Here is a 70699-nt window from a genome sequence, read left to right as displayed (position 1 = left end):
TATTGAGAAACTAAATCCTGAATTCCTATAATAAACTGTATTATTTGAATAATTATTTTGCAAAGTATGATGTTCCAGTAGGAAAAAATAAGTGAAAGTGTATTGTTTTAGAAACAATTTCTGTGTGAAGGTATTTTTATTAGAATGGATATTGTTTACTTTATTTTATTCTTGATGTCAAAGTTCTCTAGTTGTAATAATAATAGTTACAAACCATTTTCTTTAAACGAGAGAAAAAGAAACCTAGTGAAAAGAGGGTCAGACAAAAAAATGTTCATACTAATAACAAATAATAGATGTACTTTGACATTTATCTAAAATTTCAAAGTTGATAACTACGTATATTATGAATTAAAAGAAAAAGAGTAAGAAAAAATATCTTTCCTTTCTAATTCAACTCAGCGTTTGCCTAGCAATTATCTACGTTTGAACAAAATATATATTTGACTGCTAAATTTGGTCATATGGATAGTGTTAAGAAGTGTGACATGTTATTTGATAATAATGTAAAAAGACTATATTGCTGGACATTTAAACTAACATTAAAAATTAAAAGAAATTAAAAAGTATAGCACGGAATACAAGTATTTTAATTTCTTTTCTTGCAATATAATTTTTCTAAAGCCAAGCTCACGAAAGGGATCCATCTCTAAACATGCACTTGCAAAATGGTGAACCAAGAGAGAAAATAAATGAATTATTTAGTCAATATTTGTGGTGTTTAATTTATCGCCTCTAATTCTTTAAAAAAAAATTTAATACATCTAATGTGATATATAAAATATCAATTTAAATATCAATGTAAAAACAAATAGTGAGATATTTGATGAAAAATATTAAGTAGTTTTTATTTTATTTTTAGAATAAATTCAATATACTTTTTTTAAAATCGGAGGCGGTGATAGCCAACAGATTTTCGGAAGTTGTTGGGAATCTCATTAGTTGCCGAAGAAAACCCATGCCAAACGTTGCCGTGTCAACATGGTTTCCTTCGATTCGCGGTCTCAACTCGTCCACGTGTCACAACACGATTGAACAAGTTACCGTTGCGGTGACGAAACAACGGGTAGTTTTGCTATAAAACCCAAGCTCACACCACGCTTTTGTTATCCTAATCCCAACATAACTCTCAATAGAAGAAAACCCTAGCTCACCGTTTCAAGGTACCTTTTCCAACTCTTCTATTTTCGATTAAATTTCGAATTGTAGGGTTTTTATTCTTTCTTATAAACGATTGCCCTTTGATTTTCATCTGCTTTTTTGTTCTTTGAATCATTTATTTATTATTACTTCGATTTGTTTCAAATTATTGCTTCGTTGAAGCGATCGTGAGGTGATTTTATGAAATTACATATTTAATTTGTCAGATCTGCGACAAGTTTTCTGTACTGTGTAATCCTGAGAAATTTCTTGTTATTTTTATTTGTTCAGAGGTGTTTTTTCGTCCTTTTCGGTTATCAAATTGATTACTTTATTGATTGAAGTAGAGTTATCTGGGTCTCGTGTTTTCATAGCTTTACCTTTTTTGTGCTGGCTTTAATTCTGTGTATGTTGTAGACCGCTACATGTGTTTTTTGTAACTAGGGTTATTGATTGCTTAAGAGGGTTTCTTGAACTATTTTTCAGTTTTTTTATATGTTANAACTCTCCCAATATAAGGCCTAGAATGGACTTATATTTCAGAGTGAAAACACAATGCTGCTCACTAGGAATCTGAAAAAGATGATTCTGAAGAAAACGGCTGGCTTAGAATGCAACAATAAACTGTACATGTCCTTGGAAAATGTGAATGGAAATGGAAATCTTGAAGTTGCCTAAATATATCTGTAATCATGTCTACAGGGTAATCAAGGGCACAGGAACAAACCTAACCCTACTGCTGGCAGGCCAGTCGTGAAAAGTCACTCCAAGAATGATGTTAGTATATTTCTGTGTTACAAGAAAGTTGATATTTTCACCATTTCAGCTGTAGCACCATGTAGCCATCGTGCATCTGACAAAGTTAGACTTGTCATATAAATTGCTTTGCAGGATGTTGTGAGCATTTCTGTTCGAAGAGGGGGTATTGATAATGGTCAATCTTACAACAAGTGGCTTTCAACCATATCAAAGTATCCTAATGTCATATCATTGTCTTTCGTGCCTATCACTTCCCTTCTCAATTCTGTTCCAGGCAATGGATTTTTAAGTCACGCAGTGAATTTGTATCTTAGATGTGAGTGACACCTGAAACTTTGGTTTCTTTCCATCCTGTTATTCTCTTGGTCTTTTTTCTTCAGAAATTTCGGTTGTTACTTGCCACTTTTGAGGAAAGTTTTGTTTAAATAAACATTTCACTTGATTTCTAAATTTCTTGATCAAGATATCTCATGGAAGCAAAACTCTATCATTTTCATGTAAATCCTGCAAACCCGAAGAAGATGTGGCCTATGTCATGAGAATAAGAAAACATAAAACAGTGATTTCAGGGTTATTTAAATGACTGTAGGATTCATAACATAAATAGACATAAAACCAGATCAAGTTTACCTGTGTATCATGTTTATCCTGGGATTAGTTTTGAGATGCATTCATATACTCACATGTATGCATGGAGTGTATCAAGTGAAAGTTTTCTCTCATGAGAAGAACTAATCTAGACCATTTCAAAATCAATTCCTCTCACTTCTCACATTTTCACTAAATACTAACATATGCTTGTGTCTATGTTCCATAAACCGCAAGTAACTAATTCTAAATCAATATATATTATTTATGCTTCTTTATAACATGCCTCATCTGGTAGATATGTCTTTTAACAGTTTCCTGTTTCAAACAGATAAACCTGAAATAGAAGAGCTTCATCAATTTCTAGAATTTCAGTTGCCTCGGCAATGGGCCCCAATGTATGATGATCTGCCTCTTGGATTCGGCCATAAGTATAAAAAGAGCGTGTCTCCATCACTTCAGTTCACTCTCATGGGACCAAAGCTTTATGTTAACATCATGAAGGTAATTAAAATGGTTCTTACAACTGTCTTTAAAAGTCATAAAATCTGTCCAGACATTACCTGTGCTCTAGTTGCTTCCAACAATTTAAAAATTGGAAACTTTATTAGATGGGGATGGAAGAGCACATAAGGAGAATAAGCTACCTACATTCATGAACTTCTTTCTTCCAAAAACTCAGTGACAGTACTTCTGTATAACCAATCATTGTGTTTGGGTAAATAATGTATTGAATAAGTGTTTATCCTGATATAAGTAAGCATGTAAAAGTTATTTCTGTAATCAAAGGAAAAACATGATTGAATTATTTTCATATAAATTGTTAGTTGTTTCTATAAATTAATCTAAAGATTTATGCTATTTGTCTAAATAAGTTGTAAATTGTCGAAAAAGAAAAACTAAGTAATTCATTTTCATTAAGCAGGTTGACTCTGGAAACCGGCCTGTGACAGGTATTCGTTTATACTTGGAAGGCAAGAAAAATGACCATCTGGCAATCCATCTGCAGCATCTTTCGGAGGTTCCTGGAGCCCTTGAAATTTCAGATGATCATGGTTATGATCCTGTCGATGAACCAGACGAACGAGGGTACTATGAGCCTGTGAAATGGAGCATGTTTTCCCATGTCCACACAGCACCTGTGCAGTACAGTAGCTCTCGAATGGACGAGTCAACAGCCATTGTGACAAAAGCGTGGTTTGAAGTTAAGCTTATGGGAATGAAAAAAGTTCTTTTCTTGAGACTTGGATTCTCCACAGTAGCATCTGCCACAATTCGCAGATCAGAATGGGATGGACCTTCAACAACGTCTAGAAAGTCAGGATTCTTCTCGGCATTGATGAGTACTAGGCTTAGCAAAGAATTGCAGTCGGCAGAGAAGCCTACTAAAGTTGATATAAACTCAGCAATTTATCAAGGTCGACCACCTGTGCCAGCAAGAGCTCCAAAAATGCTGAGTTTAGTGGACACAAAGGAAATGGTTAGGGGTCCTGAGGATCAACCAGGGTACTGGGTGGTCACTGGGGCAAAGTTGTGTGTAGAGGGTGGTAGAATCTCAATCAAGGCAAAGTATTCGTTGTTGACTATATTGTCGGAAGAATCTCTTCTCTAGCACAAGTTATTGTTTTGCTGTAAATATCTTATACCATTTATTTGAAGAAAAATATAGATATAGGGGAGTGTCATCTCGTGCTAAGTTGCCTGAGTATGGCAGTGTCAGTTGATTGTTGGTGGATTATGGTTTTCTCACTTTGATTTGGTGCAAATGCCTTCAATAATAAATACTAGTATTTGGAATGAGGAATCAAAGAGTTTTATTTTATGATGGGAATTCTTGCTTTTGGTAGCATGTTAACATGAGTAAGGGAGCATGATAAATATATATTTGACAGAGAAAATGACAGAGGAAAAGAATGAGACAGGGGAGGTCAAGGAAATAAAGATTCTGAAAGGAATTACAAAGACAATGATCAGGGCAAAGGCAAAGGAAGGGAGCATGATAAATAAGAATGTTTGAGACATCATCAGTTTGTCATTATGCTTCTGAATGTTATATATCATATCAACTCATGAAAAAGGAAAAGGGAAAAGTTTAAATCTTATGGAGATTAAGGAAGGGGAGACATTATTGATGGTTGTTCAAGATGCAAAGAACAATGAATCAAATACCGATTTTTTCCTGTTGTGGACCAATTGCTAAGTTTATTCATTTTCAGATATTATTTCCCAAACTAGACCACACTGTTGAACAGATTTTCGGACAAACCAATTTTTATAGAGATTTTAACTATTGATGGACATATTGCTGCTAGAATTTGGCTCCTGAGAAACGAATTCTAACCAGCTTTTTATATATTTTTTTAGTTTAAAGAAATTAAATCATTTTTAAAAAATATTTCTTTATTAAAATTTTTGAATTGTATAATGATTTATTAGAAATAATTTAATACAAATTTAAAATTTTGAATTTGAAATTAAAAATATATATTTGATTTTTAATATTTATAAATAAGTTAGGAGTAAAAATTTGAAGAATAAAAATAATAAAATAAGATAATTTAAATATATGTGGTAATTATGGTAATAGGAAAATTATGATAATAATATATTGTAGTTATGATTGTATTTTTGTAAAATTAAATTTGAGAGATGTATATTTATTTTATTAAAATAATTTATGTAATAAAATTTTTGGTGTAGTGAGTTACAAAAATGAAATTAAATAATGATATGATTGTAGGTAAATTATTTGAAAAGAAATTTAATGTAAAGTTAAAAATTAGGAATATGAATATGTAAAATATTTAGGTTTATTTATAAAAAATATTTAAAGAAAATATAAAAGTAAATATAAAGGTTAAACACTCACTATCTCAATATTTGTTTTAAAAAGGTTCAAAATTTTAGGAAATCAATTCACTCCCACTTTTTTGGTTGAGAAATATTAGGTATAACTATTTTTAACAATTGGTATCAGAGTTGGTTAATCGAAAATTAATCAATTTAAAGATCATATCGTAACTAATTTATCTCAAACATTTGTTGAAGGGGTATCTATTAATAGACCACATCTACTTACTGAAAAATTACCCATTTTGGAAAATCATAATGAAAATCTTCCTAGAATCAGTTAACAAAGGTGTATGGGATGCTATGGTAAATGGACATTTTCAACCTACAAAAATTGAAAATGACAAAATTGTACCTAAGGAATTTTCTCAATGGACACCTAATAAAAACAAGAGAGCACATTATGATGTTAGAGCCAAAAATATCATATCCTCTACACTAACTTCAGATGAATTTTACAGAACCTCTATTTGTGAATCAACCAAAGAAATGTGGGGTGTCTTAACACTAGTGCAGAAAGGGCTTTAGACGTATGTTATTTTGGGCTTTTAACGTCAGATCCCGATCCGACGTCTTTATGGGTGACGCTAATGGAACGTTGGACCTATAGAGTCCAACATCTATAAAGACGTCGGATTACACCAAAACCGACGTCTAAGGACACTATAGACGTCGAACAAGGCATTAACCAACGTCTACTGCAGCTTGTGTCTTTGGGTAGCGCAGTAGCACCTTCTTCCTTGTTTCCTCATAAGAAAAACTTGTGTCTTTTGGATCTCTTATGGCATTTCAACCGAAAACCGAATTTGGGTCCTTGCCTAGTTCCATTCAAACCGCCAATGAAAAAGAATACGGTGACATGAGAACTAAGCAAGGACGGGACCCAGGTTCGGTTTTGGGTTGAAATGCAATAAGAGATCCCAAAGACGCAAGCTTTTCTTACAAGAAAACTAGCAAAGGAAAAGAAGGTGCTACTACGCTACCCAAAGACACGAGAAAAATTGCACCAAAACACAACAAAAACTCATTTTAATCGGTTCAAATGGAAGATAATCCATCAAATACTAATTTAATCGGAGTAAAAGTAAGTTTAAACGGTTCAAAAAAGATAAAACGCACTTGGAAATGCAATGTCGCGGAGAGAAAAGGCGAGGAAGACGATGAAGTGCGCGTAACTGCGGGCTCGTGATTTCTAGTTTAATAGGAATCAAGACGTCGGTGCCCCCAGTGTCTGACGTCTATTCTCGACTAGACGTCGGGGAGCTCAATAATATGACGTCCATTCGATTTAAAAATTCATATTTGCGGTGTATATAGATGTCGGATGTATGGGGAGCCGACGTCCAAAACAACTTTTCACCTACCCTGTCAGGCCATTTAGGCGTCAGATGTAAGGGGGACCGACATCTCAATGACTATCTAGACGTCGGTGTGGCGGGATCCGACGTCTAAATGGCGAAAAGAAATGACTTTTCACATTCTAGCGCTTCCTTTTTGGCGTCTAATTGTACGAACTGACATGGTTTAAAGTATAGACGTCAGTTATGCACCTGTAACCGACGTCTAGACGTCGGACCCCCCATGAACCGACGTCGCCAAGGCCAACTTATTTACCAAAATGCCACCGATCAATTTTTTACGTTGGATATTGTTTGATCCAACGTCTAAGGGTTGACGCTAAAGGTAATTTCTACACTAGTGTAAGGTGACACATGAAGGTGCAAATGAAATGAAGAGGTCAAGAAAGAACATCCTCATTCAAGAAAATAAAATGTTTATAATAAAGGCTAGATAAAACATTTATGATGTTCAGTAAAGGTTTACTCACATAGTAAATCACCTTCAGCCACTTGATAAAACTTTTGATAAGAAAGAACTCAACATCAAGATCCTAAAGAGTCTAAACAGAACGTGACAACCCAAAGTTACAACAATATTTGAATAAAGAAACCTTACGATTTTGAATATAGTCACCCTCTTTAGAAAATAAATAGTTAATGAATTAGAACTGGGAAGACTCAAAAAGGAAGAGAAGGAGAGACAAAACATACTACAACCTTAAAAACTACTGCCAAAGCTACTATAAAATTTGTTGTCACAAGGCTAAATCTATAGATGATTCAGACAATGGAAATTTAGACAGTGAAACATTAAATCTTATGGTAAAAAGGTTTTCAAAATTTCTGAACTACAAGAATAAGTCTAACAATACTTCTACAGGAAACAGGAGACCCTTCAAAAAGCAAGAACAACCCACTACTCCAACATGCTTCGAATGTGGTAAAATATGCCACATCAAGCCTGATTGTCTTATATTCAAGCTAAAGCAAACATTGGAAGAGAAAAGTGAAGACAACAAGTATAAAAAGAAAAAGAAGGCATACATCTTCTGGGAAGAGAATGCCTCCAATACATTCAGCGAATCCAATTAAGGCCTTGAGGAAAAAATAAATTTATGCTTGATGGCTAGCTCAAGATCCTCTAAAAGCAGTGTAAGTAGCTTTGACTCTAATGATGATGAAAATAAATACTATCAATTGCTTGATGCATTTTAGGAACTGCATAAGGAAGCTAGAAAATTACAATATTCAAAAAATAGGTATAAAGGGGAAACATGTGGCTGGAAAATAGATCAAAATAGTTAAAGGATGAAAACGAAATTTTGAAAACTAACTTATAAACTATAGAAAATTCATAAAACCTTGTTTGTAATTGAAAGAAAAGTGCACCTAGTTGTGAGAATTGCCCCAAACAGATAGAAAGAATCAAGTATTTGATGAAAACTCTTTCTAATTTGACTTTGGGTAGCTCTAATTTTGATGACATCCTTAGCTCTCAAAGAAGTGTACTTAACAAAGAAGGCATAAGTTATACTGGTGGGAATAATCAATTAAAATCCAGAAAGTTTCTTAACTTAAGCAAACATTCATTTATTATATGCTTTTATTGTTTTGAACTTGGTCATGCATAAAATTCCTGTTAATTTAAGAAATGTGGGGTTCCCAAGGAAAAGTTTAAAGGTACCTAAATGAACATTAAAATCCTCTAACATGAAAGGACCCAAATTTAACTGGATACCAACTTCCTCTCTTTAATATTTTTTTGCAGTTAAGTCTTGAGGCCAAACATCAAGGTGGTATTTAGATAGTGGTTGCTCAAGTCACAAGAAAATTCAGCAAGATATCTTACAGAACTTATGAACATGTCACATATGGTGACAATAACAAAGGTAAAATCATGGGAACCAACAAGTTAAGAACCTCCTCTACTATTGAGATTGAAGATGTATTATTAGTTGAGGGACTTAAACATAATCTCCTTAGTTCACGTAATTTGAGTTTCAACTATTTTCTTGGTGTTTTTTTTGTTTTTTTGGTTATTTGTTTGCATGCATCTTTTTGTCATCTATATGAGTTTCTACTAATATGTGATTCTAATGTTGAGACCTATTTGTGTTTGTGTTAGTTTTAGGTCTAGATAAGACATCTTGTGAGCTTAAAAGGGGTATAGGTTTCTTTTGAGCAAGTTCGTATGTCTTTCAGGTAAAGAAAGCTAATTGCATTGTTTTAATGTTATAGATATCTTGAAATTTATAATTTCATGATTGAATGGTATGATGATATTGATCAATTGAATTTGGTTTATTGAATGTTTGTATTAATGAATTGTCTTGGTTGAGTTGTATTGATTGGAAAACTTAGAATTTGGTCAATTTAGCCAATTTGTATGTGTCCTGACATTAAAAGTTATTTTTGACCAAAGTACCAAGAAGGGAATACTAATTTGATCATTTAAGCAGATTCCAATTTCCTAAATCACAAAGTTTTCATTTATTGTTTTTTGATATAGTATTGAGTGGTGGCAGGTTGGTGTTGAGTGCTATAAAAATGCAAATGTTTTGGTATTGAGTGGTAGTGGGGCACTGCTGAGCACCATCTTTCACTGTAGGTCTGAAGCATTTTTGTTCCTAGACACTGAGCGGTAAAAGGGTGTTGGTGAGCGCAAATTTTTTGGAGAAGAATAGCATTAAGTGCCAAAACTATAGAGAAGCGCCACCTTTTGCGAAAAGCCTAGCGTTGGGCAACACTTCTGAGCGCCAATGTGCATGTGTGAAATTTCTTATTCCATGGTTTTTTGAAAATATATTTTGTAATGTAATTTATGCATGTCTAAGAGTTCATGGTGTATATTCATGTATGATATTATGATGATGATGAGTATGATATATGTGTTGGTGTAATTCCATGAATCCTTTGGAGAAATTTTATGGTGGTGTTTTATTAGTATACACATTAATGTGAGAGTCCAAAAGTTAAAGGTTATCATGTCACTCTAATAACCATTCAAGCTTAGGTAGAGTAGAATGAGGTATGTGGTGAGAGGTGTAGGAGGTCCTAGTCTAAAGACTTTACCTTGGTCTAAGATGTTAACGGACTAACCTCTTATGTGATATGGTGAAACTCATATATATCTCTACAGGACAGTAGAGACCACCACAAGTGCACGACCCCCGATATTTTACATCAATGCTTTATCTAGATAATTGAGTCTAGAATGAGTCATTGATAGAGTTGTTTTATGAATGAGTGATATATGATGATTATTTCTATATTTGTTTATCACAACTCTTTCACACATTAGTTTACCCTTTCTTTTACAAATGTTGTTTGTGTTATTTTCTTGCTTTTGCATTGATGACCTTTACTAGTGTGTAAGCAAATAGGAAACAAAAGTTTACCTATTTTAGGAGGAATATGTGTTTTTTTGTTGTTTCGTTAGTTTTTTCTTAGAATCTAAAGAAATACTTTTATCTTTCTTGAAATACTATAGTTTTTTTTTTTAAAACTATATCTATATATATCTTATTACTGTTATCATACTTTGAAATAATGGTAATAACAATTTTCTATATTGTAGATTTTCTGTTTTGAATATTATTAATAATGTTTTATTTTATCAATTTGATGTTAGTAAAATGGATGTTATGATTGTGTATTTTATTTATGAATAAATAGCTATTAATATTACATTTTTAATTCAACATAAAATTAAATAATACCTTCTTTAAATATTTAATTTTCTAACAAATTAAATTATCACATTTTTAATTTTTCAATTAATTACTTCTTAGAATAACTACTTCTCAAAATAATTATTTTTTAAATTATAATATATTTTAGATAACTATTTCTTAAATAATTAGTTTTATCAATCATTATTTTTATATGTTTATATTTCTAAAATATTATTCCTCAGTACATTTATATTTCTTAAATATATATTTGCTTACAATTTTATTTTTTCTAATAATATTTTTTTTTAATTTTAAAATTCTTTACCTTTCATTTTAAATAAAAAATTGAAATCTATTTCATAATTCGGTTTTTCTAGTTTTTGTTTTCGAAATTACATTAATCATGTTTAGAATTTAATTATTGAGAAACTAAATCCTGAATTCCTATAATAAACTGTATTATTTGAATAATTATTTTGCAAAGTATGATGTTCCAGTAGGAAAAAATAAGTGAAAGTGTATTGTTTTAGAAACAATTTCTGTGTGAAGGTATTTTTATTAGAATGGATATTGTTTACTTTATTTTATTCTTGATGTCAAAGTTCTCTAGTTGTAATAATAATAGTTACAAACCATTTTCTTTAAACGAGAGAAAAAGAAACCTAGTGAAAAGAGGGTCAGACAAAAAAATGTTCATACTAATAACAAATAATAGATGTACTTTGACATTTATCTAAAATTTCAAAGTTGATAACTACGTATATTATGAATTAAAAGAAAAAGAGTAAGAAAAAATATCTTTCCTTTCTAATTCAACTCAGCGTTTGCCTAGCAATTATCTACGTTTGAACAAAATATATATTTGACTGCTAAATTTGGTCATATGGATAGTGTTAAGAAGTGTGACATGTTATTTGATAATAATGTAAAAAGACTATATTGCTGGACATTTAAACTAACATTAAAAATTAAAAGAAATTAAAAAGTATAGCACGGAATACAAGTATTTTAATTTCTTTTCTTGCAATATAATTTTTCTAAAGCCAAGCTCACGAAAGGGATCCATCTCTAAACATGCACTTGCAAAATGGTGAACCAAGAGAGAAAATAAATGAATTATTTAGTCAATATTTGTGGTGTTTAATTTATCGCCTCTAATTCTTTAAAAAAAAAATTTAATACATCTAATGTGATATATAAAATATCAATTTAAATATCAATGTAAAAACAAATAGTGAGATATTTGATGAAAAATATTAAGTAGTTTTTATTTTATTTTTAGAATAAATTCAATATACTTTTTTTAAAATCGGAGGCGGTGATAGCCAACAGATTTTCGGAAGTTGTTGGGAATCTCATTAGTTGCCGAAGAAAACCCATGCCAAACGTTGCCGTGTCAACATGGTTTCCTTCGATTCGCGGTCTCAACTCGTCCACGTGTCACAACACGATTGAACAAGTTACCGTTGCGGTGACGAAACAACGGGTAGTTTTGCTATAAAACCCAAGCCCACACCACGCTTTTGTTATCCTAATCCCAACATAACTCTCAATAGAAGAAAACCCTAGCTCACCGTTTCAAGGTACCTTTTCCAACTCTTCTATTTTCGATTAAATTTCGAATTGTAGGGTTTTTATTCTTTCTTATAAACGATTGCCCTTTGATTTTCATCTGCTTTTTTGTTCTTTGAATCATTTCTTTATTATTACTTCGATTTGTTTCAAATTATTGCTTCGTTGAAGCGATCGTGAGGTGATTTTATGAAATTACATATTTAATTTGTCAGATCTGCGACAAGTTTTCTGTACTGTTTAATCCTGAGAAATTTCTTGTTATTTTTATTTGTTCAGAGGTGTTTTTTCGTCCTTTTCGGTTATCAAATTGATTACTTTATTGATTGAAATAGAGTTATCTGGGTCTCGTGTTTTCATAGCTTTACCTTTTTTGTGCTGGCTTTAATTCTGTGTATGTTGTAGACCGCTACATGTGTTTTTTGTAACTAGGGTTATTGATTGCTTAAGAGGGTTTCTTGAACTATTTTTCAGTTTTCTTATATGTTAAAAGTGTATAATTTCACGTTCGGTCTTTTGCTTTGTGCTGTCTTTTTATTGTTTTGTTTTCACACATTGTAATTCTTGTTAAGAAATTGCTGGCTGATTATTTTATTATATTCATCGTATTGCCTCGTCTAGATGCAAATCTTCGTTAAGACTCTCACCGGTAAGACCATCACTCTCGAAGTAGAGAGCTCAGATACCATTGATAATGTGAAAGCCAAGATTCAAGACAAGGAAGGAATCCCACCGGACCAGCAACGTCTCATTTTTGCTGGCAAACAGCTTGAGGATGGTCGTACCCTTGCTGATTACAACATTCAAAAGGAGTCCACCCTCCACCTGGTGCTGCGTCTCCGTGGTGGAATGCAAATTTTTGTCAAGACCCTCACCGGAAAGACCATCACCCTTGAGGTCGAAAGCTCTGACACTATAGACAATGTCAAGGCCAAGATTCAAGACAAGGAGGGTATCCCACCAGACCAGCAGAGGCTCATATTTGCCGGAAAGCAACTAGAAGATGGCCGAACCTTGGCAGATTATAACATTCAGAAAGAATCAACTCTCCATCTTGTCTTGCGACTCCGTGGTGGTATGCAGATTTTCGTCAAGACCCTTACTGGAAAAACAATTACTTTGGAGGTGGAGAGTTCAGACACGATTGACAATGTCAAGGCCAAGATACAGGACAAGGAGGGCATTCCTCCAGACCAGCAAAGGTTGATTTTTGCTGGAAAACAGCTTGAGGATGGTCGTACCCTTGCTGATTACAACATTCAAAAGGAGTCCACTCTCCACCTGGTGCTCCGTCTCCGTGGTGGAATGCAAATCTTTGTCAAGACCCTCACCGGAAAGACCATCACCCTTGAGGTCGAAAGCTCTGACACTATAGACAATGTCAAGGCCAAGATTCAAGACAAGGAGGGTATCCCACCAGACCAGCAGAGGCTCATATTTGCCGGAAAGCAACTAGAAGATGGCCGAACCTTGGCAGATTATAACATTCAGAAAGAATCAACTCTCCATCTTGTCTTGCGACTCCGTGGTGGTATGCAGATTTTCGTCAAGACCCTTACTGGAAAAACAATTACTTTGGAGGTGGAGAGTTCAGACACGATTGACAATGTCAAGGCCAAGATACAGGACAAAGAGGGAATTCCTCCAGACCAGCAAGGTTGATTTTTGCTGGAAAGCAGCTTGAGGATGGACGTACTCTGGCTGATTATAACATTCAGAAGGAGTCCACTCTTCATCTTGTACTTCGTCTGAGGGGAGGTATGCAGATCTTTGTGAAGACTTTAACAGGGAAGACTATCACTTTGGAGGTTGAAAGCTCAGATACAATTGATAACGTCAAGGCAAAAATCCAGGACAAGGAAGGAATCCCACCAGATCAGCAGAGGTTGATCTTTGCTGGGAAGCAATTGGAGGATGGGAGGACTCTTGCTGATTACAACATTCAGAAAGAGTCCACCCTTCACCTGGTATTGCGTCTTCGTGGAGGGTTTTAAGTCTGATTATGTTCTCAAGGTGTCGTGTTGATTTGGTGAATTATGTTTTTTTTTTCTCTTTTTGTTTTTTATGTTCCTGAACTATCCGAAATTGTGCCGACTCGGGTCGTAGCTGTCTTTGAATCTGTACAATTTGCTATCCTGTTTGTATTTTCAGTATCTTCGTGTTTTAATTGGTTGTGTTTTAGTTCTGCATACGTTATTATTACTTTACTTATAAAATCCACTTTTTATTTTCTTTCTAAACAAAATTCGCTTTATTTAGTTATGTTTAGATAAATTCATCCTTCAATCTAATAAGAATATCTGATAAGAATATCTGAGGTTTATAATGGTTTTCACTTTTCTGATTGATTTAGCTCAATTTAATTCTTAATTCGTTGGATTGAAGAACTTTTTTCGAAGTAAACAGAATTTAAAGGACCGAATAATTTGATATTTTAAAATATGTTTAATTATTATATTAAATGATATTTATATTACTACTATTAATGAAGTAATAAAGAAATTCGAAAACTAATATAATAAAATAGTAGTTACATTGTTATAATAATATTATTTTACTAATATAATTTAATAATTGAGTGGTTGCCCACATGACCATTAAAGATATTCAATCACTTGTGAATAGAGTGTGTGCCAATTAGTATTAAAGTTGAATCATTCGAAGTCCTTATGATAATTTGGTTCTTTATTTTATTCTTTTCTCAATTGAGTCTTTACTAAATTAGATTTTATTATTTTAAAATAAATTAAAAAATTTCTTTTTTATTACTAGGAACCAAATTTTTTTTTAATCTTTCCCTTAACTGTAACAAAAGGATTTTCTAGTCCAAATCAAGCTAAAACCAATCTAAGTGGTCCAAATCAAGCTAAAACTAATCCAAGTGACTTTTAAGGTCTCTAGAAATAGATCTAACTTAACTCCTTCACCTCTTATTTCATTTTTTTTTTTGTTTTTTATATTTTAAATATTATGGTTCATGACAATATAATTAAAATGAAAATGGAAATTGTTTTAAGGAATTTGCATTTCATGAAATAATAATTTACGTATTCTATTATTCAAATAAATTGGGGATTGATTGGTGGAATTGGGGATTGTATGATTGTTGGTGCAAGGCATGTGGTGGATGAAGAGATGTTGGTTTCTGGTTTTCTGTAAGTGGTTCTCATGATAATACAATTTGAAAATTTACGGTGGCTTACACAATTTGGTTTTATGTGTTTTTAGGTTGTTATTTTGTGAGAGAAGATAGAGGATGACGAGTGAACTGTTTCGTTAATTTGTGGTTAAATGAGCTTAGGTATGTTTTTGCAAGTGTGAGACACTAGTGAACTCGCATTTTTTGTGAGGAAGATGATGGAAGCATGATGGTTCTTGCTGTGATTGCTGGTTTGAATGCTGTAGAGAAGCAAGGTTGCCTTTGCCATTAGTAGTATTTTCGCAAATCTGGTGGCTGACGGTAAGTTTTGTTTAAGTGATTACCACTATTAATGAAGGAAGAAGAATCTTTTTGGTTCTAATAGAAGAAGCTTTTTTAATTTTTTATTTTAAAAATAACAAAATCAATTAGGAAGATCCACGTCAATTAAATTGAGAAACTAGGTTAGCGTTTAAGGATAGAATTTAGGGATAGGGGTTAAGGGCAGGATTAAGATTAGGGTTTATGGTTAAGGTTTACTAATGGATTTAGGTGTTAAGGTTTAGTGTTAGAATTTACTAATGGATTTAAGGGTTAAGTGTTAGAAGTTAGGCTTAGGGTTTATAGTTAATGTTTATGGTTATGATTATAGTTCACGGTTAGAATTAGGAGGTAGGGTCAAGGGTTAATATTATGAATTAAGGTTTAAGGTTTAATAATAGAATTATAAAATTATAAGATTACTAACTTAATAGCGATGGATTGATTAAAAGATTTAAATTTGTTAAATAGATCCTAAAAATTTATTAGAAACTCAATTAAAATTTATTAAATTTTTTATGAAATTAACATATATTTAAATTGAAATTAAATATTTAAAAAGGTTGGAAGTGAAATAAAAACATAAAGCTTGCAAAATTATAAGAAAAAGGTTATAGCATTATATTTAAAAATTAATTATAAACTGAAAATTTAACACTGTACAATGACATCTAACTTTATAGTTTTTTTACTCTAAGTAACTTTGTATTATATTCTAAATCTGAATTCAAAATTGAATAGATATTATTTACATTGATTTTTAAATTTTGTTAAGAATGTTGTGCTTATAAGGAAACTTGCAATCGTATTGAGAATCACTCTCTTTGCTAGTAGAATTGCGAATTTGTCCATATTAACTTTAGTTTAAGATAACAAAAATATTATTTATATAACATTTTTTAAAATTTAATTTATTTTTAACACACAAGTTTATAAGTTAATTAAAGTATAATTCTATTATATAAACATTATTTAAAAACAATCACATTTTCTAACATCTCAATAGTTTATAACTAATAAAATATTATATGATAAGATTGATAAATAAAGCAGATTGTTTCAATATATAAATAAATGGTATTGATAAAATAATTATATTCATAAAATGTATATAAAATAATTAAAAAAGTTACTAGATGACAATGAAGAACACTACGTAACATCATCATAGATTTTTCAACATCTATCACTTATATGCTCACATCAATAAGGTAATAATTGCAAAAAGAGCAAACAGACAAACAAGAAACACCAAAAGAAACAATGTAGGCTAATGTGTAAAAGAATTTTCATAAAACAAATATAGAGATATTATCATACATCACTCGGTCATAAAAGTAATCATATCACATATAAAGACTCATATTAGACTAAATTATCCAGACACAAACATTGATGTGAAATCTCAGAGGGGAGGGTCTTGTACTTGTAGTTGCTTCTACTGCTCTATATCGTCATTGCCTATGGATTTCACCCTACCATACACAAGGTTAGTGATGAGTGCATATTTATGCCCACATTTATGCTTTAAAATTCAAATTTTTGATGGGATAATTGTGCTTAAATGGTTGATTTTAAGTGAATTTGTGATGATTAGAATTGTTGGGTTTGGGAAATAAAGAGACGTAAAAAGTGAGTTTTAGCGCATAAATTATTCTTGGATGTTCTAATGTTTATTTGTGCAGCTGAGAATATAAGTTTTATTGGTCCAAATGGCAATTCAAGGCCCAAAATCAGATTTTATTTGGAAAATTCAGAACGGGCTAAAGTGCAGATAGAAGAAATTTCAGGGCATTTGTGCAATTTTGGAAAGTCAGAAAATCTAAAAGATAAAATTCAGTTGTTGAATTTAATTTGGGAATATCAACAGAAAATATCTTCCAAATAATTTTATCATTATCTAAATATTTTAGTTATTTGGAAGATATAGGATATAAGATAATTAAGTTAATATCTATCAAATATTCTTTAAAACTGATTTAATCTAATGAATATTTGAAAGATATAATATATCAACAGAAAATATCTTATCAACAAACTATTCAGAGTCCAAGCCCAATCAAGCCCTATTTAAAGAGACCCAGAGGACTTCACTTGATTCATTCTCTCATACTCCTCTCACTTTTCTTTCATCTTGTATTCAACTCCATTCATGGAGAGCTAAGCATCTAGGGCTATTCTGCTGTAATTCCATGACGGATTTTGAGGTTACGTTCAGTTAATGGAATTTGTTTACTTTGGTTATTGATTTAAGTTGTTCTCTCTATGTCTTTCATCTCTCTATCTTGTTAAAAGCAAAGATTTTTGCATCATAATATGTTTGAATCTACATGCATATTGATTATATGAGTTTTAGGGTTTCTAGGTTTAAATTGAGAATCTACTTTGATTTAATTTAGGAACTTTCATATGATTAAATGGTTTTTACTATCAATTGAGAATGTACTTTGGTTGGTAGTAATAATTTCAACTATAATCAATTGAGAATTTACTTTGATTGATTAACTTTTAACTTGGTTAGGAGATTTAAGAATAGACATGATTAAACACAATAGAATTTGATTGAAAATGTACTTTGGTTGAATTTATTGTGAATAATCTAGAAAGGTTTTGCATTTGATTGAGAATTTACTTTGGTTAAATGCATGATCGCCCTTAAATTAATTAAGAATGTACTTTAATTAATTTGAAACTTAAACAATAATCAATTGAACAATTATCCGTGAATAACCGATGATGAATCTATCTTGGAAAAGCAGTGGAATTAGCCTATTTAATCATAACTGTTTTTAAGTTTATTATTTGTTCTTTAAACATTCTCCAAACATCATTTTTATTCATAAGCATTGCATAGCATAAGAGTCAGATATTCAAAAGCAATTCCGTGTTCGTTGGGAGACGACTCAGGGTTACTTTAGCCCTATCTACCTTCTTGAATACTACTTGGCAATACTGAAGTTGCCTTGAAAAGTAGTATTAATTTGATAGCTTCAACGACAGCCTATCAAATTTGGCGCCGTTGCCGGGGAACACGGTTAGTATTTTAAATATTTTGATTCTTATTTTATTTTATTTTTTATTTTTTATTTTTTTATCTTTATTTTATTTTTTTTAACACACATACATTTAATTTAATTTGAGTTATTTTGTAGCCTTTAGTCATTCTTATTTTAGGAAAAATCTTTGTTCTTGTTTTTATTAAGAATTTCTTTTGAGAAATACTTGAGGCTAGTTTGAATACACTCTGGCTAGGAAATACTTGGTACTTAAGTTGTCCAGTGTGACGCACCTCTCTTTCCTGGGAGTGGATCCAACAAGTCTCTCTTATCTCTTATTTGAAATCTTTCTCTAAAGCAAGAACAAAAGAAAAAGAGAAGTCAAGAGAAACAACATCAAGCAGATTACGTAGTGCATGACCAGAGCTAACCCGGGAGAATTTTATCAAATTAACCCGGAAGTCGAAAGGAATTTGCGTAAGCTGCGGAAAAGATTGAAATTTTGGTGTTCTGCTGAGAGAACACTTCCTACATCTGAAGTTATTCCACCTTCATTATCTCCAATCACAAACATACCATCCAATCCTTTACCTGATCCTAACCCAAACAATATGGCACAAAGAACCATCAGACAATTAGCCACCTCCCACAATACAGCTATCCGAAGTAACATTGAATACCCTAATGAGGAGTGGGAGTTGAGACCTGACCTGTTGAATGCCTTACCAAAGTTCAATGGGTTATCAAGGGAGAATCCACACAAGCACTTGAGACAATTTCACATGTTGTGTGAAAACTTTAGATCTCCCAAGATCACAATAGAGAGCCTTAAAATGAGAGCTTTTCCTTTTACTCTTCAAGGCGCAGCTCAAGATTGGTGGTATTATCTCTCTGCACGGATTACAAATTGGGAAACTATTGAAAGACTCTTTCTTGAGAAGTATTTTCCTGCATCCAGATTATCAGCTATCCGCAGAGAAATTCAAGATATAAGACAGAGAGATAGAGAGAATCTTAGTGAATATTGGGAAAGATTCAAGAAACTATGTTCTTCATGCCCTCAAATCCAAATGGAAGATTTTATTCTAAGCTTTTATGAAGGCTTAAGTCCTACTGATAGGTCATGGGCAGATGCTGCAAGCGGAGGATCTTTCTTAGACAGGTCACCAGAAGATGGTATAGATCTAATAGAAAGGAAGGCAGTAGACAATCAACAATATGGAACAAGAGAAAATTCAGTGACTTTGTTGAAGGGAGTACATGAAATTGATAATGGTGCAGTTGATGGAAAGAGGATAGATGAAAGATTGAATAAGCTAGAAACCAAACTCGACGAGATTGCAAGTTTGTTTAAAACCTCAACTGAACAAATTGTTAAGAAGTGTGGAATTTGCATTTCAACTAACCATTATACTGATGAATGTCCTAGCTTGGTGGAGACCACTGTGGAAAACCCATCTCAAGCTTTTGCTGCAAACATGATTGGAGGAAATAGACCATACCAGAATTATCATGATTCATCCTCCAATAGATATCAGCAGAACAGACAACCTTATGTTCCACCTCAACAAAGGCAGCAATCTCAACCTGAAATGTCACTACAAGATTTCATGAAAACAATACTTGAGCAAAATTCAGAAATCAAGAAATCAATTGTAGATTTGACTCAGAGGGTGGAAAAATTAGAGGCTAAGGAATCAAACAAACTACCTGCACAAACAGTGATCAACCCGCAAAATGTAAGTGCTATTACTTTGAGAACGGGTAAGCAAGTAGAAAGCTCTGAAGGAGCCCACGAGGATGAAGATAAGGAGAAAGAAGGAGCACAAATTGATGATAATGGAGGACCGAGTGAACCATCACCTGAGACTACCATTGATAAATCCAGGTTAGTATCTTCTAACTCTTCTTCTAAAAATTCTTCTTCATCTTATTCTCCACCTCCTCCATATCTAAATCGGTTGAAGCCGAGAAACAAAAAAATGGAGGAATTAGATCAAGAGATCTTAAATACTTTAAAAAAGGTGGAGATCAATATTCCCTTGCTAGATGCTGTTCAACAAATCCCTAAATATGCCAAGTTTTTGAAAGAAATTTGTACAAATAGAAGGCGTTTTAGGGATAATGAGGTTGTGAATTTGGGAAGGAATGTGTCAAGCTTGATTAAGAAGCATATTGAAATACCACGAAAATGCAAAGATCCAGGTATGTTTTCTGTTCCATGTGTTATTGGAAATTCAAAGTTTGACAATGCCATGCTAGATTTAGGGGCTTCCATAAATGTAATGCCTTTATCAGTGTTTACTTCTCTATCTCTGGGACCTCTTAAGACTACTGGTGTGGTCATTCAACTGGCCAACTGTAGCACAGTTAACCCTGCAGGTGTGCTTGAGGACGTCCTTGTCCAAGTAGACAAATTAATTTTTCCTACAGATTTTTATATCTTGGACATGAAGGATGATGAAGGAATCAGTCCAACAACTATTATCTTGGGAAGACCCTTCATGATGACAGCACGAACCAAGATAGATGTGCATGCAAGATCATTGACAATGGAGATAAGAGACGAGAAGGTGCGGTTCAACGTGTTGGAAGCTGGGAAGCACCAGATTAAAGATCATTCTTTGTTTTGTATTGACTTATCAAGAGATGTTGTAAACAATTTTTCTTTTTCAAATATGTCGTCCCTAATTTTAGACGAAAAAGGAAACAGTAAAGCAGGTGATATTGAGGACGCAGTATTAATAGATGATACCTTTGTGGCGTCCGAGTGTGATGTTGAGGTGGCTGAGAATACCTTAGGCAGTAAGATGTTGCCATCTGTGGTACAGCCACCCGTTTTGGAGAAGGATGCTAAATCAGTGAGACAACCTCAAGGAAGACTGAATCCTCAACTGATGGGGGTTGTAAAGAAAAAGGACACCAAGTTGCTACAAACAGGTCTTATATATTCAAATTCTGACAGCACTTGGGTGGGCCCTATACATGTGGTTCCCGAGAAATATGGAATCACAATGGTCAAGAACGACAAGGACAAGTTGACTCTTATTCAAGACAGAAGTGGGTCACATAATGTAGTAGTTGACCATCTTAGTAGGATTGAAAAGGGAAAAGATAGCATTCCTATCCAGGATGACTTTTCCAATGAAGTCCTACTAGCATTCCTTCCACCATGAAGGAGGTAAGTTCCCTCATACTTTTTCTTTGCATTTTATATATAAGGCATACATTGAGGACAATGCATAGTTTAAGTGTGGGGGTGTGGGGAAACAATTAATTTTGTTCCCTATTTTGTTTGTCTATTTTGTTTGTTTTTAATAAATATTTGCATTGGATTTGAGAGTTTGAATCGGTAACTGGAATGATCATGAATTCAAGGAAAAAATGAGTCATGTTGATATGAGTGGATTGCTTTTATGATTTGCTGATTGAGTTGACTTGAGAATTTCCTGATTAAATCTTTTGTGAAAGAAATTTGAACCATGTGAGTTTTGAACTCAATGTTAAGGATGAACCACCATGTGCCATACCTATTTTTCTTGTGTGAATTGTCAATGTTTTGTTGATACTCTAATAGTTAGCTTGATTCTGTGTTGTGCTACTAAGGAGAATATGCATGATTTGATATGATTGAGGCATTGCTTGTTTTAGCTACTTGGCCAAATAAACTTGTCCTAACATTAATCCATTGGTACCCTCTTTGAGCCTTAAGCTTATTTTTCTTGTTTCCAGTCATTGTCAAATGAGAAAAGAAGAATCTTATGTTCCTTACCTTAGGAAAGAAGAAGGAGTAATGAATTCTGTTAGAAATAAAGTGATGAATAAGTGTGTGGGTGAGTACCTCACCCACAAAATAACTATTAAAAAAGCAAAAAGGAAGATGAAAAGTTAGAGTTTTCAAAAAAAAAAAAAAGGTAAAAAAAATCTTCCTTAAAAGAGCAAGAAATAGAGTTGTTTTTTAAATCAAGTGTCATTACTCTTTCTATATCAATTTCAAAAGCTCAGAAATTCCAAGAAAATTTCCTACCTTTACCTTGACCTCAATACAACCTTTAAAAAGCCCTCATGATCAATAATTGCATGTTTTCTGAAGTATGTGAATGATAGAGTCTTGTTAATATCAAGGGTGTCTACTTACATGGGTATTTTGAGTGTAAACACAAGCCAAAAACACTTGAGAGAGTTGGAGAGGAATAAATACATATTGACTTGAGTGTTATCTTTCATATTTCATTTTCTTGGGAATTCAAAAAGGTCCACTTATGTGTGAAGAATAGAGTGATTTCATTTGCATGTCCATGACAAAGTAATGTCTAGATGATTGATCTATGTCTAGTGCTACTCATTCTTTTGATCCAAATGCAAATATGGAATAAAATGACTCAGAACAAAGTCTTGGAATTAATCAATTTTGCCCAGGAGTGCAAAAGGATAAGTGTGGGGGTGTGATGAGTGCATATTTATGCCCACATTTATGCTTTAAAATTCAAATTTTTGATGGGATAATTGTGCTTAAATGGTTGATTTTAAGTGAATTTGTGATGATTAGAATTGTTGGGTTTGGGAAATAAAGAGACGTAAAAAGTGAGTTTTAGCGCATAAATTATTCTTGGATGTTCTAATGTTTATTTGTGCAGCTGAGAATATAAGTTTTATTGGTCCAAATGGCAATTCAAGGCCCAAAATCAGATTTTATTTGGAAAATTCAGAACGGGCTATAGTGCAGATAGAAGAAATTTCAGGGCATTTGTGCAATTTTGGAAAGTCAGAAAATCTAAAAGATAAAATTCAGTTGTTGAATTTAATTTGGGAATATCAACAGAAAATATCTTCCAAATAATTTTATCATTATCTAAATATTTTAGTTATTTGGAAGATATAGGATATAAGATAATTAAGTTAATATCTATCAAATATTCTTTAAAACTGATTTAATCTAATGAATATTTGAAAGATATAATATATCAACAGAAAATATCTTATCAACAAACTATTCAGAGTCCAAGCCCAATCAAGCCCTATTTAAAGAGACCCAGAGGACTTCACTTGATTCATTCTCTCATACTCCTCTCACTTTTCTTTCATCTTGTATTCAACTCCATTCATGGAGAGCTAAGCATCTAGGGCTATTCTGCTGTAATTCCATGACGGATTTTGAGGTTACGTTCAGTTAATGAAATTGTTTACTTTGGTTATTGATTTAAGTTGTTCTCTCTATGTCTTTCATCTCTCTATCTTGTTAAAAGCAAAGATTTTTGCATCATAATATGTTTGAATCTACATGCATATTGATTATATGAGTTTTAGGGTTTCTAGGTTTAAATTGAGAATCTACTTTGATTTAATTTAGGAACTTTCATATGATTAAATGGTTTTTACTATCAATTGAGAATGTACTTTGGTTGGTAGTAATAATTTCAACTATAATCAATTGAGAATTTACTTTGATTGATTAACTTTTAACTTGGTTAGGAGATTTAAGAATAGACATGATTAAACACAATAGAATTTGATTGAGAATGTACTTTGGTTGAATTTATTGTGAATAATCTAGAAAGGTTTTGCATTTGATTGAGAATTTACTTTGGTTAAATGCATGATCGCCCTCAAATTAATTAAGAATGTACTTTAATTAATTTGAAACTTAAACAATAATCAATTGAACAATTATCCGTGAATAACCGATGATGAATCTATCTTGGAAAAGCAGTGGAATTAGCCTATTTAATCATAACTGTTTTTAAGTTTATTATTTGTTCTTTAAACATTCTCCAAACATCATTTTTATTCATAAGCATTGCATAGCATAAGAGTCAGATATTCAAAAGCAATTCCGTGTTCGTTGGGAGACGACTCAGGGTTACTTTAGCCCTATCTACCTTCTTGAATACTACTTGGCAATACTGAAGTTGCCTTGAAAAGTAGTATTAATTTGATAGCTTCAACGACAGCCTATCAGTTAGTCCATTATCATTTTTGGCCAAGGTAATGTCCTTAGACTAGGATCTTCTACACTTCTCACCACATGTCCATTTCTACTCTACATAAGCTTAGATGGTTATTAGAGCGACATGTTAAACTCTAACATTTGAACTTCCACATCAATACATACACTAAAAAATGCCACCATAGAATCTGTTGTAATAATGCTATATTATTGCAAAAGAATATTTTGCAACCTTAATAAAACATTGATGGCAACGTTCCTTTTTAGGACGTTGGTATTTTTTTAATTGGCAAAGCAAAAAAGTTAACCAAGGTTCATGTATTTAAGTGCTGCAATGGTCAAATTATTTATTGTTTTTATTGTCTTTTATTAATTTTATTCTTCCTAGTTCTATAAACAGAGAGCTCTTCCCCCATTCCAAAACATCCAAAGTCAGTCTTTTCTGATTCTCCTTTCTTCTTTTCCTCTCCTAAAATTATTTTGTGTTTATTTTATACTCTTTTTAGAGATTCTTGCTAGTTCTGAGATCCTCAGAGATATTATGGGAAGTTCCTATTCTATCTTGGGGGACTTGTGCAATACACCGGGTATAAGTCCTTAAGACACGTCTCAGAAAATATTGTTCGTGATTCTGTCAACATTTTACAACAGAATCTCCCCACGAGATTCCTAGAATTACACCAAACACATATAATCCTCATATCCATTAACAAGAGCTCATCGTCATTATTTGCATGCATATTTATTCATATATCTATAAACCAGTCTCATATAAGCATCATAAATCAACTATCATTTTAACATCACACAGTCCTACATTAAACATACTAGAATAGTACATGTAAAATTTTTATATCAAACTTGATTAATTTTGCTCAGTGAGAACATCCACTCACTCAACGAGTAGTGCTTGAAGGCCTACTCGCCCCATAACTAAATAGCTTGTCGAGCAAAATTATCATGGAATTCAAAAACTTAAATTCTCCCAAAAGTCGCCTAACGAGACTTGTCTCGGACAACTACTGTCAAGTTAATGAGCTTCATGACTTTGGCTTCAACTAGTAATATATTCATACCCAACGACCACTAAGTTAATAGTTCTAAGTTTGATATCTTTAAATACACAAATTTGTTATAAATGCATTAATATATTTTTTAATGAGTTTATTTTATCATTATTAACTTTATAATTTTATATAAACAAATATATATTTTTTCATATAGTTTTTGTTATTATTTTTTAATAAAAATATTTTTTATTAAAATAAAATAATTGTATTATATAATAAAATACTTAAATGTTGAATCTTGATCCGACAATAAAGGTGTATCTCATTAACTTTTAAAAATAATTATTTAATTGTGAATATATGCTGAAGCAGCCTCTTTCATTGTTTGGTGCTTTATCCATCTTTGTTTGACGACGAATCCTGCAACTGCGCCGTTCCGGTAACTCGCTCTACTCTGTATTCTTCATATTTCGTCCAGGCAACGTGTTTTTCTCCCTTTTCCTTCCGCTGCATATTGAGTTTAATTTGTCAACACAATGTTGTTGAAAACTAAATACAACTACCCGCTTCTCCAAGTATTCGTATACTACGTTACTCATTACAAAATTTTGCATCAGATTCGCAAAATTAAATCAATTTGAACTGTGTTTATGTGGATTTTATTGTTTTTGCATTGAGTGATGCTGTCTCTCTAGGGTTCAGAGTGCTTGTTTTATTTATTTTGTCTTGTGAACGTTGTTGTGTCTTTGATTCAGCTTAGTTTAGAGATATAATGGCTTGTTTAGCTGATCGAGTTTTTGAGATATAAAAACGTTTATTTCTCAAAATCAGTTATTTATCAAACAGTTTAAATTGGAGAGTGAGTATATAGCACTGAATTCGCGATCGTGTGATCTGGTGACAATTGAGAAAGTGTAGTTGCTCTTGACAGCTATATTTGAATGCTAGGCAATGCTGATAAACATGGTGTTAATTTTTGTGAAACGAACATCATAAGATTGTGGGTTTGTGTTACTAGTAATGATTACCGTGTTTCTTTTAATATCAAATAAAACAGTATAATGGTTTGACGAAAAACTCTCTTTTGCCACCCTTCTACTACTATATTCAGTTTTCCAGCATTGAGCAATCTCTGTTTTGAAGCACAGCCACCCTCTCTGTACTTTGAAGTACGCCCATCGGCCATCCATCGCTGGATACCTTCTTTTCTCTGGCAGTTTCACAGCCATTGCAACCTTCGTGGGCACTGGGATCTTAGCTTCTGTCATCTCATCTACCACACTGCATTTTTGTTTATGGTCATGAATCATGATCAGTCTTTTTTTGGCCATCTTTTGTTAATTATTATGTCATTAATTTAGTTTTTAAATTTTTTGAGCATTTACGCGTATATAGCATAAATTATTTAATCCGTAGATAAATTTTCCGACTACTAGCCATTCCACTTTATCGTTTTCGGGACGGTCTGAATTGACCGGGCTAACCATTTTAGAGTGGATGTGTCAGGGAAGTAATAGAATCAAATTTTCACCATTGATGGACTCAACTTGTGTTCATAATCCAACGCAGTTTTGCATCAGACTATTTTTATCTGCATTTGAACTGAAGAATTGTTTACTGTTTTCGGTGTTTGATTTTCTATCTTCCTTTCTTCTGTGTTTCCTTTAAATATGGGTGGGGTTTATTTTAGGCTCTGCTAATGTCAATGGCTGATTTGGAGGGCGTAGAAGGTTACATGCCTTCTGCAGAATATGTGGAAGACAGTAATGAAGCTCTCATTAACTTGACTGACTCAACTGAACTTTTGTTTCTTAAGCTGCCTTCTTCCAATGTAAGTTTGTCCTTTATGCCTTTGGTTTTTTTTTTTTTGAACTGAATCTTAACTGTTGATGCCAACTAAATGAAAAAGAAAAATCCTTAAGGATTGATATCATTGTTATTACAAAAGTGAATGATCAAGTGTAGTATCAAGTAAAATTAAAAATAAAAATTAGTTCATTGGCTTTTGTTTCCAAACAATTAGGTTTCTTTTTTTATCAAGCCTCTCTACTAAGCGTAGTTTTTATTGTGTTATATTCTGTTTGGAGATTAAAAGTTGCAGTACATGTTTCATGTTAATTTTTATTGTGCTAGATCTCATTAAAGAGTGTGAAAAAATACATTTCTGTGTATTACCTCTATTCATTTGCTGACGTTTACCCCTTACTTTATTATAGGAGACTGATCAATTTTTATAAATTTTTAAGGTTGCATTTTATTCAAATGAACTGGTGTTTGTATTGGTGGTATTTCCTTCCATCTAGCAGTTAGATGATGGAAGAAGAGTCCTTTTTGGTGTTGTGTTAATTATTGCCATTGTTGTCTTGCTTGATGTGTGTATGATGCTTTTGTCCAGGATTTTTTATCTGACATAAATGGACAGAAATTGTTTCTCACACTTAACAATGGTGGTAAGCTAGCCAGCTTTGAGGGTTCATCAGGTAAATAAAATTAATCATCTGTGTTCTCAACTTCAAGTTTTGCATGATTGATCTCTAAATGGTGTTTTTTTTTGTGTGTGGGGAAATGAATATGATTGCTTTCTGCAAGGGCCTTAATTTTCATATTATGTTGGCAGGTAAGGTATATGATTTTGTAAACTTTTTTGCTCAGAAGCCAGATGAAACAGTTTTTGTTTCCTCTACAGAACCAACAATTGGTAAGCATCCATATATTTTGTTTTTCTTGTTTAATGTCATATGAAGGATATCAACAATAATTTTGAGAATTATTCTAGCTCACAGAGAGCAAGAGCTTTTTTGTTATTTATTATTTGAGGTAGACTCTCAAGTTATTAGAACATGTAAGATGGGACTTTATTTGGTCATTTCAATGTAAGAATTATTTGAGAAGTATCCCAGCTTTCCGACAGAGCTTTATTGTTAGTTACTATAATTTGAGGTAAAATCTCAAGCCATAAGAAGAGTAGTGTCTGGTTTTGCATCAAGTGTTGTTTGAGTAAATAACTTTTACAAAGGTGTTGAATGTACTTGGTGCAACATTATATCTAATGAGTTTATGATAGTAAGAGTTCATTTGCTCCACATTTTTTATTTTAAAAATTACTTCTAAAAAAATTTCGGTGTGTCTGTTTAACCTTCTAAAATAATAAAACATGAAAATTCTCATTATTTTTTACAAGCTGCTTTGAGTAGCCTTCTTTTGAAAAACTTCTAGATTCAACCCTTATCACTTTTGCCAAACTGGCCAGCCAGCCCATTTCTCCATCTCAACATTTGCTAGTAATTTTCATGAGTTTCAAGTCTGGTTTCTATCCATTTGGTGAACCATGAAACCTCTAATCTGAGGTTTGATTGGTTTGTTCAATTAATGTTTTTCTTAAAAAAAGCATGTGAATATAAGTCCAATGTTCATGTAACAGGAAGTTATATTGTAAGTACAGTGCCAAATGATTTACTTTAGATTTTGAACTTGACCAGCAGCTTTCTCATTAGCTTTGTTTTTCAGAAACTGTGAATTCACGTGGATCTCACTCCCGATTTTGTTCCCCATTCCCCTTTCACCCGCCCTTTCTATATTTGGATTGGATTTTCCCTTGCTGTATTTGACTACTTTTCTTGTCACTTTGTCTTGCTAGAATCTGGTTCTTGCGAGTGTTTAATAGCACTTTTAATTTTGTATAGGTTTCTAATTTGTAGCCTTTTAATTCAAGCATTAAGAAAAGTTATTTCTTTTGCTTTACTGCAGCAAAGATTTCAATGCGAGTTTCAACCATCCATTACCCTGATCCTAAAGAACTTGAGAACCTCAATTCAATCAACGCAAGACATGCACATCGAAATTCTTCTGGAATCACTGGGACAACTTCATCTCGGTACTTTCCTATGCAAAGTGGTGGACGTGCAGCTTCATCAAAAGGTAGCAGACAGAGAAGCTCCTTGTCTGGAGTTACTGAGCCATCAAGTATTTCGAAAAAAGGACACGTGTCTAAATCTAAATTCAACTTGTCTGAGTCCTCACATGGTCACAGCACTGGCATTTCCTCTATGTCCGTAGACAATTCTCATGAAGGAAAACCAAAGAGAAGAAAACACACGGAATAATGTTTCCTATACCCGCCATGGCCTTTAATAGTGTAATTTTTAAAATTAACATTATCCCGGGCCTAACTATATAGGAAAGAATAGGGCAACACTTTTATGTTGCAAAAGGATGATAAATATTTGTATTTTCTTTGTATTTTTCAAATTGTCATTTACTTCAGTTGCACAATGCTCACTGATTTAAGGACCCTTTCTTTTCTCATTTTTCTGGCCTCTTTTTGTGTATTGAAAGCGCTATATTAATTTAGTTATGTTCTTCCTAATGTTGGATTGTTTTAATCCTAATAATGTCTTTGAAAGCCTGCTGCCACCACATCGTTAGGGCCTTTGTTGTCAAAACTGGACTGAGAATGAATTTTTGATGAAATTATATTTGTTTTTTTTACAAAAGAAAAAATAGGAGAGAAAATAGATGTGAAGGGGCTAAGGAATAATGAAGGTAGGATTGCCAACTTAGGATTTAAGAATAACGAAGATAGAGGATTTAAAATTAGTTTCATAAGAAAGACATAATGAAGGTAGATATAGAATATATTTTAGAAATTACGCTTCAGGAACTAATTTCATAAATATAAAATAAGAACAAGGGAAAGAATATCAACAGGGAACAAAAGTGATAATAATAACAGGGGTAGTTGAATTGGTTGAATTCATAAAGCTGAAGTTAAACTTAAGCATTGTAGAATTCTGTAGGGCTTTCTTTACAAAAAATAAGTGCATATTAAGCTTATAAAAAACCGGTTACTATTTTCAGTTTTTAATAAAATATTAATTAATTATTTTTAAAGAAAACATATCAATATGTGCATTTAAAACGGGTTAAAAAGTATTTATTGAAAATGTAAGATAATTTGAATAAGTAATATATTTATATTTATTTAATAGTATAAATCACACATGTTAAAAAGATGTCAAAGTTTATTAAAGAAAAACATGAGGAAGATTGAGAAGATGAACGATACATGGCATGAGATGCTTGTGTGGAGAATGAGTACTGATAAGCAATGTTCCCAGCGAAGAGGTTAAGAAGCATTGAAATATATGGTTAACATAAAAAAGGTTAAAATTATTTTTCAACAACAATTTTAGAATATATCCTTATATCAATAGAAGAAGATAATTCATTATGATTTAGAATTTTTGTTGTATCTTTATATATGGTAACAATTTTAGTTATTATCGTGTTGTCTATGTAAAATTCATTTCAATTTTAATATAATGGTTTGTATATAAAATACACGACAATTCTCATCACCTTTATATTATATGGTGTAGGTCTTCTCTTTTATATTATTTATAAAAAAAATGATGTCCACATGCAAAATTCCACCGTGAAGATTGGCGAAGAATTCTCGTCACCTTTGGAAAAGGTTTAATACAGTGCAAAACTACTCTGAAACCAAATAATCTTTTTTTTCTCTCTCTGTCTCTTTGTGATAAAGAATATGTCGATGGTTCCAAAAGCAAACCCCTTCGAGGACTCCCCTTTCACGGCGCTTTCCACCTCCGGCCTTTCCGGGCACGGGTCGTTTCGGAGCGGGCAGTTCATGTGGGAGGAGACGGCGGAGGCGCACGTGCTGAAGGGCGAGGTGCCGGGGCTGAGGAGGGAGGAATTGAAGGTGGAGATAGAAAACGGAAGAGTGCTTCAGGTGAGCGGAGAGAGGGTGGTGGAAACAGAAGAAGACAGCGACTCCTGCCGCCGCCTCCACCGCGGAATCTCGAAGTTCAAAAACTGTTTCACGATCCCTCCTCATACCCAACCCGATCGTATGATGGCCTCCATGGAAAACGGCGTTCTCACCATCACTCTGCCAAAGCTCAATCCTCCCATCGCCATTTCCAACTGATAACTTAACAACAATTCTTTTCATATCTACTCTCTTCTCTTCATATGTAATATCCGTTGCAGTAAAAATAGACAAAGAAATCTTCATATTTGTTTTCAATGAGATATATATATATAAAAAATAATAAAAAGGTTTGCATTTTTTTGAGTTTCTTAACATTGAAAATGAGGTAAGTAATAAATTAAATAATACGACAGAAATTATTCGATTTTTCATCCTCTATTTTTTTTTTTCAGTTTTTTGAAGGTTCTTTTCCTCCTGTATCTTCCGAATTAGATAACTCTGATATTGGGCTTGGGCTTTTGTTGGTTTTTCTGTACTGTGGGCCTTAAGTAGTTCATATCCATAAGTACATGGAAACAAAAGACCAGAACCTTCTCAATATTGCTGGGTAAATATAGAAGTTTGTGGAATAATCTGAAAGAGGTAAAACCATACCAAAGTGAAACCAGAATTTTCTGGAACATACTACATTATCTTTTTACTTCCTATAAATACTGCATCAATTCCTTCGCTTGTCATCAAATCACAAAAGTATAATCTGCTTACCCTTTCCCTAAATCTCCCAACTTTCGAATTTCTGCAAGTAATAGAAACCGAAGATGTCACTGATTCCAAGTTTGTTCGGTGGGCGAAGGAGCAACGTCTTCGATCCATTCTCTCTGGATGTATGGGATCCCTTCAAGGATTTTCCTTTCCCCAATTCTCTTTCTTCTTCCTTCCCTGAATCTGGTCGGGAAAATTCTGCATTTGTGAGCACTCGTGTGGATTGGAAAGAGACTCCGGAGGCACACGTGTTCAAGGCTGACATTCCGGGACTGAAGAAGGAGGAAGTGAAGGTGGAGATAGAAGATGATAAGGTTCTTCAGATAAGCGGAGAGAGGAACTTTGAGAAGGAAGATAAGAAGGACACGTGGCATCGTGTGGAGCGTAGCAGTGGAAAGTTTATGAGGAGGTTCAGATTGCCTGAGAATGCAAAAGTGGATAAAGTGAAGGCTTCAATGGAAAATGGTGTTCTCACTGTTACTGTTCCCAAAGAAGAGATTAAGAAGCCTGATGTCAAGGCCATTGAAATTTCTGGTTAAGTTTACTTTGTTACATTGCTGGAAATATGAGAATGTTGTGTTGTTGATGCTATAAAGATGCTGTTAATGCTTGTTGAGAAATAAAATTTCGTTTTGATCATACCTTTTGGTAAAGGGAATCTGCTTCATTAAGAGGATGATTGCCCTTATGTGTTCTGAATTTGGATCTGAGTTTTTTTTTTTTTTTTTTTTTTTTTTTTGTGATGCAGAAGAATGTTGAACATCAAATGAAGAAGTAATATTAATAGAAATACAAAGTTTGATTTCAATTATACATTTCTAAAATATGATAACTTAAGAGAATTTTTAACTGATACAAACTTTGGATACATGAAATACAATGGATCACAAAATTTGCATGAATTGACTCGAGAAACATTAGACATATGGACCATGGCAAGATCTCTTCTTAAAATAAAATTTATCTACTAAACAAATTAATTTCATATATTCACAAATTCGATCATAATTTTTTTTAATGTGAACTTTAATAAAATGATATTTAATTTCAAAATACTTACTTGTAAAATGCTTTAGAATATTGAATTACATTTTTAGTTAGATTGATAGTATTAATGTTATTGAATTTAAAAGGAATATTATCTAGTTTTAAGTCACGGTCACGTTGCTCCAACCTTAAAATTTGAATGTAGCTGTAATATGTACAATTTTCTTTATCATGTCATAAAATCAAACTTCCAAATGAATGATTAAGTTTAAAAATAACAAAATTTGAATAAGAAAACCAATCAGATTTAAAAACGTATCACGTGATCTCACAAGTCACATATATATTTCCTGTTAAATACTTTAAAAAGAGAATTGAACTGTATATTCAAGAATTTTGAAAATTTTACAAAATTGTTAAATTGAAAGACAAGGCATGTTTGCGATAAGATAAGTGGTATAATTTATTAAAATAGAGAATAAATAGTTTTCGACAATTTAACATATTAATCGATTATCGAAGATAAGTTAAAATAGCAATGTTATTTTTACATTTTAGGATAAACAAAAAATATTTAGGACATCTAGTTTTTTTTTTCTTGTGTAAAATTTAATCTTAAATAATGATTTAGTGAAAATTGATAAAGTGTGTCAAAAATTCAATTTAACTTCAGATAGGTGTATAACCTCTTGATACGATATGTTTTTCTAAAAGTAATTGTATTGCTCGTATAAACAAAAGATATTGAAAATACGTTTTTATAATATTTTCCTATCTTTTTTAATGTTCTTTTAAAGTAATGTTCTTTTGAACTAATTTATCTCTATAAATAAAGAAAAAACAACACAAATAAGAAAGTATTATTTGCATATGTTAAACATTTATTAGTTTTTAGCTTTATACATATACTTTGTTTTAGAGTAACATTATAAGTTTAAGATGTTTATATTTAGTGTGTTATTTTAAATAATTTCTTTTTAATAATACTATTTTATTAAATATTATTGTTATACTTCAAAATAAAGGTTGTTAGACGTTTTGTCTTAACATCACATTACTATTTAATTAGATTCAATTGAACTTCAATCCTTTATGTCAATTTAATCAAACTCAATTGAACTTCAATTTCATCTCGTGATCCTTTTGTTGTTTTTAAAATTAAAGGTTTATTATACTGAGAGAACTTAACATACTAAGATAAATGAATTTTCCTAACAAAATTTGTTAAAACTCTTGAGTAGAATACTTTACAATGAAAAACCAAAAACACATCGACTAACTCTGTAGATAACACAAATCACAATTAAACAGAATTAGACATAATCAAATTAAAGATAATTAAGTAAATTAATTCACAGCTTTTTTATCTTTCCATATAATCATTAACTATTTGATTAAAAATATAAAAAATTATAAAAAAAATATCAGTTTTTTATATCATATTCTTACTCCAACTTGTTCATATAATGATAACATCTCGTCATATAGAACAATTACACCATCTCGTTTTACACTCAAATTGTTCCAAATAATCTTTTTATATCAACATTATAATCAAAGATGTATAAACAATACAAAGATTTTCGAAGAGAAATGTAAGTTAGAAAGATTTGTACCACCATGTATGACTTGTAATTAGGAAAATTTTGGTAGCTTATTTCATTAGGTGTAGATTTATAATACCAACAATTCTAATTCATTAGTGTAATTTTAGAACTTTAAGAAAGGTGAGTGTTATTTATGATAGTTTTAAAAAGTAAATATATTTAAAAATTATAATAAGTGTAAATACCATTTTCTTAAAATTATAAAAAAAGATAATTATTATCCTAATTGAACGTTTAACTGAATAAATTGAAAACCGATCACTATGTCATTGCCTTCTAAGATTTTTTTTTTTCATAATTCAAGGAGACTTTTAAGTAAAAGACCAGACAACCGTTACCAAATAAAGTTTTTTTATTGAGGTTCTTCAATTAAATAAATAAAGTTTATTTTTTGTCTAGTTCAGGCAAGAAGCTATAAAACTATTTGATGGATGCTGATAGGCGTAGTAGTGGAAAATGAGTCAAACACTCAGACATGAACATACATATGATTGCTGGAAATAGTAAGATTAAAAACTCAATTATAATAAAAGGGTAAAATGCAATAGGAGCTGAATTCTCTGCAATCTGAAGGAAATGTATACTTCATCAATTTCAAAAGGAAAAATTTTTTTAACAAAGGAAAATTTTTTTTACCAACTTTTTTTTTAACAACTTTTTTTTTTGACAATTTCTTTTTTTTACAACTTTTTTTACGGATCCTGATCAGAAATATTCTTACAAACCAAAGTTATCAAAATGAAATTTTATTCCTCAGCAACCATTACTTGTATTTTACACCATCTTTCTGTAACATCAATCACACCCAAAATCCATACAAAACATAACACTGATTTTGAAGGAATTAACTAATTAAGCTTAACCAGAAATTTGAATGGCCTTGACTTCAGACTTCTTAACATCTTCCTTAGGAACAGTAACAGTAAGAACACCATTCTCCATAGAAGCCTTCACTTCATCCATTTTTGCATTCTCAGGCAATCTGAACCTCCTCAAGAACTTCCCACTGCTACGCTCCACGCGATGCCACGTGTCGTTCTTATTTTCCTTCTCAACGTTTCTCTCTCCGCTTATTTGAAGAACCTTATCATCTTCGATCTCAACCTTCACTTCCTCCTTCTTCAGTCCTGGAATCTCAGCCTTGAACACGTGTGCCTCTGGCGTCTCCTTCCAGTCCACACGTGTGCTCACAAATGCAGAATTTTCTCGACCAGATTCAGGGAAAGGAAAATCCTTGAAGGAATCCCACACATCCAGAGAGAATGGATCATAGACGTTGCTCCTTCGTCCACCGAACAAACTTGGGATTAGCGACATTCTTATGATTATAATATTTGGCAGATATTTAAATCTTTCCACAGGCTGTAGCGTGACCGTATTCAGTTAACTCTAGTGTTTGATGATGACTGAGAAACTGATGCAATGATATTTATAGGAAGTGCAAGGATAATGTAGAGTGTTCCAGAATATTCTGTTCTCATTTCCTTCATTCTTTCCGGTTCGACATCATTCTAAAAACTTCTAGACTTATTCCGCATTTCTATAAAGTTCCTGTGCTTTTCATTTTATTCTGTTAATTTTTATTTAATTATTTTTATCCACCCATTACAATGTATTATAGCAAAAAAATATTTTGAGAATTTTACTGGAATAAATATTTCATATAAAAATTCTCTGAAAATTTTACTGAAATAAATATTTTGAGAAATTTTTAAGAAAAAATAACATTCACAACAGAATTTCATGAAAAAATGATATATAAATTTTCTTAAGAAAAATGTATATTTCCACATATTGAGCTTATGAAACTTAATATATAGTTTTATGTAAAGTTGAAAATACAAAATTAAAGAGTAAATTTATTAGAAGGACTTCGTATGATACCACAAATATACAATAGAAATTTTAACATCACATAAATAACTTTATACGTAAATAATAAAATTCACATAAAGAAATATTTACATAAGTAATATTTGTTTTATTAATATTTTCAAATTAATGATATACAACTAAAATAAAGGAAAACATATAAATTTATATATGAATTTACAAAAAGAAAATATACAAAGATATTTTCAGAAAGATAATTAAAAAATTCATAAATTTATGAAACTCAAAAGTTACTTTATAATCATCTTACTTCATCAAAACCACTCAAACAATTAAATTCAAGGAAATTACTTAATTATGAAATCCCAAAAATCAGATTCAATCAATAAAAATTTTACTCATCTAACTCTTCTATCATTATTTTCAAATCAATTTCATAACATAACAATATCAACTATTAATAATTTCATAACATAACAATATCAACCATTAATAACTTCATAGTACAAAACCATTAATAAGGAAAGCTAGTTAATTTAATTATGATTTTTTATATATGAGATTGTTGTTTGGATGGTTACATGTGTGGGAAATTGCATGATTGATTTTTCTGCATTGATTTTATGCTTGCTGAAATCTGTAAATTAGTTGGAAGTCTTTTAAGATGTATTCTGTCACTGTTTGGTTCTGGTTTTAAGGAAGTGGAAAGGTGAAAATGAGACTTTGGGGTAGGGAGAGAATTTGGTCAGTGGAGAAAGTCTAGACAAGTTTCTTTAGACCTGTTAGAACCATTAAGCCTCTCTAAAATGTGTCAAAAGTGAAAAATGGATGTTTGGTCATTGAGTGGTGATTATGCATAATTTGGAATATGATACGAATTTCTTAGGATGATGTTAGAAAGGTTGAGGTATCCTTGGATAGGTGTAATTTGGTATATGAATCATGTTTGGAGGATTAGAAGTTGGGAAGTGGTAGGACTTGGTGAAGATAGTGGTTGATCATAATTGTGTAGCTATTCTGCAGAATTATGCAGATCGCCAAGTTTCATTCATTAATCGTTCGACTTTCTTCTTGTGTTCGGTTTTAACTGGGTTCTACTTTTGTAGAGCTTGAGTTAATGACCGACCAGTCTTGTACTCGTATTCTATTTTAGTCATAACGATCGTTCTTAGTGAGGTGTGTGGTCTCTTAATAGCAATCGGTTTTAGTGGGTTGTGGGATCTTTTAGTAGTGATAGGCCTTAGTGGGTGTTTGGTCTCTTAGTAGCAATCGATCTTAGTGGGTTGTGTGGTCTCTTAGTAACGATCGGTCTTAATGGGTTGTGTGGTCTGTTATTAGCGATCGATCTTAATGGATTGTGTGGTCTCTTAGTAACGCTCGTTCTTGTACTAGTGCTCGACCTTGTACTTGTACTAGTGCTCGGTCTTAATGGATTGTGTGGTCTTAAATGCGTTCGGCCTAAGTTATAGGTGTTCGATCTAAGCGTTCGGTCTAAACTTAGTATTTGGACTACTGGTAGTATTCGGTCATGATGTGGTACTTAGAATCCTCTAGTTGTCGGTCATTAATAGCACTCGATTTTCTCTTCATTGATATCTATTATTGACCGTTCGGTCTCCAACATTCACAGGGTGTTCGTTCTTATTCTACTATGTTGGTGATTTCTGTTTGGCCTATATGCATAGTTATTTCAGTGTGTTGTTTTAATTAATTGATCCAATTGCTTTGATGGCTTATGTATGTATTATCATAATGGTATAAAAAGGAAACGTATGGTATGATAATTGTAATATGGATGTGAAAGAGAATTCCAAGGAGGAATGTCTCAGTGATTTGGTATCAAGGTGGTGATAAAGTATGAATATGGACAACGAAATCCAAGACGTTCATCTTGACATTCTATAATGATTATCAAGTCTTAAGTAGAGATGGGTAAGTTATGTCGTGAGAATAGTAGGAGGTCCTAGCCTATAGGGTCATAGGTGAGTTATAACGGATTAACCCCGGGTGACAGCTGATAGTTTTTCAGTTACTACACCCTCGGATGCACGAACAGCCCAAGCTACAAATTCATACAATCCGGATGGTCAAATCAAGTGCTCGGTCATTGCATGATTATAAGTGTTGAATGTTACATGATTATGTATTTGTTGAACTTGCATAATAACTGTAATCAATTAAATAACTCTTGCTTACCTTTTTTTTCTATCTTGTTCATGTTTTCCATTTGGTATTCTGTATTTGTGATAATCACCTTGTGGATGTGAGCAGAGGGAGGTGAGTGTTTGTTGGAGGAAGCGCTAGATGTGAGGACCTGTGGTATAGTCTATAATCATTCGGTCATATATATATATATATATATATATATATAGTATGTATAGACCGTTCGGTCATGTATATAGTTTTGCAATTAGGGTAGACTTTTGTAATGTTTAAATTTATAGTTATATTGTGGATAAGTTAACTTTATTTCTAGAAACTGTTCTACAATATTATGGTGTGATGAATCTTAATTATATAGTTTTGACTATATTTTTGAGATGTTACATTAATGGTACCAGAACACCTCGTTCTTAAAATGACTTGGGAGTTGTGGGTTTGTCATGCCTTTCCTGTGAAAAGTTGAGTCTAAATGGTATATTCTACCATTTCCTACAAGTCTAGATGGTAAAATTGTGTATCTATCTGGAAGTTTTGAGAACAAAAAATGTCTTGATAAAAATAACGAGGATACAAACTTATGACTTTTACCAGAGATGATTTTCCTTTCTTAATTATGAAAGTTTGGGGTAAGAAAGAATTGGGGTTCTAAAGTTGTTTTCTATAGAAAATTTTGTCTTGTTCTTGTTTTTGTGGTAGTGTACTATGTTTTATAGTAGTAGAGGAATGCAAATTCAAGAATAACTTGACTTGTATACCTTCATTAGAATTGGTTTAAGTCTTTGAGACAATTACTTGCCTCGAAGATAAGGAATTAGGTTTAAATTTCGCAAAATAGGTAGAGATATTGGTAATCTAGAAGTTATTTTTTGTTTTGAGTAAAAAAGTTTTTAAGAAGAGTTAGAAGATCAGATATTATATGTTTCACAATAAAAATTGAGTTCAAAGGCTAGAATAAAATGAGCTTTGGTTAAGCATGAAGTAATAATAAGGTTTGGAAAATATATAAGAAGGGAAAGAAAGGTAGGAGAGAAACGAAGTCGAACGGTAAAATACAGGGAGTGATGGACAAAGAGGAGTGACCAAGCCAAACATTCATATAAGATAAATTACTTAATTAGCCACCGTTCTAGAGTTTAGTAGAAAATGTGGTTCTAAACTTTTAGCAAGGTCTTATTTTAAGATTGCTCTTTCAACACATTATTATTGGAACCGTGAAACTGCAAAGGTTTGTGCAGATACTGATAATAACGAAATTCTAAAAGCTATAGTTAAGAAAATGAGATTCTCAGCAATAGCTATCAATCGTGTAACAGAGCACAAATTACCCACAAATTGATTCACACAAGGTCCTAAACATAACAAAAAGACACGTGTTTCTACCGGAAAATATTTTGGTGGCTTAATCAGAGATTTCTGAATTTGGTGGAATCAGCCACACAAAAAATTCAGTTGCAAAGACAATGGCAAGAACAGCTAAATTCTTCTGCAATGAAGAAAAACTCATGGAAGTAGAAAGAAATATGGCTAAAAAATATGAGGCTTCTGAGTCTTCTTTCTCCCCTCCTCCTTTGATTCTGCAAACTCATCCCTCCAAAAGTTGATATTATCATCAGCGAATGCTATCCATTTTCAATTAAAAAAAACATAGGTAATTATAATACAACAAGTTAATTCAAGAGATATCTGTTACATTAACTTCTAACGCAAGTACATATATGAAGAAATTCTAAGACATTCTCAGGTGAAAGGTTCTTCAAATGATATTATATTTCTCAAGAACCATAACCATTGGTTACATTTTACTGTATTTTTATTGTGTCACTCACTCACAACATCCTCACCAAAACAAAAAGACCTTTTATTGTATCACTCACACACAAGTTCTTCAGCAGAACAAAAAAGACGCGATCATCAACAAAGTAACATTGCTTAACCAGAAATTTCAATGGACTTGACCTCAGGTTTCTTAATCTCTTCCTTAGGAACAGTGACAGTAAGAACCCCATCTTCCATTGAAGCCTTCACCTGATCAACTTTTGCATTCTCCGGCAATCTGAACCTCCTCAAGAACTTCCCACTGCTACGCTCCACACGATGCCACGTCTCGTTCTTATCTTCCTTCTCAACGTTCCTCTCTCCGCTTATCTGAAGAACCTTATCATCTTCCACCTCAACCTTCACTTCCTCCTTCTTCAGTCCCGGAATCTCAGCCTTGAACACGTGTGCCTCTGGCGTCTCCTTCCAATCCACACGGGTGCTCACAAATGCAGAATTTTGGCGAGAAAATTCGGGGAAGGAAGCAGAAAGAGAATTCTGGAAAGGGAAATCCTTGAAGGGATCCCACACGTCCATGGAAAAAGGATCAAAGACGTTGCTCCTTCGGCCAATGATACTTGGAATCAGAGACATCTTGAATTTCTATAACTAGACGAAATCCGAAAGCTGGAAAATTTAGTGAAATGGGAAACACGTAATTCTTTTCTTGTTCGATGATGTATAGAGGAACCGATGCGGTATTTATAGAAAGTGAAAGGATTATTTAGGATGTTCCAGAAAATTCTGTATTCCCTTTGGTTTCTTTTCGAAGCTTTCAGTTTCTTCCACAGACTTCTACTTTTACCCAGCATCATTGAGAAGGTTCAGTCTTTTATATACATCATTCTGTTTGTTTTTTAATGTTATTAGTGGAATTAAATTTAATATGTAAAAATAAATAATAATTTAAAAACAAAATATTAAATAATTATTTTAATTTAAGAAATAATAAATTTAAATTAATGGTTATTTAAAATATAAAAATATAATATAGATATTTTAATTTATTTTAAGATTAAAATATTGAAAAACAAGTATGTACCAAAATAAGAAGAATTCAGAATTTTGATCCAAGTAGTACAATACGTAGAACCGATAAAAGTCTAGGAAAACTTTTTTTTAACAATTCTTTTTAATAATTTTTTTATAATAGTCTACGTAATAATTTGTGATTGATTCGTTTCAAATATACGGACCAATAAAATAGTGACACGTAATCTATTGTTAAAAAATTGTTAAAAAAAGTTGTTAACATATCATAGTCCAAAAGCCTAATATAGAATTCTATGTTATCCAAGAAACACGTATTGTCTTCTATTTAAGTTGGATAATGATACTTTTGACAATATTTTTTTGATAACATTTTAACATCAGTATCATTCTCTAATTGATCCAAAATTATTTCACAATCAATAATAATAATCCTAAACACCAACATAAACCAATTACAGAATGACACGTAAATGGTGTTAAAATATTGTTAAAATATCATTATCCATTTAAGTTTTAGTATATTTCATAACTTGTACTCTGTTGATATTGATCATGCCCCCAAATTATATTATTACAGAAAATTGTTACAATCACTTTTGTTTATTAGTTTCATAATTATTATTTTACATATGCTTAATTGCATAAATATATCACATTTTACGGTAATTTAATATATTGCAAAAGGATTTAAGTTTTTCTTGATATTATTGTACGTGCAAATTTATTTGTTCATGTGATTTGTTTTGAGTTGAAAGTCTTATGATATTATTATTTTATTATATTGTTTATATGATGAAAAGGATTAAGAGTGGTGGGAATAAAATATTTTAACTTTAAATATCTATTTTGCTGAAATAAAAAAAAAGTTAGTATTAGTTATTATCTATTTTAGTGAAAAATTATTAAATAAACTTTTAACATTTTTCAATGTAAAACTGATATTTAGTTGTTATACATTTTTAAGAACTATGAAAAGGTGGAAGTAAAGAGAAAAGGTTAACATTTTTTTTCCACTGAGACTATACATTAATTTTGAAATGTTTTTGAAGTTTTTAACAATGGGTTCTTGATGAAATGGTAACGGAGTGGTTCTTGATTTCCTCCTTAGATGATATTGTTGTACTGCTACAATTTCAAAACCTTTTTTTTAACATATATGTCCAAACTTTCCTAGTTCAATTATTAATGAAAAATAAGAAATACATTATGTTCTCAAGTATATTAGATTAAATTGAGCCACAAACATCTAAATATACTACTCCTAATTTCTCTATTTTCTATTTTTAAAAACTTCCTTTAGTTTGTTTGCATTGAGACACTCTTTACACATAGATTTAGGGATGTAAACCGTGGGTAAGCCATCAACCATTTCTCGTTGGCTTAGTTGAAATAAATCTTTAAAATTCAGATACCCAAATAGTAAATATCGTAAATGTCACGATCATTATGTTTTGTTCTCTGTAAAACATTAATGTTTGATAACATTCATCATGACACAAAATGTCCTATTCTAAGACAGATGTGTTTGGATTATGAATCCTTTGTTTCGATCAAATATGTTGAGATAGTTATCCTACATCTTTGTAACAAACCCTTTATGTAAGTTGATTTAAATTGAGCAAGTTTATCTTCAGTTCTAGCACATACAACATCTCTTCAATCACAACTTTTCTTTAATTACCATCTTTAAGTTTATCCTTCTAAATCTCTTTGTTGTTAGGCTTCTATCATTAGAAAATTTAATCTATCCTTACACAATTTCATTTATTTTCAAAAATCATTCATTTCTCTTCTAATTATGAGTTGAACAACCTAAATCCAAGTATCAAATTTATCTTCTGATTGATTGTAATTTTTTTAGCCATCAACATCATCTGGTTGACATATCATCCTAGGTCGAATGAACTTTGTTTTTGGTTTGTTTTTCACTTCATCTCCTTTCTAACATTATTTTGGCAAAATGATGTCAAATCTTTTACAATTGTTGTATCTCATGTTTTTATCAAATTTTCATTTCTTTTCTCCATAATGGTGCAAGACTTGTAATTCTTGTATTTGTTAGAAGCACTAAAATCTCCGCTTTGTTGTTTTTGTAATTTTTATGTTTTGGAAATTATTTTTGCTAACATTCTTGGACCTTTTTTTGTCTTTATACTGAAATTGTGTCCGTAGCAAATGGTCTACATTCATTATTCATGTGTTTCAAATGTGTTTCAATGAATGTTGTAGTTCTCAATCTCATAATCTCTAAATCATATGTTTCTTCAATGGCTACAACCACGTGGTCAAATTTTGGTGGCAACATTCTCAGAACACATTAGTTTAAAAAACTATTCCTACGTACCCACATAACATTTACATTCCTCCTACCCACATAACATTTACATGTTCATGCATTTTGTCAAAATAATATGCCACCATAATCTACCACACTTTATTCTCATGCATAGTCAACAATTCAAATTGTCTTTACAGGTCCTGTAACCTCACTTTCTTATTCTTATCACCGTTACCATAAGCCTTTATCAAAGTCTCGGCAATATAGATTCCTTTAATATTTTATTGAAATTTTTTAAACTTACACATTGATATATCAAGATTTTGTTGCAAATTGTGATTTCTTTTTCTTTTTATCAGAAGCCTTCTGCTACCCCTTCAACTACTGCCAATCATCAAACATATTGGCATCTAAACTACTGCCAATCATCAAACATATTGGCATAAAAAATTGGCAATATCCCCTTTATCATTCTTACAAACCAAAGTTATCAAAATGAAATTTTATTCCTCAGCAACCATTACTTGTATTTTACACCATCTCTCTGTAACATCAATCACACCCAAAATTCATACAAAACATGACACTCGATTTTGAAGGAAGTAATTAATTAAACTTAACCAGAAATTTCAATGGCCTTGACGTCAGACTTCTTAACATCTTCCTTCGGAACAGTGACAGTAAGAACACCATTCTCCATAGAAGCCTTCACTTCATCCATTTTTGCATTCTCAGGCAATCTGAACCTCCTCAAGAACTTCCCACTGCTACGCTCCACACGATGCCACGTATCGTTCTTATCTTCCTTCTCAACGTTTCTCTCACCGCTTATCTGAAGAACCTTATCATCTTCGATCTCAACCTTCACTTCCTCCTTCTTCAGTCCTGGAATCTCAGCCTTGAACACGTGTGCCTCTGGCGTCTCCTTCCAGTCCACACGTGTGCTCACAAATGCAGAATTTTCTCGACCAGATTCAGGGAAAGGAAAATCCTTGAAGGGATCCCACACATCCAGAGAGAATGGATCAAAGACGTTGCTCCTTTGTCCACCGAAAAAACTTGGAATTAGCGACATTCTTATGATTATAGTACTTGGCAGAGATTTAAATCTTCACACAGTCTGTAGCGTGATCGTACTCAGGTAACTCTCTTTCTGTTTGATGATGATGTCTGAGGAACTGATCCAATAATATTTATACGAAGTGAAAGAATAGTATGGGACGTTCCAGATATTCTGTTCTCATTCCCTTCATTCTTTCCGGTTCGATATCACTCTAAAAACTTCTGGATTTCTTCCGCATTTCTAGAACATTCCTGTCTTTTTCATATTTTTGTGTTATTTTTATTTATATTACTTTTATCCACGCGTTACAATATATTATAACAAAAAAAAAATATTTTGAGAATTTTACTGTAATAAATATTTCATATAAAAATTCTCTCCAAATTTTACTAAAATAAATATTTTGAGAAATTAAGAAAAAAAATTCACAACAGAATTTCATGAAAAAATTATATAGTAAATTTACTTAAGAAAATTGTATATTTTCACATATTGAGCTTATGAAACTTAATATATAGTTTTATGTAAAGTTGAAAATACAAAATTAAAGAGTAAATTTATCAGAAGGACTTGGTATGATATACCACAAATATAATACAATAGAAAATTTTAACATGACATAAATAATTTTATACGCAAATAATAAAATTCACATAAAAAAATATTTACATAAGTAATATTTGTTTTATTAATATTTTCAAATTAATGATATAGGTCTAAAATAAAGGAAAACATATAAATTTATATGTGATTTTATAAAAAGAAAATATACAAAGATATTTTCAGAGAGATAATTAAAAAATTCATACATTTTATGAAACTCTATAAATTTATTTTAGAGTTTAGGATTTAGGATTTATGGTTTATGTATAAAATATTACTTTATACTCTATAATGTAAAATTTATTTATGAGTTTGTTCAGATGGAATATTTAAGGGTATGTGAGATTTAATTGGTGAATATTGAAGTAACAAATTAAATGAGTTTGTTATTAAATATTTCATAATTAAGTTAATATTTTAAAAACATCCCAGAAAATCATATATAAAATATAAACAGGTAATTAATGGATCTAACTTAATAAACAGTAAAGTGCACTTGTCGCTAAAAATCTTTTTAACTTTTCTGTTTTGTTTTTATTGACGTAATGTTGAATTTAAATATAGTCATCTGAGCTTTAGGTTTTACGGTCAGCATAGCTTGAGTCGTCTAATGAGCATCATCGATCATACATTGATGGTTTCATCTTATGATCTTTCTCTTTTGGTATTTTTTATATTGACTTCTTTATTCATCTGGTCAACTTACATTTGATTTGTCTAATAAGTAACTTTATCTTACTGCCTTTGGTAAAACTCTTTGCTCTCCACATGTTGACTAGTATTGTATAATTCTCACTTTTTTTACAAATGTACTTTTGATAAAGTTTATTTTAACTATGAACACATATTAAATATATAATCATCAACTTTATGATTGACATATACCTTTGTCAAAAAACTTTAGAGTGATATCGAACCGGAAATAATATAAATAAAAATAACACAAAAATATGAAAAAGACAGGAATGTTCTAGAAATGCGGAAGAAATCCAGAAGTTTTTAGAGTGATATCGAACCGGAAAGAATGAAGGGAATGAGAACAGAATATCTGGAACGTCCCATACTATTCTTTCACTTCGTATAAATATTATTGGATCAGTTCCTCAGACATCATCATCAAACAGAAAGAGAGTTACCTGAGTACGATCACGCTACAGACTGTGTGAAGATTTAAATCTCTGCCAAGTACTATAATCATAAGAATGTCGCTAATTCCAAGTTTTTTCGGTGGACAAAGGAGCAACGTCTTTGATCCATTCTCTCTGGATGTGTGGGATCCCTTCAAGGATTTTCCTTTCCCTGAATCTGGTCGAGAAAATTCTGCATTTGTGAGCACACGTGTGGACTGGAAGGAGACGCCAGAGGCACACGTGTTCAAGGCTGAGATTCCAGGACTGAAGAAGGAGGAAGTGAAGGTTGAGATCGAAGATGATAAGGTTCTTCAGATAAGCGGTGAGAGAAACGTTGAGAAGGAAGATAAGAACGATACGTGGCATCGTGTGGAGCGTAGCAGTGGGAAGTTCTTGAGGAGGTTCAGATTGCCTGAGAATGCAAAAATGGATGAAGTGAAGGCTTCTATGGAGAATGGTGTTCTTACTGTCACTGTTCCGAAGGAAGATGTTAAGAAGTCTGACGTCAAGGCCATTGAAATTTCTGGTTAAGTTTAATTAATTACTTCCTTCAAAATCGAGTGTCATGTTTTGTATGAATTTTGGGTGTGATTGATGTTACAGAGAGATGGTGTAAAATACAAGTAATGGTTGCTGAGGAATAAAATTTCATTTTGATAACTTTGGTTTGTAAGAATGATAAAGGGGATATTGCCAATTTTTTATGCCAATATGTTTGATGATTGGCAGTAGTTTAGATGCCAATATGTTTGATGATTGGCAGTAGTTGAAGGGGTAGCAGAAGGCTTCTGATAAAAAGAAAAAGAAATCACAATTTGCAACAAAATCTTGATATATCAATGTGTAAGTTTAAAAAATTTCAATAAAATATTAAAGGAATCTATATTGCCGAGACTTTGATAAAGGCTTATGGTAACGGTGATAAGAATAAGAAAGTGAGGTTACAGGACCTGTAAAGACAATTTGAATTGTTGACTATGCATGAGAATAAAGTGTGGTAGATTATGGTGGCATATTATTTTGACAAAATGCATGAACATGTAAATGTTATGTGGGTAGGAGGAATGTAAATGTTATGTGGGTACGTAGGAATAGTTTTTTAAACTAATGTGTTCTGAGAATGTTGCCACCAAAATTTGACCACGTGGTTGTAGCCATTGAAGAAACATATGATTTAGAGATTATGAGATTGAGAACTACAACATTCATTGAAACACATTTGAAACACATGAATAATGAATGTAGACCATTTGCTACGGACACAATTTCAGTATAAAGACAAAAAAAGGTCCAAGAATGTTAGCAAAAATAATTTCCAAAACATAAAAATTACAAAAACAACAAAGCGGAGATTTTAGTGCTTCTAACAAATACAAGAATTACAAGTCTTGCACCATTATGGAGAAAAGAAATGAAAATTTGATAAAAACATGAGATACAACAATTGTAAAAGATTTGACATCATTTTGCCAAAATAATGTTAGAAAGGAGATGAAGTGAAAAACAAACCAAAAACAAAGTTCATTCGACCTAGGATGATATGTCAACCAGATGATGTTGATGGCTAAAAAAATTACAATCAATCAGAAGATAAATTTGATACTTGGATTTAGGTTGTTCAACTCATAATTAGAAGAGAAATGAATGATTTTTGAAAATAAATGAAATTGTGTAAGGATAGATTAAATTTTCTAATGATAGAAGCCTAACAACAAAGAGATTTAGAAGGATAAACTTAAAGATGGTAATTAAAGAAAAGTTGTGATTGAAGAGATGTTGTATGTGCTAGAACTGAAGATAAACTTGCTCAATTTAAATCAACTTACATAAAGGGTTTGTTACAAAGATGTAGGATAACTATCTCAACATATTTGATCGAAACAAAGGATTCATAATCCAAACACATCTGTCTTAGAATAGGACATTTTGTGTCATGATGAATGTTATCAAACATTAATGTTTTACAGAGAACAAAACATAATGATCGTGACATTTACGATATTTACTATTTGGGTATCTGAATTTTAAAGATTTATTTCAACTAAGCCAACGAGAAATGGTTGATGGCTTACCCACGGTTTACATCCCTAAATCTATGTGTAAAGAGTGTCTCAATGCAAACAAACTAAAGGAAGTTTTTAAAAATAGAAAATAGAGAAATTAGGAGTAGTATATTTAGATGTTTGTGGCTCAATTTAATCTAATATACTTGAGAACATAATGTATTTCTTATTTTTCATTAATAATTGAACTAGGAAAGTTTGGACATATATGTTAAAAAAAAGGTTTTGAAATTGTAGCAGTACAACAATATCATCTAAGGAGGAAATCAAGAACCACTCCGTTACCATTTCATCAAGAACCCATTGTTAAAAACTTCAAAAACATTTCAAAATTAATGTATAGTCTCAGTGGAAAAAAAATGTTAACCTTTTCTCTTTACTTCCACCTTTTCATAGTTCTTAAAAATGTATAACAACTAAATATCAGTTTTACATTGAAAAATGTTAAAAGTTTATTTAATAATTTTTCACTAAAATAGATAATAACTAATACTAACTTTTTTTTTATTTCAGCAAAATAGATATTTAAAGTTAAAATATTTTATTCCCACCACTCTTAATCCTTTTCATCATATAAACAATATAATAAAATAATAATATCATAAGACTTTCAACTCAAAACAAATCACATGAACAAATAAATTTGCACGTACAATAATATCAAGAAAAACTTAAATCCTTTTGCAATATATTAAATTACCGTAAAATGTGATATATTTATGCAATTAAGCATATGTAAAATAATAATTATGAAACTAATAAACAAAAGTGATTGTAACAATTTTCTGTAATAATATAATTTGGGGGCATGATCAATATCAACAGAGTACAAGTTATGAAATATACTAAAACTTAAATGGATAATGATATTTTAACAATATTTTAACACCATTTACGTGTCATTCTGTAATTGGTTTATGTTGGTGTTTAGGATTATTATTATTGATTGTGAAATAATTTTGGATCAATTAGAGAATGATACTGATGTTAAAATGTTATCAAAAAAATATTGTCAAAAGTATCATTATCCAACTTAAATAGAAGACAATACGTGTTTCTTGGATAACATAGAATTCTATATTAGGCTTTTGGACTATGATATGTTAACAACTTTTTTTAACAATTTTTTAACAATAGATTACGTGTCACTATTTTATTGGTCCGTATATTTGAAACGAATCAATCACAAATTATTACGTAGACTATTATAAAAAAATTATTAAAAAGAATTGTTAAAAAAAAGTTTTCCTAGACTTTTATCGGTTCTACGTATTGTACTACTTGGATCAAAATTCTGAATTCTTCTTATTTTGGTACATACTTGTTTTTCAATATTTTAATCTTAAAATAAATTAAAATATCTATATTATATTTTTATATTTTAAATAACCATTAATTTAAATTTATTATTTCTTAAATTAAAATAATTATTTAATATTTTGTTTTTAAATTATTATTTATTTTTACATATTAAATTTAATTCCACTAATAACATTAAAAAACAAACAGAATGATGTATATAAAAGACTGAACCTTCTCAATGATGCTGGGTAAAAGTAGAAGTCTGTGGAAGAAACTGAAAGCTTCGAAAAGAAACCAAAGGGAATACAGAATTTTCTGGAACATCCTAAATAATCCTTTCACTTTCTATAAATACCGCATCGGTTCCTCTATACATCATCGAACAAGAAAAGAATTACGTGTTTCCCATTTCACTAAATTTTCCAGCTTTCGGATTTCGTCTAGTTATAGAAATTCAAGATGTCTCTGATTCCAAGTATCATTGGCCGAAGGAGCAACGTCTTTGATCCTTTTTCCATGGACGTGTGGGATCCCTTCAAGGATTTCCCTTTCCAGAATTCTCTTTCTGCTTCCTTCCCCGAATTTTCTCGCCAAAATTCTGCATTTGTGAGCACCCGTGTGGATTGGAAGGAGACGCCAGAGGCACACGTGTTCAAGGCTGAGATTCCGGGACTGAAGAAGGAGGAAGTGAAGGTTGAGGTGGAAGATGATAAGGTTCTTCAGATAAGCGGAGAGAGGAACGTTGAGAAGGAAGATAAGAACGAGACGTGGCATCGTGTGGAGCGTAGCAGTGGGAAGTTCTTGAGGAGGTTCAGATTGCCGGAGAATGCAAAAGTTGATCAGGTGAAGGCTTCAATGGAAGATGGGGTTCTTACTGTCACTGTTCCTAAGGAAGAGATTAAGAAACCTGAGGTCAAGTCCATTGAAATTTCTGGTTAAGCAATGTTACTTTGTTGATGATCGCGTCTTTTTTGTTCTGCTGAAGAACTTGTGTGTGAGTGATACAATAAAAGGTCTTTTTGTTTTGGTGAGGATGTTGTGAGTGAGTGACACAATAAAAATACAGTAAAATGTAACCAATGGTTATGGTTCTTGAGAAATATAATATCATTTGAAGAACCTTTCACCTGAGAATGTCTTAGAATTTCTTCATATATGTACTTGCGTTAGAAGTTAATGTAACAGATATCTCTTGAATTAACTTGTTGTATTATAATTACCTATGTTTTTTTTAATTGAAAATGGATAGCATTCGCTGATGATAATATCAACTTTTGGAGGGATGAGTTTGCAGAATCAAAGGAGGAGGGGAGAAAGAAGACTCAGAAGCCTCATATTTTTTAGCCATATTTCTTTCTACTTCCATGAGTTTTTCTTCATTGCAGAAGAATTTAGCTGTTCTTGCCATTGTCTTTGCAACTGAATTTTTTGTGTGGCTGATTCCACCAAATTCAGAAATCTCTGATTAAGCCACCAAAATATTTTCCGGTAGAAACACGTGTCTTTTTGTTATGTTTAGGACCTTGTGTGAATCAATTTGTGGGTAATTTGTGCTCTGTTACACGATTGATAGCTATTGCTGAGAATCTCATTTTCTTAACTATAGCTTTTAGAATTTCGTTATTATCAGTATCTGCACAAACCTTTGCAGTTTCACGGTTCCAATAATAATGTGTTGAAAGAGCAATCTTAAAATAAGACCTTGCTAAAAGTTTAGAACCACATTTTCTACTAAACTCTAGAACGGTGGCTAATTAAGTAATTTATCTTATATGAATGTTTGGCTTGGTCACTCCTCTTTGTCCATCACTCCCTGTATTTTACCGTTCGACTTCGTTTCTCTCCTACCTTTCTTTCCCTTCTTATATATTTTCCAAACCTTATTATTACTTCATGCTTAACCAAAGCTCATTTTATTCTAGCCTTTGAACTCAATTTTTATTGTGAAACATATAATATCTGATCTTCTAACTCTTCTTAAAAACTTTTTTACTCAAAACAAAAAATAACTTCTAGATTACCAATATCTCTACCTATTTTGCGAAATTTAAACCTAATTCCTTATCTTCGAGGCAAGTAATTGTCTCAAAGACTTAAACCAATTCTAATGAAGGTATACAAGTCAAGTTATTCTTGAATTTGCATTCCTCTACTACTATAAAACATAGTACACTACCACAAAAACAAGAACAAGACAAAATTTTCTATAGAAAACAACTTTAGAACCCCAATTCTTTCTTACCCCAAACTTTCATAATTAAGAAAGGAAAATCATCTCTGGTAAAAGTCATAAGTTTGTATCCTCGTTATTTTTATCAAGACATTTTTTGTTCTCAAAACTTCCAGATAGATACACAATTTTACCATCTAGACTTGTAGGAAATGGTAGAATATACCATTTAGACTCAACTTTTCACAGGAAAGGCATGACAAACCCACAACTCCCAAGTCATTTTAAGAACGAGGTGTTCTGGTACCATTAATGTAACATCTCAAAAATATAGTCAAAACTATATAATTAAGATTCATCACACCATAATATTGTAGAACAGTTTCTAGAAATAAAGTTAACTTATCCACAATATAACTATAAATTTAAACATTACAAAAGTCTACCCTAATTGCAAAACTATATACATGACCGAACGGTCTATACATACTATATATATATATATATATATATATATATATATATATATATATATGACCGAATGATTATAGACTATACCACAGGTCCTCACATCTAGCGCTTCCTCCAACAAACACTCACCTCCCTCTGCTCACATCCACAAGGTGATTATCACAAATACAGAATACCAAATGGAAAACATGAACAAGATAGAAAAAAAAGGTAAGCAAGAGTTATTTAATTGATTACAGTTATTATGCAAGTTCAACAAATACATAATCATGTAACATTCAACACTTATAATCATGCAATGACCGAGCACTTGATTTGACCATCCGGATTGTATGAATTTGTAGCTTGGGCTGTTCGTGCATCCGAGGGTGTAGTAACTGAAAAACTATCAGCTGTCACCCGGGGTTAATCCGTTATAACTCACCTATGACCCTATAGGCTAGGACCTCCTACTATTCTCACGACATAACTTACCCATCTCTACTTAAGACTTGATAATCATTATAGAATGTCAAGATGAACGTCTTGGATTTCGTTGTCCATATTCATACTTTATCACCACCTTGATACCAAATCACTGAGACATTCCTCCTTGGAATTCTCTTTCACATCCATATTACAATTATCATACCATACGTTTCCTTTTTATACCATTATGATAATACATACATAAGCCATCAAAGCAATTGGATCAATTAATTAAAACAACACACTGAAATAACTATGCATATAGGCCAAACAGAAATCACCAACATAGTAGAATAAGAACGAACACCCTGTGAATGTTGGAGACCGAACGGTCAATAATAGATATCGATGAAGAGAAAATCGAGTGCTATTAATGACCGACAACTAGAGGATTCTAAGTACCACATCATGACCGAATACTACCAGTAGTCCAAATACTAAGTTTAGACCGAACGCTTAGATCGAACACCTATAACTTAGGCCGAACGCATTTAAGACCACACAATCCATTAAGACCGAGCACTAGTACAAGTACAAGGTCGAGCACTAGTACAAGAACGAGCGTTACTAAGAGACCACACAATCCATTAAGATCGATCGCTAATAACAGACCACACAACCCATTAAGACCGATCGTTACTAAGAGACCACACAACCCACTAAGATCGATTGCTACTAAGAGACCAAACACCCACTAAGGCCTATCACTACTAAAAGATCCCACAACCCACTAAAACCGATTGCTATTAAGAGACCACACACCTCACTAAGAACGATCGTTATGACTAAAATAGAATACGAGTACAAGACTGGTCGGTCATTAACTCAAGCTCTACAAAAGTAGAACCCAGTTAAAACCGAACACAAGAAGAAAGTCGAACGATTAATGAATGAAACTTGGCGATCTGCATAATTCTGCAGAATAGCTACACAATTATGATCAACCACTATCTTCACCAAGTCCTACCACTTCCCAACTTCTAATCCTCCAAACATGATTCATATACCAAATTACACCTATCCAAGGATACCTCAACCTTTCTAACATCATCCTAAGAAATTCGTATCATATTCCAAATTATGCATAATCACCACTCAATGACCAAACATCCATTTTTCACTTTTGACACATTTTAGAGAGGCTTAATGGTTCTAACAGGTCTAAAGAAACTTGTCTAGACTTTCTCCACTGACCAAATTCTCTCCCTACCCCAAAGTCTCATTTTCACCTTTCCACTTCCTTAAAACCAGAACCAAACAGTGACAGAATACATCTTAAAAGACTTCCAACTAATTTACAGATTTCAGCAAGCATAAAATCAATGCAGAAAAATCAATCATGCAATTTCCCACACATGTAACCATCCAAACAACAATCTCATATATAAAAAATCATAATTAAATTAACTAGCTTTCCTTATTAATGGTTTTGTACTATGAAGTTATTAATGGTTGATATTGTTATGTTATGAAATTATTAATAGTTGATATTGTTATGTTATGAAATTGATTTGAAAATAATGATAGAAGAGTTAGATGAGTAAAATTTTTATTGATTGAATCTGATTTTTGGGATTTCATAATTAAGTAATTTCCTTGAATTTAATTGTTTGAGTGGTTTTGATGAAGTAAGATGATTATAAAGTAACTTTTGAGTTTCATAAATTTATGAATTTTTTAATTATCTTTCTGAAAATATCTTTGTATATTTTCTTTTTGTAAATTCATATATAAATTTATATGTTTTCCTTTATTTTAGTTGTATATCATTAATTTGAAAATATTAATAAAACAAATATTACTTATGTAAATATTTCTTTATGTGAATTTTATTATTTACGTATAAAGTTATTTATGTGATGTTAAAATTTCTATTGTATATTTGTGGTATCATACGAAGTCCTTCTAATAAATTTACTCTTTAATTTTGTATTTTCAACTTTACATAAAACTATATATTAAGTTTCATAAGCTCAATATGTGGAAATATACATTTTTCTTAAGAAAATTTATATATCATTTTTTCATGAAATTCTGTTGTGAATGTTATTTTTTCTTAAAAATTTCTCAAAATATTTATTTCAGTAAAATTTTCAGAGAATTTTTATATGAAATATTTATTCCAGTAAAATTCTCAAAATATTTTTTTGCTATAATACATTGTAATGGGTGGATAAAAATAATTAAATAAAAATTAACAGAATAAAATGAAAAGCACAGGAACTTTATAGAAATGCGGAATAAGTCTAGAAGTTTTTAGAATGATGTCGAACCGGAAAGAATGAAGGAAATGAGAACAGAATATTCTGGAACACTCTACATTATCCTTGCACTTCCTATAAATATCATTGCATCAGTTTCTCAGTCATCATCAAACACTAGAGTTAACTGAATACGGTCACGCTACAGCCTGTGGAAAGATTTAAATATCTGCCAAATATTATAATCATAAGAATGTCGCTAATCCCAAGTTTGTTCGGTGGACGAAGGAGCAACGTCTATGATCCATTCTCTCTGGATGTGTGGGATTCCTTCAAGGATTTTCCTTTCCCTGAATCTGGTCGAGAAAATTCTGCATTTGTGAGCACACGTGTGGACTGGAAGGAGACGCCAGAGGCACACGTGTTCAAGGCTGAGATTCCAGGACTGAAGAAGGAGGAAGTGAAGGTTGAGATCGAAGATGATAAGGTTCTTCAAATAAGCGGAGAGAGAAACGTTGAGAAGGAAAATAAGAACGACACGTGGCATCGCGTGGAGCGTAGCAGTGGGAAGTTCTTGAGGAGGTTCAGATTGCCTGAGAATGCAAAAATGGATGAAGTGAAGGCTTCTATGGAGAATGGTGTTCTTACTGTTACTGTTCCTAAGGAAGATGTTAAGAAGTCTGAAGTCAAGGCCATTCAAATTTCTGGTTAAGCTTAATTAGTTAATTCCTTCAAAATCAGTGTTATGTTTTGTATGGATTTTGGGTGTGATTGATGTTACAGAAAGATGGTGTAAAATACAAGTAATGGTTGCTGAGGAATAAAATTTCATTTTGATAACTTTGGTTTGTAAGAATATTTCTGATCAGGATCCGTAAAAAAAGTTGTAAAAAAAAGAAATTGTCAAAAAAAAAAGTTGTTAAAAAAAAAGTTGGTAAAAAAAATTTTCCTTTGTTAAAAAAATTTTTCCTTTTGAAATTGATGAAGTATACATTTCCTTCAGATTGCAGAGAATTCAGCTCCTATTGCATTTTACCCTTTTATTATAATTGAGTTTTTAATCTTACTATTTCCAGCAATCATATGTATGTTCATGTCTGAGTGTTTGACTCATTTTCCACTACTACGCCTATCAGCATCCATCAAATAGTTTTATAGCTTCTTGCCTGAACTAGACAAAAAATAAACTTTATTTATTTAATTGAAGAACCTCAATAAAAAAACTTTATTTGGTAACGGTTGTCTGGTCTTTTACTTAAAAGTCTCCTTGAATTATGAAAAAAAAAAATCTTAGAAGGCAATGACATAGTGATCGGTTTTCAATTTATTCAGTTAAACGTTCAATTAGGATAATAATTATCTTTTTTTATAATTTTAAGAAAATGGTATTTACACTTATTATAATTTTTAAATATATTTACTTTTTAAAACTATCATAAATAACACTCACCTTTCTTAAAGTTCTAAAATTACACTAATGAATTAGAATTGTTGGTATTATAAATCTACACCTAATGAAATAAGCTACCAAAATTTTCCTAATTACAAGTCATACATGGTGGTACAAATCTTTCTAACTTACATTTCTCTTCGAAAATCTTTGTATTGTTTATACATCTTTGATTATAATGTTGATATAAAAAGATTATTTGGAACAATTTGAGTGTAAAACGAGATGGTGTAATTGTTCTATATGACGAGATGTTATCATTATATGAACAAGTTGGAGTAAGAATATGATATAAAAAACTGATATTTTTTTTATAATTTTTTATATTTTTAATCAAATAGTTAATGATTATATGGAAAGATAAAAAAGCTGTGAATTAATTTACTTAATTATCTTTAATTTGATTATGTCTAATTCTGTTTAATTGTGATTTGTGTTATCTACAGAGTTAGTCGATGTGTTTTTGGTTTTTCATTGTAAAGTATTCTACTCAAGAGTTTTAACAAATTTTGTTAGGAAAATTCATTTATCTTAGTATGTTAAGTTCTCTCAGTATAATAAACCTTTAATTTTAAAAACAACAAAAGGATCACGAGATGAAATTGAAGTTCAATTGAGTTTGATTAAATTGACATAAAGGATTGAAGTTCAATTGAATCTAATTAAATAGTAATGTGATGTTAAGACAAAACGTCTAACAACCTTTATTTTGAAGTATAACAATAATATTTAATAAAATAGTATTATTAAAAAGAAATTATTTAAAATAACACACTAAATATAAACATCTTAAACTTATAATGTTACTCTAAAACAAAGTATATGTATAAAGCTAAAAACTAATAAATGTTTAACATATGCAAATAATACTTTCTTATTTGTGTTGTTTTTTCTTTATTTATAGAGATAAATTAGTTCAAAAGAACATTACTTTAAAAGAACATTAAAAAAGATAGGAAAATATTATAAAAACGTATTTTCAATATCTTTTGTTTATACGAGCAATACAATTACTTTTAGAAAAACATATCGTATCAAGAGGTTATACACCTATCTGAAGTTAAATTGAATTTTTGACACACTTTATCAATTTTCACTAAATCATTATTTAAGATTAAATTTTACACAAGAAAAAAAAAACTAGATGTCCTAAATATTTTTTGTTTATCCTAAAATGTAAAAATAACATTGCTATTTTAACTTATCTTCGATAATCGATTAATATGTTAAATTGTCGAAAACTATTTATTCTCTATTTTAATAAATTATACCACTTATCTTATCGCAAACATGCCTTGTCTTTCAATTTAACAATTTTGTAAAATTTTCAAAATTCTTGAATATACAGTTCAATTCTCTTTTTAAAGTATTTAACAGGAAATATATATGTGACTTGTGAGATCACGTGATACGTTTTTAAATCTGATTGGTTTTCTTATTCAAATTTTGTTATTTTTAAACTTAATCATTCATTTGGAAGTTTGATTTTATGACATGATAAAGAAAATTGTACATATTACAGCTACATTCAAATTTTAAGGTTGGAGCAACGTGACCGTGACTTAAAACTAGATAATATTCCTTTTAAATTCAATAACATTAATACTATCAATCTAACTAAAAATGTAATTCAATATTCTAAAGCATTTTACAAGTAAGTATTTTGAAATTAAATATCATTTTATTAAAGTTCACATTAAAAAAAATTATGATCGAATTTGTGAATATATGAAATTAATTTGTTTAGTAGATAAATTTTATTTTAAGAAGAGATCTTGCCATGGTCCATATGTCTAATGTTTCTCGAGTCAATTCATGCAAATTTTGTGATCCATTGTATTTCATGTATCCAAAGTTTGTATCAGTTAAAAATTCTCTTAAGTTATCATATTTTAGAAATGTATAATTGAAATCAAACTTTGTATTTCTATTAATATTACTTCTTCATTTGATGTTCAACATTCTTCTGCATCACAAAAAAAAAAAAAAAAAAAAAAAAAAACTCAGATCCAAATTCAGAACACATAAGGGCAATCATCCTCTTAATGAAGCAGATTCCCTTTACCAAAAGGTATGATCAAAACGAAATTTTATTTCTCAATATATGTTAAAAAAAAGGTTTTGAAATTGTAGCAGTACAACAATATCATCTAAGGAGGAAATCAAGAACCACTCCGTTACCATTTCATCAAGAACCCATTGTTAAAAACTTCAAAAACATTTCAAAATTAATGTATAGTCTCAGTGGAAAAAAAATGTTAACCTTTTCTCTTTACTTCCACCTTTTCATAGTTCTTAAAAATGTATAACAACTAAATATCAGTTTTACATTGAAAAATGTTAAAAGTTTATTTAATAATTTTTCACTAAAATAGATAATAACTAATACTAACTTTTTTTTTATTTCAGCAAAATAGATATTTAAAGTTAAAATATTTTATTCCCACCACTCTTAATCCTTTTCATCATATAAACAATATAATAAAATAATAATATCATAAGACTTTCAACTCAAAACAAATCACATGAACAAATAAATTTGCACGTACAATAATATCAAGAAAAACTTAAATCCTTTTGCAATATATTAAATTACCGTAAAATGTGATATATTTATGCAATTAAGCATATGTAAAATAATAATTATGAAACTAATAAACAAAAGTGATTGTAACAATTTTCTGTAATAATATAATTTGGGGGCATGATCAATATCAACAGAGTACAAGTTATGAAATATACTAAAACTTAAATGGATAATGATATTTTAACAATATTTTAACACCATTTACGTGTCATTCTGTAATTGGTTTATGTTGGTGTTTAGGATTATTATTATTGATTGTGAAATAATTTTGGATCAATTAGAGAATGATACTGATGTTAAAATGTTATCAAAAAAATATTGTCAAAAGTATCATTATCCAACTTAAATAGAAGACAATACGTGTTTCTTGGATAACATAGAATTCTATATTAGGCTTTTGGACTATGATATGTTAACAACTTTTTTTAACAATTTTTTAACAATAGATTACGTGTCACTATTTTATTGGTCCGTATATTTGAAACGAATCAATCACAAATTATTACGTAGACTATTATAAAAAAATTATTAAAAAGAATTGTTAAAAAAAAGTTTTCCTAGACTTTTATCGGTTCTACGTATTGTACTACTTGGATCAAAATTCTGAATTCTTCTTATTTTGGTACATACTTGTTTTTCAATATTTTAATCTTAAAATAAATTAAAATATCTATATTATATTTTTATATTTTAAATAACCATTAATTTAAATTTATTATTTCTTAAATTAAAATAATTATTTAATATTTTGTTTTTAAATTATTATTTATTTTTACATATTAAATTTAATTCCACTAATAACATTAAAAAACAAACAGAATGATGTATATAAAAGACTGAACCTTCTCAATGATGCTGGGTAAAAGTAGAAGTCTGTGGAAGAAACTGAAAGCTTCGAAAAGAAACCAAAGGGAATACAGAATTTTCTGGAACATCCTAAATAATCCTTTCACTTTCTATAAATACCGCATCGGTTCCTCTATACATCATCGAACAAGAAAAGAATTACGTGTTTCCCATTTCACTAAATTTTCCAGCTTTCGGATTTCGTCTAGTTATAGAAATTCAAGATGTCTCTGATTCCAAGTATCATTGGCCGAAGGAGCAACGTCTTTGATCCTTTTTCCATGGACGTGTGGGATCCCTTCAAGGATTTCCCTTTCCAGAATTCTCTTTCTGCTTCCTTCCCCGAATTTTCTCGCCAAAATTCTGCATTTGTGAGCACCCGTGTGGATTGGAAGGAGACGCCAGAGGCACACGTGTTCAAGGCTGAGATTCCGGGACTGAAGAAGGAGGAAGTGAAGGTTGAGGTGGAAGATGATAAGGTTCTTCAGATAAGCGGAGAGAGGAACGTTGAGAAGGAAGATAAGAACGAGACGTGGCATCGTGTGGAGCGTAGCAGTGGGAAGTTCTTGAGGAGGTTCAGATTGCCGGAGAATGCAAAAGTTGATCAGGTGAAGGCTTCAATGGAAGATGGGGTTCTTACTGTCACTGTTCCTAAGGAAGAGATTAAGAAACCTGAGGTCAAGTCCATTGAAATTTCTGGTTAAGCAATGTTACTTTGTTGATGATCGCGTCTTTTTTGTTCTGCTGAAGAACTTGTGTGTGAGTGATACAATAAAAGGTCTTTTTGTTTTGGTGAGGATGTTGTGAGTGAGTGACACAATAAAAATACAGTAAAATGTAACCAATGGTTATGGTTCTTGAGAAATATAATATCATTTGAAGAACCTTTCACCTGAGAATGTCTTAGAATTTCTTCATATATGTACTTGCGTTAGAAGTTAATGTAACAGATATCTCTTGAATTAACTTGTTGTATTATAATTACCTATGTTTTTTTTAATTGAAAATGGATAGCATTCGCTGATGATAATATCAACTTTTGGAGGGATGAGTTTGCAGAATCAAAGGAGGAGGGGAGAAAGAAGACTCAGAAGCCTCATATTTTTTAGCCATATTTCTTTCTACTTCCATGAGTTTTTCTTCATTGCAGAAGAATTTAGCTGTTCTTGCCATTGTCTTTGCAACTGAATTTTTTGTGTGGCTGATTCCACCAAATTCAGAAATCTCTGATTAAGCCACCAAAATATTTTCCGGTAGAAACACGTGTCTTTTTGTTATGTTTAGGACCTTGTGTGAATCAATTTGTGGGTAATTTGTGCTCTGTTACACGATTGATAGCTATTGCTGAGAATCTCATTTTCTTAACTATAGCTTTTAGAATTTCGTTATTATCAGTATCTGCACAAACCTTTGCAGTTTCAAGGTTCCAATAATAATGTGTTGAAAGAGCAATCTTGAAATAAGACCTTGCTATAAAAGTTTAGAATCACATTTTCTGCTAAACTCTAGCACTGTGGCTAATTAAGTAATTTACCTGATATGAATGTGTAACAGGGTTCACCACAAAGATTAACTCAAAAATGGATAATGAAAACTGAGAATAGAATCTGAAATTGTTTGTTTTAAATTTTAAAGTAAATTGTGATACTGTGCATATTCAACGGTACGGAAGTTAGTTCAACACGTACATAAATCTTCAACACATACATAAATCTTCATAAAGATAGTCTACTTTCACTACTTTGAGTATGACTTTGAGAAAGTCTCTGAAAAAGTCTCTTACTAGTACGAGTATCTTATATGTATATCTTATATGTATATTTTAGGATTATAGTTTTCTATTTCTACTTCCTTTACCGTGGAAATGATCACTATTTTTCTTTCTTTTGTTTTTGATATTATTCTAAAAAACTTTATGTATATATAAATTTATGTTTATATCTTATTTTATTTGATTTAATAATTTATTGTTAGAAATTCAAATATGATATAAATTTTACATTGAAAAACATTATATAAAGATATAAAAAAATCCGTTAATTTATTATCTTATTATATTAAGATATTGGACAGAGAGTAATGTCAATTATGTTTTCTAAGTATACCAAACAATTCATAATAATTATATTTGTAAAAAAAATCTTTTTTTTTCTTCAAAACACTCTTTTCTTCTTTATAAACATAACTCTCTCCAACAACTTCCTTTCTTTTCCAAAATTCTAAATCTTCTAGAAGAATCAACACTATTAGAGTAATATATGTTAAGAACTCTATCAAAATCCTTAGTCACCTTCTTTTAAGGTGAGTTAAACAATTCTATCATTTTCTAAGAGGAATCTGTTTTTCCTTATATTAAGTTGTATATTACCTTTTTTTTTTATTTATGATCTTAAAACTTTGTCTTGATAGTTAATTCAACATTTGATTTTATAGATAAATAATTTATCACACGTGAAAAAAAGAATTTCTTAAGTATAAATTTAATGTATAATAATGGTGATATTTTCTTTTATTTAAAAAATTTTAAAATTTGTGAGAGAAAGAGATTTTTGGTTTTGTACTATGAAATTATTAATGGTTGATATTGTTATGTTATGAAATTATTAATAGTTGATATTGTTATATTATGAAATTAATATGAAAATAATTATAGAAGAGTTAGATGAGTAGAAATTTTATATATTGAATGTGATTTTTTGGATTTCATAATTAAGTAATTTCTTTGAATTTAATTGTTTGAGTGGTTTTGATGAAGTAAGATGATTATACTTGTGACTTTATTATTAATTGAAGAGTATGGCTTAAAAAGAGTAAAAGCATACAATCAAAAACTTTGGCTAGTATCTAGATTTTTTTTAATGATGTGTTTTGAACAAACTTTGATTTTTTGAAAATTTGAATCTGAAGATATGGGGAATTGGATTAGGAAGGAATATGAAGTATATTGAGATATTTATTGTTAAAAAAATTTATGAATTTATTATGATAGTGTTGATTTAGGTTACATAATCAGAACTTATGATTTTGACATTTTGTTTATTGTTAAGTTAATTAGGAATGTAGATACATTATTACCTATCTGGGTAATTGATTAAGAGAAAGCATAATTGATTATTAGTGTATAATAAACATGTTATCTTCACTGGTAATCAATTATAGAAAAAACGTAATACGTAATTGATTATTAATGGGCAACATACTTGTTACCTTCTCTAATAATCAATTAATTATCAAGTGTAATTGATTTTATAGGTGAAGATTTTTGACAAAGATTTGTTTTAATAATTTTTATTATTAATTATTATTGTTTTCATATTACGCTTCTTCTTTTAAATATATCATGTGAATTTGTATATTGGTTTTTAAAGTTCTTTTAAATATATTATGTGAATTTGTATATTGGTTTTTAAAGAGAATGTTTATTGAGTGAGTATTTATATAGTAATATATGGAGAAAGAAGATGAGATCAAGAACTTATTTTTTTATCAAATAAACTTTGATATTTTTCGTAATAGTTTGATATGTTACTATTTTTGATATATTATTTCTCATCAACCTTTGTATGTATTAACATACACTTGCATTTTGTGTATATCTATTTAATTTTCTTTTGTGGTCGTATAATATATATACAGGAGCAGAAATAAAAATCAATGATGATAATAGTATTAAGACCGGAAACTGAAGAATTAGTATAAAAATGTCTTATAAAATCCGTTTAACCTTTTAAAAAAAAGTTGTATTAAGTTCTTAATTTATGTTTTGAAGTAGATATGAGTTTACTTTGGATGTATTTTGAAACGCAATATTTTCCAGCTTTAAAAAATATAAGATGAATCAATGCATCTCTAATTATTATTATCACAAAGACCTAATGATTATTTAGTCCTTAATGAATATATATTAAAAGAAATTTGAATTATTACATTTAATAAATATGGATTGTTACAACACTTAGTCTTGATTTCTTGTTACTTTTATGTTTATTATTATTAGAGGAAAATTTCTGAGATGTATTAACATATAAATAAGAGAATCGGAAAAATAGGAAGATGAAGTCTTGTAGAAAAAGAGAGAAAACATTACCTATTGACAGAAGCTCATCAAAACGGAGAATCTGGCCACATACTAGAGAAAATGAATCATACAGATACATTAAGAAAAACATAATGTACTCAAAATTGGTGTGAACTTCAAGTTGTTGAAGACCACCGCAAGTACACTGAAAATGTGGCTAGAAATCAGAGATTTTTTTCTAGATATATTTCAACTTTGTGTAATATGTGTTGACATTATTAAATCTTTGCTGAAAATATATCAAATTGTCGTAGTAGTTGAAAAATACGAGGACTTCAGAAAATCTTGTTTTCAGAGTGAACAATTCTCGGAGAGAGAAGACAAATTCACATTCCAGCATGCCATTTATCAACGAGAAGTCAATTCCCACTTGGAATATTGTTCTTCACAATTCATTCATCTGATCAATCATAGTCTATTGGGTTATCCGTTGTTCATAGTCAATTATAAGCTTCGTTATCATCTAGAAGTTCTTGTCAAAATAAAATAATGCGAATCACATATTAATTTGCAACTTTAACTAATGCCGACATGCGAGTATTCCAATGAAGGATAAATTTCTAGTAAGTCAACGAAATAAATATTCAACAACACGTTCAACTTTTTACCCAAGCCAATTTTGGCTTTTGATCAACCTTTAAAGACCTCTTTAGTTTAGTTGATGGAGACAAATCGATATTATAATAATAACTACTAAACAACTTTTTAAGCTTCTTTTTTCTTTTCTTACCTAATGATTCAAAAACTAATGGCCCTTATCAAGTCAAGATTTTTCACATAAGATGTTCTGGCAGGGTAAGGTTGAAGTTGAGCTAGACAGAATATGACGATGGTTTTCATTGTGCTTCCAATTTTGTAGGGCTTTAGACAGAATATTTATGGTGCAAAGCAAAATAGTTACTGTAAGACTTTAGTTTGACTTGTTTTTTCCAGTCTATCTTAAAGAGAAATTTTCAGATATTCCACTTGAAAGGGGAGCATAAGGATAATTGTGTTCTGAGTCAAGTGAATTAATTATAAATAGCAATATAACAAAATAAGTCTTTCCATAAGCTATAAAACATTTTTTAGAGTAATACATCTCCAGTGAAGATGCTTACAACTTACAAGGGTGGGATAAAATGGAAAATATGATCAGATTCGGCACTGTGTGAAAGGTGCCACTTAGATAATATACCAATCAGGCTAACATGGATTGTCAAACAACCGCTGATCCCACTAAAGGTATCCTTCATTCAAGATACTTAACCATGGATCTCATGTTCATTATTCTTCTCGAACCATCTTACACCTTTCATTAGTCGCCTAACAAAGTTGAAAGAAACAAGTCCTGCACAAAACCAGATCTCCCAGCAGCTTGTCTCATCCTTTTCTCCCGCTCTTCGCTGCTCAAGGAGGGATCAAAACTGCACAAAGACACAGATCAAAGTTCTGATTCACAAGTCATTCTCTAATAGTCATTTAGCATGCATACTATTCCTGAATAATTGACCCAGCTAGATGAGTACACAAAAAATACAGAAAAGAGACTACTGTTTAGTAGCAGAGTCAATATTTGAGACATTCTTGTGGTTTTTGTTAAAATAAACAATGCATGGGAATGAGTTCATAAAAAGGACAATGACTCTTTATGAATTACATAATTATGTGTTAATTAGACTTTCGTGATGACTTGAAGGATTAAACATCAGAATATCTTTTTATTGTATACTGACAAGGCAGCCAAAATTCATAAAAAAGTACCTTGACTTCCAAATATGTTCAGGTGTCACATTTTTTGCAGAAGAATCCTCAGCAGTTGTCACCACAGATTTTGAAATCTCTTCTGCTTCACAGGCTGGGAAATTCAAAATAAATGAGGATAGAAAGGGATCAGTAGCAACATTAGACACTGCTGCACTGTTTGACCGGTATCCTCCGCCAGCACCACCAAGAAGCACCTGTAGATGAGCCTCACGAAGATCTCGACCCAAGAGAGACAGTGTCTGACTGTTTGGAATAGCAACTCTTCTTAACCTGCGTCTTCTCTGTACGTAATTCTTAGTCAAGGGAATCCACTAAATTTTTTCAATTTTCACTCAACAAACAACCATTATCTGTTCAGGTTTACAGTATTCAAACAAAACATCGGTACAAAGGATATCTTGAATAAGTGCCCGTGTTGCAGCGTTATGTGACTTAACATGTCCCTTGCAACTTTAACAGAGCATACAGGACAAATCTGCATCCCAGAAAAACCAAGACTGAGCTACCATAACCCGATACAGTTAAGTCAAATATTGAGGCAGGGGTAAAAAGCAACAACACAGAATTTTAGCCTTTCGTTTTTCCTGCACATGGTATATTAGTACGTACTCCCGAACTTCAATGATTTTTTTCATTTATATAGTTCTTTCAAACCAATTCTTCAGACTCAGCACACACACACATATATATGCAAGCATACACATGTATATAATGCAAAAATATGACCAATTTACAATATAAACAATATAAACGGTTATAAACCTCACTTAACAATCTAGTTTTATAATTCATCAAGCTAGCTTTATAATGATGAATTAGGCTTAAATTCACTTCTTAATATACTCTCCCTCACTCACACACACACACACATATATATATATATATATATGCAAGCACACACATGTGTGCGATGTAGACATACACAACAAATGAACTAAATTCTAATAGTGCGTACTAAGGCAGCTTATCCATATCAGTGATCAACAGATTGTTAATTACTGGTAAAATTCACAACTCGGGGTTCAGGAGATCATCAATCGACATGTTACTTTTTTATTATATGATATATAACTATTTTCCATCTGAAAAAGTGGTTGCTTAGAACATACCTCTTGAACGATCTTGGATGTATTGTAGTTATGACTTAAGCACAGGCATACAATAGACAGGTGCAACTAAAAAAGACAATTCTCCTTGGGGCTAAGCCCTCTTGATTTCATACTTGAACCCTATTCTTTATATCAATTTCCTGATGGTCTTTATAATAGATGACAAACTTATACAACTAAACCACATCTTGACACGCAAATTTCCTCGTCCACAACGGTTAAACTAATCATTTATATACATTCTGGGGCAAATTTCCCTCATTACTTCTAGATGTTCTCATAAATAAATCACAAACCTTGCAAAGTGTACCAACAAAGGGCAAGGAACAAAAGGCGACAAGGATAACAGCAAACTACTTTGGTCATCATGACTAATGTTAAGGTCAATCAAAAGGTAAGACCATGCCAAGACCTACAGTAGATTAGCTCTCCAACATCCTGAACCTCAATAACTTCAAAATATGCCCTTACATGGTCTTAGAATTCTTCTGAAATTGAAATCTCTACAGGTTTCCTCTACACAAAATATACTAGCATGCTTCCTAGTAAATATTAGACAACTTTGCTATCAAGGATACCGATTCTCAAAGACTAAAAAAACAAAGATCCAGCGTTCCATTTTTTTCTAACGAAACAAACATCATAAAAGAACATCTGAGAAAAAAAAAAGCCTCGTACCGTGACTCTGGCTTCGCAAGAATGTTCGTCTTCAAGATGAGAACACAAAGACGCGATGTCAAAGTCTTCATAGCAATAGGGGCAAGGGAAATCGGGTCGCACCTCTTCTTCCACATCAAAATCATCGATTCCCAACCGATCTGACACACCCCAGATATTCAAAATTAAAAAAAATATATTTTGATTGAACCCAGAAAACCTTCTCCAGAAAAGCTAAAAAGGGAATTGTCACGTAGCACAATTAACACGAACCTAAATGAGAATTCTGATGGTGATGCTGAAGCGTGTATTGGCGTTTAGCGGCGGCAAGACGCGAGGTCCAGAAGTCAGAATCCATTGAAAGATCGAAGAGATGAATTGATAAATGGGTTATGTAAAAAATTCAAATCAAATCACCACCTTCAACAGATTCAACGAACACTTTTTTTCCCTCTCTAATGAATGAAAATATTTTGAGATGCAACGTGATCTCAGGTCCTAAGTGTAGAGAAAAAAAATAAAAATAAAAATAAGAGTTTAATATCGTTCTCCGAAAATGATTTGACTTTTTCTAAGAGTTTCAGAATCGCCGACTGTAATGGAGTAAGGCGCGTTTTGTTTTGTGGTTAGCATCAAACTTGAGATTAAACAAAGGAGCAGAGATGTCAGAGTTTATCTTAAGATATACACACCTTTGATTTTTTTTTCCTTTCTTATTTTCATGTGGTTATCACAATTTTTCTTTCTTCTTTCCTTCTTTTTTCTACCCTATTTTTGCCCTCTGTCTTTCTCAATTTAATTCTGCACTTAATTTCAAAATATTTAATTAAATTTCAGTACTCTGTTAATGTAATTCTAACACAAATTTTAGTTTTCTAATCATGACTTTAATTGTTTCAAAATCAATGTTTTAATTTAATCTTAATTAAGTACACACCAACAACAAAAGTGAGTGAAATGTTATTTCAGATATATAATATAATGAAACACATTGCAATATTATCCTCAGTTTGTTTGTTGGTCTTAATCAATATCTACATTGAAAGGTATCCTAGTTTGGTGGTAGATTTGATTATATTTACTTTATTTGCATAACATTTCATTTTACTTTTATTTGATTGTTTTTTTATCTTTAATATATTAAATGGTGTCAAGTTCAAATATATTACTTATATATAGTAAGCAACTTGTGACATACCAAATATAAGCACTTTCTCAATTATTTTCAAAAAAAATATCGAGGCTGTAATATTCAAATTAGTAAAAAGAGTTTGTATTCTCAAATAATAAAAAGGATATTAATTCTACATGAAAAAAGGAATAAAATCATTTTAAATAATTATCAACACTAGTGCAAAACAGACCTTTTAACGTCACCCTTTAGATGTCTGACCCTCGAATATCCAACGTAAAAAATGACCGGTGACATTTTTCGTAAATAAAACAACTATTTAGACGTCGGTTATGGAAGGGCCCGACGTCTTAATACTCATAAACGTCGGCTCCCCCGAATAGACGCCAAAACTAAACGAAAAAGTTAAAAAGATAATAATTTTTTATTCTATTTGGACGTCTGTTATGGAGGGAACCGACTTCTGAAGCACTTTAGACGTCTTTTAATTGGGGGACCGACATCTAAACCCTAAATCCAGAAATTTAAAAAGTCACTTTTTGACTCTATTCAGACGTCTGATCCCGCCAATCCGACTTCTAAAGCACTTTAGACGTCTGTTAATTGGGGAAACCGACGTCTAAATTTTGGCATTAAAACACCGTGAAAGCGAGACAGTCGTTACGCACACTCATTGTTCATCATCTTCATCGCGTTTTCTCTCTACGGGTTACGCTTTTCAGGTTCGTTTTCTCACTTTTGCACCGTTTTAAATTAATTTTACTCCGATTACATCACTCTTTGATGCATTATCTTTCATTTGAACAGATTAAAATGCGTTTTCGTTGGGTTTTGGTGCAGTTATTCTCGTGTCTTTAGGCTGCGTTCTATGGCGGCGATTTCTTGCGTTTTGTACTCCTCCAATTCCCTCCACTACGTTTTTAAAATCATCCAATAAAAAAAATGTACAATACATTCTCTTCAACTAAAATATAAATATAAAGTTGTAAACTCAATCACCATGAGTCAGGAGCAACCTCAGAGACGTCTAACCTGTATGAATCGGACGTCTATAAAGACGTCTGACCTAAAGGGTCCGACGTCTCATTAACGTCACCCATATAGACGTCGGACAGAGATCAGACGTTAAAAACCCAAAATAACAGATGTCTAAAGTCCTTTTTGCACTAATGATAAAATTTAACAATTTTATCGTATATGACAAAATGCGTAAATCAAGTTTAGCATGAGAGTATTTTGACTTAAGTAATTGTCTTAAATTAGAATTCTATGTATAGAGTGTTTAGATGTGTTAACTATAAATCTTTATCTCAAAAGATACTTTTAGTTTATAAAAAAAATATACATAAAATTGTGGTAATTTTAAAGCAACACTACGTTGTTTCCCTTTAAAAATAATATGTGAATATTTTTTAGCTCATTGGTTGTTATATCATAAGACTTAAAACTTCTTAGCAAGTCAAAAAGTAGTCAGTATGATTCTATCGGCACCAGTTAATGGATATATAAATTGACTTGTCTACAGTAAAAAAAAATAAAAACATTAATTATTATATTTTTGAAAAAAAATATTATAACAATTAAAAATTAAGAAGAAATTGAAGTTTTTTTTATTGGACTATTGTTTTCTTTTATGAACTATTGTTAAGTGTTGTAGACACTTTTATTTTTCTTACATAAAGAACATTGCTTTTCGTCCTCTTCGAACCACACAAACAATATTTACATCAATTAAAATGAGACATTTTACCATCAAAGGAATGAATAGGATTTAAAGAATAAAGCATTTAAGATGTACAAAAAATGTAGCTAATGAATTAAAGATGAATGATGAAAACAATACATTCCCATTTAACAACATAGAAATGTTATGTTTTTTGCGTCTAATCTAATCTAAAACATTTTAGCTTCCTTTCTTGCTCTCCTTTCCCTTATTTGTACCAGCTTATCATTATTTGGTAAATAACAACTTAATTATTATTTGTAGCCGGAACTTAAAGAGTAAATTGGAAGATAATTTGATTAACAAAAAGTTATAGATAATTATGGTGTCAAACCATTCTATTTATACATCATGGAAGTAAATTCAAGTAAATTCAACCATTCACTTTTATG

The 70699-nt window shown here is 31.3% G+C and overlaps 12 protein-coding genes and 1 pseudogene across 13 annotated transcripts; 9 read left to right on the top strand and 4 right to left on the bottom strand.

Moving 5' to 3' along the window:
- Positions 1-1710: 1710 nt before the first annotated feature.
- On the top strand, positions 1711-4296 carry LOC148205700 (MACPF domain-containing protein NSL1-like). Its single transcript, XM_088103692.1, has 4 exons — positions 1711-1917; positions 2032-2215; positions 2819-2991; positions 3413-4296. The coding sequence occupies exons 3-4, from the start codon at positions 2884-2886 to the stop codon at positions 4097-4099; spliced, it is 795 nt and encodes a 264-aa protein (XP_087959818.1). The 5' UTR covers positions 1711-1917; positions 2032-2215; positions 2819-2883; the 3' UTR covers positions 4100-4296.
- Positions 4297-11785: 7489 nt separating this feature from the next.
- On the top strand, positions 11786-14112 carry LOC124833731 (polyubiquitin-like; annotated as a pseudogene). Its single transcript, XR_015783314.1, has 2 exons — positions 11786-11934; positions 12545-14112. The product of XR_015783314.1 is annotated as a polyubiquitin-like (transcript).
- Positions 14113-25662: 11550 nt separating this feature from the next.
- On the top strand, positions 25663-29641 carry LOC124833734 (uncharacterized). Its single transcript, XM_047308274.2, has 5 exons — positions 25663-25775; positions 27027-27167; positions 27732-27816; positions 27954-28034; positions 29084-29641. Exons 2-5 carry the CDS (start codon positions 27036-27038, stop codon positions 29437-29439), a joined length of 654 nt encoding a protein of 217 aa, XP_047164230.1. The 5' UTR covers positions 25663-25775; positions 27027-27035; the 3' UTR covers positions 29440-29641.
- Positions 29642-30787: 1146 nt separating this feature from the next.
- LOC148205699 (17.4 kDa class I heat shock protein-like) lies at positions 30788-31975 on the top strand. Its single transcript, XM_088103691.1, has one exon. The coding sequence runs from the start codon at positions 30885-30887 to the stop codon at positions 31284-31286; it is 402 nt and encodes a 133-aa protein (XP_087959817.1). The 5' UTR covers positions 30788-30884; the 3' UTR covers positions 31287-31975.
- On the top strand, positions 31889-32471 carry LOC148205698 (18.5 kDa class I heat shock protein). Its single transcript, XM_088103690.1, has one exon. The coding sequence runs from the start codon at positions 31889-31891 to the stop codon at positions 32369-32371; it is 483 nt and encodes a 160-aa protein (XP_087959816.1). The 3' UTR covers positions 32372-32471.
- Positions 32472-35129: 2658 nt separating this feature from the next.
- LOC148205697 (18.5 kDa class I heat shock protein-like) lies at positions 35130-35871 on the bottom strand. Its single transcript, XM_088111727.1, has one exon. It carries the CDS (start codon positions 35741-35743, stop codon positions 35285-35287), a length of 459 nt encoding a protein of 152 aa, XP_087967853.1. The 5' UTR covers positions 35744-35871; the 3' UTR covers positions 35130-35284.
- A 4194-nt stretch (positions 35872-40065) lies between these two features.
- Positions 40066-41141, bottom strand: LOC148205696 (18.5 kDa class I heat shock protein-like). The gene has a single exon (XM_088103689.1). It carries the CDS (start codon positions 40829-40831, stop codon positions 40352-40354), a length of 480 nt encoding a protein of 159 aa, XP_087959815.1. The 5' UTR covers positions 40832-41141; the 3' UTR covers positions 40066-40351.
- Positions 41142-44022: 2881 nt separating this feature from the next.
- On the bottom strand, positions 44023-44683 carry LOC124820058 (18.5 kDa class I heat shock protein-like). The gene has a single exon (XM_047291687.2). The coding sequence runs from the start codon at positions 44581-44583 to the stop codon at positions 44125-44127; it is 459 nt and encodes a 152-aa protein (XP_047147643.1). The 5' UTR covers positions 44584-44683; the 3' UTR covers positions 44023-44124.
- Positions 44684-46276: 1593 nt separating this feature from the next.
- LOC148205695 (18.5 kDa class I heat shock protein-like) lies at positions 46277-46937 on the top strand. Its single transcript, XM_088111707.1, has one exon. It carries the CDS (start codon positions 46377-46379, stop codon positions 46833-46835), a length of 459 nt encoding a protein of 152 aa, XP_087967833.1. The 5' UTR covers positions 46277-46376; the 3' UTR covers positions 46836-46937.
- A 2879-nt stretch (positions 46938-49816) lies between these two features.
- On the top strand, positions 49817-50894 carry LOC148205694 (18.5 kDa class I heat shock protein-like). Its single transcript, XM_088103688.1, has one exon. The coding sequence runs from the start codon at positions 50129-50131 to the stop codon at positions 50606-50608; it is 480 nt and encodes a 159-aa protein (XP_087959814.1). The 5' UTR covers positions 49817-50128; the 3' UTR covers positions 50609-50894.
- Positions 50895-55096: 4202 nt separating this feature from the next.
- LOC148205693 (18.5 kDa class I heat shock protein-like) lies at positions 55097-55849 on the top strand. The gene has a single exon (XM_088103687.1). The coding sequence runs from the start codon at positions 55233-55235 to the stop codon at positions 55689-55691; it is 459 nt and encodes a 152-aa protein (XP_087959813.1). The 5' UTR covers positions 55097-55232; the 3' UTR covers positions 55692-55849.
- Positions 55850-59775: 3926 nt separating this feature from the next.
- LOC148205692 (18.5 kDa class I heat shock protein-like) lies at positions 59776-60852 on the top strand. The gene has a single exon (XM_088103686.1). It carries the CDS (start codon positions 60087-60089, stop codon positions 60564-60566), a length of 480 nt encoding a protein of 159 aa, XP_087959812.1. The 5' UTR covers positions 59776-60086; the 3' UTR covers positions 60567-60852.
- Positions 60853-64969: 4117 nt separating this feature from the next.
- Positions 64970-68108, bottom strand: LOC124824842 (protein DEHYDRATION-INDUCED 19-like). Its single transcript, XM_047297349.2, has 5 exons — positions 67726-68108; positions 67474-67613; positions 66084-66161; positions 65684-65973; positions 64970-65346 (listed from the first exon to the last, which is right to left on the bottom strand). Exons 1-5 carry the CDS (start codon positions 67808-67810, stop codon positions 65238-65240), a joined length of 702 nt encoding a protein of 233 aa, XP_047153305.1. The 5' UTR covers positions 67811-68108; the 3' UTR covers positions 64970-65237.
- Positions 68109-70699: the final 2591 nt, after the last annotated feature.

Source organism: Vigna umbellata, chromosome 1 (assembly GCF_029865625.1).
Source record: "Vigna umbellata cultivar VRB3 chromosome 1, Vumbellata_1.0, whole genome shotgun sequence".
Taxonomy (NCBI): Eukaryota; Viridiplantae; Streptophyta; class Magnoliopsida; order Fabales; family Fabaceae; genus Vigna; species Vigna umbellata.
The sequence above is the reverse complement of the archived record's forward strand: the minus strand, read 5'-3'. Positions and strand labels throughout refer to the sequence as shown.

What these genes read in the sequence shown, in the direction of transcription:
- LOC148205695 (XM_088111707.1), top strand. Translation starts at nt 46,377, where the DNA reads ATGTCGCTAATTCCAAGTTTTTTCGGTGGACAAAGGAGCAACGTCTTT.
- LOC148205700 (XM_088103692.1), top strand. Translation starts at nt 2,884, where the DNA reads ATGTATGATGATCTGCCTCTTGGATTCGGCCATAAGTATAAAAAGAGC. An exon ending in TTTATGTTAACATCATGAAG is followed by an intron (nt 2,992 to 3,412) that starts GTAATTAAAATG and finishes TTCATTAAGCAG; the next exon opens with GTTGACTCTGGAAACCGGCC.
- LOC148205694 (XM_088103688.1), top strand. Translation starts at nt 50,129, where the DNA reads ATGTCTCTGATTCCAAGTATCATTGGCCGAAGGAGCAACGTCTTTGAT.
- LOC148205698 (XM_088103690.1), top strand. Translation starts at nt 31,889, where the DNA reads ATGTCACTGATTCCAAGTTTGTTCGGTGGGCGAAGGAGCAACGTCTTC.
- LOC148205699 (XM_088103691.1), top strand. Translation starts at nt 30,885, where the DNA reads ATGTCGATGGTTCCAAAAGCAAACCCCTTCGAGGACTCCCCTTTCACG.
- LOC124833734 (XM_047308274.2), top strand. Translation starts at nt 27,036, where the DNA reads ATGTCAATGGCTGATTTGGAGGGCGTAGAAGGTTACATGCCTTCTGCA. An exon ending in CAGCTTTGAGGGTTCATCAG is followed by an intron (nt 27,817 to 27,953) that starts GTAAATAAAATT and finishes TTATGTTGGCAG; the next exon opens with GTAAGGTATATGATTTTGTA. An exon ending in CTCTACAGAACCAACAATTG is followed by an intron (nt 28,035 to 29,083) that starts GTAAGCATCCAT and finishes GCTTTACTGCAG; the next exon opens with CAAAGATTTCAATGCGAGTT.
- LOC148205693 (XM_088103687.1), top strand. Translation starts at nt 55,233, where the DNA reads ATGTCGCTAATCCCAAGTTTGTTCGGTGGACGAAGGAGCAACGTCTAT.
- LOC124824842 (XM_047297349.2), bottom strand. Translation starts at nt 67,810, where the DNA reads ATGGATTCTGACTTCTGGACCTCGCGTCTTGCCGCCGCTAAACGCCAA. An exon ending in CTTGCGAAGCCAGAGTCACG is followed by an intron (nt 66,162 to 67,473) that starts GTACGAGGCTTT and finishes TCTGGGATGCAG; the next exon opens with ATTTGTCCTGTATGCTCTGT. An exon ending in GAACATATTTGGAAGTCAAG is followed by an intron (nt 65,347 to 65,683) that starts GTACTTTTTTAT and finishes GTCTTTGTGCAG; the next exon opens with TTTTGATCCCTCCTTGAGCA.
- LOC148205692 (XM_088103686.1), top strand. Translation starts at nt 60,087, where the DNA reads ATGTCTCTGATTCCAAGTATCATTGGCCGAAGGAGCAACGTCTTTGAT.
- LOC148205696 (XM_088103689.1), bottom strand. Translation starts at nt 40,831, where the DNA reads ATGTCTCTGATTCCAAGTATCATTGGCCGAAGGAGCAACGTCTTTGAT.
- LOC124820058 (XM_047291687.2), bottom strand. Translation starts at nt 44,583, where the DNA reads ATGTCGCTAATTCCAAGTTTTTTCGGTGGACAAAGGAGCAACGTCTTT.
- LOC148205697 (XM_088111727.1), bottom strand. Translation starts at nt 35,743, where the DNA reads ATGTCGCTAATCCCAAGTTTGTTCGGTGGACGAAGGAGCAACGTCTAT.